This window comes from Arachis ipaensis, chromosome B9 (assembly GCF_059453495.1).
Source record: "Arachis ipaensis isolate K30076 ecotype BB chromosome B9, ASM5945349v1, whole genome shotgun sequence".
NCBI classification, from domain to species: Eukaryota; Viridiplantae; Streptophyta; class Magnoliopsida; order Fabales; family Fabaceae; genus Arachis; species Arachis ipaensis.
In genome coordinates, this window is record NC_142444.1 from 67939526 (window position 1) to 68011614 (window position 72089).

At 37.4% G+C, this 72089-nt stretch overlaps 3 protein-coding genes and 1 non-coding gene across 5 annotated transcripts; 2 read left to right on the forward strand and 2 right to left on the reverse strand.

Moving 5' to 3' along the window:
- Positions 1-6179: 6179 nt before the first annotated feature.
- LOC107618253 (myosin-11-like) lies at positions 6180-18638 on the reverse strand. 2 transcript variants are annotated; one of them, XM_088499519.1, is made up of 37 exons: positions 18483-18638; positions 17844-17987; positions 17611-17756; positions 17370-17526; positions 17196-17254; positions 16455-16614; positions 16230-16379; positions 15987-16123; positions 15761-15907; positions 15549-15650; positions 15339-15396; positions 15153-15254; positions 14825-14862; positions 14473-14599; positions 14222-14392; positions 13970-14101; positions 13744-13853; positions 13559-13619; positions 13171-13348; positions 12859-13064; positions 12653-12772; positions 11807-11905; positions 11389-11610; positions 10317-10456; positions 9961-10063; positions 9770-9829; positions 9420-9686; positions 9169-9324; positions 8885-9091; positions 8657-8800; positions 8249-8319; positions 8043-8142; positions 7883-7939; positions 7722-7778; positions 7543-7623; positions 7389-7471; positions 6180-6720 (listed from the first exon to the last, which is right to left on the reverse strand). In XM_088499519.1, the coding sequence occupies exons 1-37, from the start codon at positions 18636-18638 to the stop codon at positions 6597-6599; spliced, it is 4632 nt and encodes a 1543-aa protein (XP_088355645.1). In that variant the 3' UTR covers positions 6180-6596. The 2 variants fall into 2 exon arrangements, with proteins under 2 accessions (XP_088355645.1, XP_088355646.1); XM_088499520.1 differs by lacking the exons at positions 17196-17254; positions 17370-17526; positions 17611-17756; positions 17844-17987; positions 18483-18638 and adding an exon at positions 16818-16993.
- Positions 18639-37884: 19246 nt separating this feature from the next.
- Positions 37885-37992, forward strand: LOC148544957 (small nucleolar RNA R71). The gene has a single exon (XR_015900810.1). It is a non-coding gene; the product is annotated as a small nucleolar RNA R71 (small nucleolar RNA).
- An 8311-nt stretch (positions 37993-46303) lies between these two features.
- On the reverse strand, positions 46304-46678 carry LOC148544958 (uncharacterized). Its single transcript, XM_088499018.1, has one exon. The coding sequence runs from the start codon at positions 46676-46678 to the stop codon at positions 46304-46306; it is 375 nt and encodes a 124-aa protein (XP_088355144.1).
- A 9854-nt stretch (positions 46679-56532) lies between these two features.
- LOC148544959 (uncharacterized) lies at positions 56533-57684 on the forward strand. The gene is made up of 2 exons (XM_088499019.1): positions 56533-57483; positions 57586-57684. Exons 1-2 carry the CDS (start codon positions 56533-56535, stop codon positions 57682-57684), a joined length of 1050 nt encoding a protein of 349 aa, XP_088355145.1.
- Positions 57685-72089: the final 14405 nt, after the last annotated feature.

Below are 72089 nucleotides of genomic sequence, written 5' to 3' on the forward strand. Positions count from 1 at the left end.
ATATATGGAAGTAGTTAAATGTTCGGAGATGCTTATCTTTCCGGATTAATACTTCTTACTGACTATTTTAACAATGAATGATTCATTCCATGAAAATTTAACCCCAATTCCTTGAAAATTTAATCTTCTCTGATTCTCATCAAAAGCCGGGGTCAGTGGTCGTTCGATTCGAACGAGGGTAAAGCTCAGCATTCTACTTTAGCGCTACAAAAACCTTAATTACCCAAAACTGACAGGATTTCATGTCACATATCCCAATCAACCGTAAGTAACCCTCAGTTTAGGAGGAGTGTTTTCAAGCTGTAGCTCAAGCGACCTTGGTCAGAGTATCACAAAGAGCTCATGTCAAATCAGGGGTCATACTTCTGTTCCACCGCAGACTTATAGGATTAAGAACGAAAACAACACCTTAGAATTGAATCAAACATTAATTAAAAGAAAAGAGCAATAATATTAATCCATAGAAATAAGCAAAGCTCCTAACCTTAACCAAGAGGTTTAGTTACTCATGCTTTACAAAGAAAATAGAGAAGATGTAAAGTAATATGTCTGATGATGATGTAATCCTAAGTGATCTCCCCTTTAAATAGTGAATACTAACCTTAAAAGATGTTAATTTAATTTAAGAATTACAAAAATAAAATAAGAAAAGCCTAAGGAATGCTAAAATCCACTTTGGGCCCACTTGGTGAGTGTTTGGGCTGATGCCTGGTGTTCAACTCAGGTTCTAGGCGTTCAACTTGGAGAGAGGGGTGAATTCGCTGGCTTCTGATCCTTGGCTGGCATTGAACGCCAGTTTTGGTCATTCAACTTGGGAGGTTGGTTCTTCTTGGGCATTAAATTTCCAAGCTTGGCGTTTAACACCAGTTTTGGCAATAATTCTGGACGAAAAGTATAGGCTATTATATATTGCTGGAAAACTCTGGAAGTTAGCTTTCCAACAACGTTGAGACCGCGTCAATTGGACCTCTATAGCACAAGATATGCTCATTCGAATAAACAGAGGTCAGGATTGACAGCATCTGCTATCCTTTCTTCGTCTCTGAACAAGATTCTGCTAAACTCGCCCAAAATTAACCTAAAATCATAAAAATAATACAAAAACTTAAAGTAGCATCCAAAGATGAATTTTGCACTAAAACATGGTAAAAATTAATAAAATCTAACTAAAAACAACTAGAAAATGCTATGAAAAAGGGTATAAGATGCTCACACATCAGTATTCCCATTATTTCCATTGAAGCACGCTGAAGTGGTGGGAGAGTGATGAGCGGATAATTTATACGCTTTTTGGCATTGTTTTTACATAGTTTTTAGTATGATTTAGTTAGTTTTTAGTATATTTTTATTAGTTTTTAAATAAAAATCACATTTCTGGACTTCACTATGAGTTTGTGTGTTTTTCTGTGATTTCAGGTAATTTCTGGCTGAAATTGAGGGACTTGAGCAAAAATCTTATTCAGAGGTTGAAGAAGGACTGCAGATGCTGTTGGATTCTGACCTCCCTGCACTCGAAATGGATTTTATGGAGCTACCAAAACCCAATTGGCGCGCTCTCAATTGTTTTGGAAATTAGACATCCAGGGCTTTCCAGCAATATATAATAGTCCATACTTTGCCCAAGTTTTGATGACGCAAACTGGCGTTCAAACGCCAACTTCCTGCCCTATTCTAGAGTTAAACGCCAAAAACAGGTTGGAAATCAGAGTTAAACGCCAGAAACAGGCTACAACCTGGCGTTTAACTCCAAAAAGAGTCTCTACACATGAAATCTCAATGCTCAGCCCAAGCACACACCAAGTGGGCCCGGAAGTGGATTTCTGCATCATTTACTCATCTTATGTAACCCTAGCTACTAGTTTAGTATAAAAACTACTTTTAGTGATTTATTTCACATCTTTTGGATAATTTTATGTTCAGAGATCACGTTTAGGGGGCTGGCCATTCGGCCATCCCTTGACCACTTTCACTTATGTATTTTTCAACGGTGGAGTTTCTACACCCCATAGATTAAGGTGTGGATCTCTGCTGTTCCTCATGAATTAATGCAAAGTACTATTGTTTTTGTATTCAATTCAAGCTTATTCTTATTCCAAGATATTCACTCGCACGTCAACCTGATGAATGTGATGATCCGTGACACTCATCATCATTCTTGCCTATGAACGCGTGCCTGACAACCACTTCCGTTCTATTTGCAATAGCTTTAGCGTTTATCTCCTGGGCTCCTGGTTCATATCAAAGTCTTCGTGGTATAAGCTAGAATTATTGGTGGCCATTCTTGAGATCCGAAAAGTCTAAACCTTGTCTGTGGTATTCCGAGTAGGATCCGGGATGGGATGACTGTGACGAGCTTCAAACTCACGAGTACTGGGCGTAGTGACAGACGCAAAAGGATAAACGGATCCTATTCCAACATGAGTGAGAACCGACAGATGATTAGCCGTGCGGTGACAGTGCATTTGGACCATTTTCACTGAGAGGACGGGAGGTAGCCATTGACGATGGTGATGCCTAACATACAGCTTGCCATGGAAAGGAATATGAATGATTGGATGAAGGCAGTAGGAAAGCAAAGATTCAGAAGGAACAAAGCATCTCCATACGCTTATCTGAAATTCTTACCAATGAATTGCATAAGTATTTCTATCTTATTTTATATTTTATTTATCAAAATCCCATAACCATTTGAATTCGCCTGACTGAGATTTACAAGGATGACCATAGCTTGCTTCAAGCCGACAATCTCCGTGGGATCGACCCTTACTCACGTAAGGTTTATTACTTGGATGACCCAGTGCAATTACTGGTTAGTTGTGCAAAGTTGTGAAGAAGAATTGAGATTATGATAGTGCGTACTAAGTTTTTGGCGCCATTGAGATCACAATTTCTTGCACCAGAGAGGAAGAAAGCAAAGACGTAACCCTCACCTCCAAAACTTTAATCTTCTGTAACTTTCAATATGGAGCTCCGATTGACAAGCCATCAATGGCCACGCGTTCGTCTTGGAATTCTCTAAAAACCCCATCGAACAATTTGGTAAGAAAATCTCAATTTCACACCCAGTTCTTGCTTCCCCAATTTCGAAAACTTTGAGTAAATGTGTTGAGATTTTGTTAAATTTTGGTGTTTAGGATCAAATTAGCTTTGTAAACTTGCTGGGTCTTGTCCCAAATGTCTGTTGTTATGGTAAGGATTCTCTAAAATCCCTGAACTAAAATTCTTTCACCATGCAATCAGACATGAAGAGTGGAAATAGGCCATGAATGAAGAGCTCAAGGCCTTGGAGGCAAACAACACTTAGCAATTAGTTTCTCTACCACCCAACAAACACTCAATTAGATGTAAATGGGTATAAAAAGCCAAACTCAAAGTTGATGGCATTCTAGATAGACATAAATCTCGCTTAGTTGTGAAAGGATAAACACAACAAGTTGGGATTGACTTTAACGACACATTCAGCCCCGTTGCAAAAGATTTATACAATGAGAGTACTATTAGGCCTAGCTATTGCCAAGAACTAGAATCTTTTGCAATTGGACATTAACAATGCATTCTTAAATTGTGAGTTATTCAAAGAAGTACATATGGAAGTACCGCTTGGACATCCACAGAGAAATTAAGGATTGGTATGCAAATTAACCAAATCCTTATACGGTTTAAGACAAGCCTCATGCTGATGGTTCAATAAATTCTGTGCAACATTAATTCAGCATGGTTTCAAACAATGCAAGAATGACTATTCATTGTTTGTCTTCGGTGAAGGAACCATAGCGACATTCCTCTTAGTCTATGTTGATGATATCATCATAGCTGGACCAGATAATACCATGATCAAGAGGGTTGAAGACAAGCTCAGCATAGTTTTCAAGCTTAAGTTTCTTGGGGATCTAAAATTCTTTCTTGAATTAGAGCTTGCAAAATCTAGCGAAGGTATCTTCCTCTCTCAGTGCAAATGTGCATTATCCTTGGTGGGTTGCAAGCTTGCTCCTTCTCCAATGGATGTTAATTATAAACTACGTGCCTCCGAAGGAGAGATATTAGCTGATCCTTCTACTTATCGCAGACTCATACGAAGGCTGATGTACCTCAAAATATCCAGACCAAACATCACATTTGCAGTCACAAAATTAGCTCAATTCATGGCTGATCCTCATGTGCCCCATCTCAACGCTGTACACCATATCCTTCGCTACCTCAAAGCAGCTCCTAGCCAAGGCATCTTATTCTCAACAACAAATAAATTCAATCTCTCAGTCTATGCTGATGCGGACTGGAAAAATTGTTTAGATACAAGGAGATCAACTATTGGATATTGTGCTTTTCTTGGAGATTTACTGGTTTCATGGAAAAACAAGCAAACAGCGGTTTCAAGAAGCTCTACTAAGGCAGAATACAAAGCCGTTGCAAATGCAACATGTGAAATTGTGTGGTTGATTGGGTTACTCAGGTTTTTGGGCATTCACATTGATTCAGCTATGCTGTTCTGTGACAACATCTCAGCAATCCACATGGAAACCAATCCTGCCTTACATGAGTTATCTAAATACATCGAAATAGACTGTCATTTCATTCGGAAAAAGGTGATAGTGAAACCATTAAACTGGTGCACATCCCTAGCAAGTATCAATTGTGTAGACATCCTCACAAAGGCACTTCCTCCTCAATTTCGATTCCTTATGACCAAACCGGGCATATACGACATATATGCTCCACCTTGAGGGGAGATATTAGCATATAGATAGCATATTTATTATGTATTCCAAAGTACTCTCTCTCTCTCTCTCTCTCTCTCTCTCTCTCTCTCTCTCTCTCTCTCTCTCTCTCTCTCTCTCTCTCTCTCTATATATATATATCATGTAAACATATATATATCATGTAAACATCAGAATCTCTAATCTCATTTTTTCTAAATCTATTTTTTTTTATAAATTTCCCTCTTCTAACATTTGCTTTGCACAGTTTTAGTTTTTGACAAGGGAGGAAAATCAGACGATGGCTGAAAGGAAACACTGGAAATTATCAAAGTTGAATAAAGGTAATTTTAAAAAGACATGTTATTAAAGTTTCAGTCCTTGTCTTTAGAAATTTTCGTTCCTGTGTTCCTATTTTCTGGAGAGGTATTAAAAAGATTAAAATTGTGTCTTCAAATAATTTTAATTTCTGATTGTCAAACACAATACTTAATTTCAATATCAGTATCTCAAAATAAATGCAATCGATTCTTCCAGATTCGATTTGGAAGAAAGAGGAGAGTAAAACAAGTTTAGCATGTAGATAATAAGATGACTCACAAAAATAAAAAATTAAACAAATAGATGGATTATGAGTTTATGACTTCAATGTTTATTTAGTTTGGTTCTTATTAACATGGTTATGAGGCCTTCATTTTGTAAATAAAAAGAATTGGGAGTGCAAATTCTTAATAATTATTTATACCATCTCTTTAAGAATAGCTACCAATTTGCAAAAGAAATTTTTTTTTTTTTGTCAATGAATTGGATAACCCCCAATCCTAGATACACAATACACCCATACAGTCCTCACATTTTTTACCATATTTTGAAGAGGGGGAGATATGCCATTTGAGCTGCTCATTGGTGCAAAAGAAATTTTTAACAAGTGGTCTTTCTGCCGTTTTTTTTTTTTTTTTTTTGAGAATCTCATCAATGAGGCTAGCCAACCCAACCTCACTGAATATTCCGTGCAACAATCGAAAGTTAAAAATTCACAGTTGAATTACCCAACCTCTCTCTCTCTTTGATATATATATATATATCTATCAAAGAGGCTCAAATTCAAAACCTGTTTAAAAAAGGAAGATCTAATTCTACTTGAACTACGATTCAACTAGATTATCTAACTTTTCTATGTATTTTATTTATTTATTTTTTAGATTTCTTTCCTTTTTATTTCTTTCAAGTGTGCTGGCAGCTCAATTAAGTTGAGAAACCTGAAACAGCATCGAAATTGAGGTAATGCAAATTTCAAAACAAAAAGATTACTCCATCCATTCCACAATATCTATCACGTCTCAAAACTTGGAATTAAAATCAACAAATCTGAATGTGTAGTTAAGATATCGTAGGAGGTGGCTGAAAATCTGAGCCAATTCTTCATTATTTGGAACACAGCCAAGAAAAGAGAAGAGAAAAATGAAAAAATATGACAGACAGGTCTCTATAAATAGTTAACTTTGTTACCGCATATCCTGAGCAATGTTCTCCATTCACAACTATAATTAGATGAAATTCCTATAACTTCTACGTACAAAATCTTATTCTAAGCAAAGCAAGGTGCTGAGAAGTGACAAGGTGAAATGAGAAAAGAAAAAAAGAATGAAAATTCTATGGAAAAAAGGCTATTGGCCATTTTTTTTAAGCTTCCACCCCAAAAAAGCAGTAGCATATGCTTTTTATGTCATCCACTGTTGAAACTACTAAGAAGTAAATTTCGTGTGTTAAATACAATGACTAGTCTCTTAGACAACCAAAGTCAACAAATTACTATATATAATTTATATACCCGAATGTGACTTGATATCTTGTTGGTGGGTGGGTATGAACACCAGTCGACCAATTCTACAGTCGAAACTGTCAAGCTGGGCGTGGTAATAAAAAGCTAAACCCGGAGTTTTCCCGTATAAGTGGCGGTGGATCTATATCAGAGATATCTATTTGTTCCATTGACTTTGAAATGTCATCAACAGAAAATGGAATGCTGCAAAATAGATTGAAATGGTTAACATTCCATATAATTTCACGGTTAGATGTGCAAAAGGACGAGTTAACAACTAGAAGCCTGTCAAACTAGTCCTTATTTTAATTTTTACATATCACTTAGTAAGAAATTACTTTGGCATAAAACAATATTGTATACATAAAATGGGTTGGTTTCAAAATGAGTTTTACCTAATGAATGTGTGGTTACGACTTATGAGCTAAGTAGTTTATATAGCAGCATGGCAAATTCATCTAGGTTGTGTCTGTAAAATTTGGGGGAGCCTCATGAACATGAATCATGAAACCTATTCATCCAGTGTGTTTATTTTTATTTTTATTTTTATTTTTATTTTGCGAGAAGTATTTCTTAAATCCATAAAAGAAGGTTACCCACTTTTATGGGTTCACTACCTATCAATACTCTTTTTTCCCGGGAACATGTACAAGACAAAATTTATTAAAGAAAGAAATAATTAATGTGCAGTCAGGGATCACGGTATTGCTGTTGGAAACAGTCCTGTTTCGCAGGTTTATTTCAGTTTTCTATTTGATTGGCATGCAGCATAGCTTAAAGAACCATTTGGTAGCAGTACCAAAATGTGAGTAAAACAACTACTAGTGACAGTTTTAACACACAAGGAAAACCGAAACAATCATATCAGGTACCTTGAATCATCATCCAACAGGAAAGAATTACTAACTGCATTATTTGAATCTTCAGTCATCAACACTCTCATATTGGATATGACCTGGATAAAAACATTAATAAGGAAGAGTCTCATGCATAGACAACTTTAAACATAGTTAGCATCGAACTTACTTCAGGTGACACACTATGCGTGCCATATTTGTCATCCCAATACATGGTGCTAATCCGATATAACTGCTGTATACTGAGGACCTGTAAATAGGGAACTGAGAATGGTAACTGTTCTGGCAAGTGAGAAGCGTAACTATTCTGGAAAGTTAACCTTCTGACAAAGAATATCTTGCACTTACTGGGCATAGGTCATGACTTATTTCATCCAGTGTCTTCTTCGGTTTTTGATGTATAACCTAAATTGAGGTCAGGAAAGATTAGTTTACCTAATTTTCCAATCTGACCATCAAAACAAGCACCATGCTCATGACATGTAACCAAGAATAGATAAGGCATATACCAGAAATCCAATGGCTTGTCTAATATGTTTGAGCTCATCCCAAGCTGAACCTGCATACTGCAAGTTTTTTGTAGTGGGGTTTGGACACAAGGATGTGAGGTTAGTACATGTCTTTACTTTATTAGTAATGGAGAACGATAATATCATAAAATTAATGCACCTCATCCGTTGCCTTATAACACCAATGCTCTAGTTCAGCCAAACCAGCTTTTACATATTCTCCATTACTAAATGAGCAACACTCTCGTCTAAGAAGAAGACTGTAGTGAAAAAAATGAATATGTAAGACAATAAAAAAGAGAACTCCATTCACAAAGTAGAGACGAACTACTAAACCAGGAAAACAGAGGAGAAGAACAAACTGACCTATTGAATAGTTGTACATTGATGAAAGAAAAAATTTGCGTGAACACCTTACGAACCAAAAATGGTGGAACCTGCCGGGTTAGAAGTGGGAGTGTTCAGAGAACATAAGAACACTAAACAAATGCAAATATAGCAACGTACCAAAGAAGAAAAAGGCAGTGATAATAAGAATAACAATAAGAATAAGATAGATACATAAATTCTGTCATTCACTCTTAAATTTCTGTAAACCTCCCAAATTAATTTTTTCTCAAAATCTCGCCTAATTAAAAAATAAAATAAAGAATATATGCAAGCTATTTAATTTTGTAGAATTTCAAGAGAATCATGCAGTTTTGTTATAACAATAATGCATATGTAAGTAGTATAAAGAAAAAGAAACAGAGAATGATGTCAGATTTTACTAACATGATTTGCTTTCAATGTATTTAAAAAGTTCCCTAGGCTCTTAACTATCCCCTGCCAATGAGCAATCAAAGCTCGCTGGGCTTCAGTGTTTGCAACAGAACGTGACGATCCCTTAACCAAGCTTGCTCTGGATGTTCTTGGTGCCTACAGCATCACATACAGTCAGTGTAATTTATAACAAGCATCCACAATAAATCAGTTACTAGAGTACTGAAGGAATTGTCATACCTGAATGCACAATCCAAGCAAGGGAGAAATTTCTTTCTTCAAGTTATCACGAATCATTCCATATATCTTTTCCACATATGCTGTAAGCTGCTGTTTGAAAAGCAAAGCTGGGTACTTGGCTTCAACTTGTCTTAATGTATCTACTCCTCTACTTGAACTACCATTAATTAAGGACAGATTGACTCCTGCTGGACTTCCACGGAAACTCTGACAAAGAGTATACTTATCTTAGAAATGAAAGCTTTACTATGGAAATTTTTAGTTTAAAATGAAGTTGTGTTTACCTGAGTCATCCTCCCAAATAAGGTTGCTGATTGAGAACGACGGCGTTGTGGAGCCATTCCAGCAGCACCACTTGCCTTGAGTGTGCGTTGGAGTAACAAGAGAAGTGTCGAGGCATTGGATAACCAGTAAGCTAAGACATCATTATTATCCTGGGTCTAAAGTACAAATGGAAATATTTTAGTTAATTGAGTTGAAAGTGACAAAGCAACAATAAGAGAACACAAGCATGTGAAAGTTGCACTTTATACACCTCAATTGCATGGCCAATAGTCTGGATGATTCTATCAAAAACGCTAGTGCGCTCAACTTCAAATGATCTCCAATGCAAGAGGCACTTATATATGATACAGGCAGCAATTGGTCTGTTTCCAGCAAATCCTAGATGTTGTGCAATGCATCTAATGAGTAATTCTTGATTCTCTTGTTGTTTCTCATTTAGTGACTTCTGTGGTTTATCATCCACTTCAGAGGATTCCCTCAGGTTCATTGATGGGCTAGTTTGAAGTTCCTGATTAGTCTATCAGGTGACATAGAAACAAATCAAGTCCACACATACATACACAAAACCTAAAGATGAACATTTAAAATGGATTTAGTTACCACTTGTGGCTTCCCCTCCACTGCAATACTATTATGAGCACTTTCAGCAGCCCTCTCTCTCTGTCGATAGAAAAAAAAAAAAACAAAAAAAAAAAAAAAAAACAAAAAACAAAAAAAACAAAAAAAAATTTTTCAAACAACCATCAAGCTTTATATGCTTTTCATGCTTAAAAGTCCATTATGAAGAGAACCTGGGCAAGTGAGCTCTGGCGTCTGTGGAGGAACTTGGTCGATACAGCTTGTTGACGTAGAACCTGATTCTCTGATTCTACATTATTAATCTTCTCTTCTAGCCTGATCATATATTATAAGATTTCAGTCAACCAGTTAAGTGAATGAGGGGCATGACATCTATTGTGAAGATGAAACTTGGAATTAACCAAAGATTCCTGTGAGATGTGAATATAAGAAAAGATAAATTTCTGACCACTTTAGTCCATGATATTATTGAACTTTTCAAAATAAATTCTCCACAGGGATTTTGGTCTTTGGAAATCAAATGTAAAAAAGTTGCAACATGGCTTGTTTCGATGATTTGTTTATTTACCCCTTCAATGATTCTTGGAGTTGACGAACCTTCTTCTCTGTGTCTTCTAACTTTTTACCTCTTTCTTCACTGCTAGCTTGGGCTTCATTATATTTTTGTTCAAAGTCATTAGATTTCTGTTTCTCTGACTCGAGTGACGTCTGTGTGAAGAAAAAGCCAAGGCAATCATTTAAATATGATAAGCTGCTAAGTGCTGACAAAAAGTTAACAACATCAGCATACAGAGACTGTGCCCCTTATTAATTCAGGGATTTGTCTTTGACACACATAAATTGTGTCAGAGACACTATGCACAAGTATTTTATTTTTAATTCTTCGTTCTGGAAAAAGGAAGAATTGTTAAGATAAAAAGAAGGCATATACAAATATATAGGAGGATAAGACAGCCCCTTTACAAGAACAAGATCAAACAAGAAATCCATGGCCAAGTGATTACTAATTAAACCTTGATCCTCACCAACCTCATCAAAGATAGCTAAGAAAATCTTTTTCAGAAAAAGTTGAAGTGTACTTGTACATTTTATGCACTTAAAGTTGAAAGGGCTGTTTGGTGAAGGAGAGACTTCATTGGGTGTCAGCTTATATCAACTATGAATACCTTTGTACTGTATTATTTCAGAAATCAGCAGGAGGAAAACATTTCATTCGACATCCCATTGTATCCAGGATCTATAAAGAGAGAAAGCATCTTATATTTACTATATCATATCATAGAATTCCGAAAATATCTGATGAAGTGCATGACTTAGCTCTGTTTGCAATCTACATGACATCAATTAATATATGATGTCTAGAACAAAATAATTACTATTAAAATAGCATCTTTACATTGAAATTCTTTCTGCCCAATTGTTATACAAAACTCTGTATTGGTTGTCTTCATTTCTGAGCTAACCAATGAAAAAGGAAAGAAGCCTAAGAGTTTATGTAAACCTGTCTAAGAATTATGTATCCCATGTCTAATTGACATATATATTGTCACAATCTTTGATGTTAAAGGAAAGAGTATACACAGAAAGATATGCATCATTGAAAACAAGGGATCATATCCAATAAGACTGAATTTTCTTACCTTTAGGCTCTCAATTTCTGCCGTCAGTGCGTCAATCTTCTGTGTATCTTCAACGATAACCTGTTTCTCTTGAATAACAGGAACTGCTTCTATACTAATTTTCTTTGCATTCTCACGCTCCTTGGAAAGCAGAGCATTGGTCTCCTCAAATTTGCTCTGCATCTCCTGCAATTGATTCTGCAGTTTTGCTATCTCTTGAGATTTGGATTCTTCTAGATTCGTCTGCACATGATTCCACATGTTTAGTTTAGAGCTTGCGAATGAAGTAAATGTTTAGGAACTAGCTAAGGTTGGTCTTTTGCACTTCCTTTTATTTTCCATTAGTGTAAAGTGTTATTTCAACATGCACAATTGTCTAAGTGATCAAAAAACATAACAGTCATCCAAGTCGTATTTATCTGCAAAATATATATCTCACCCTTAATCCTTTTTCTAGCTGGAGACGCCAAGTGAGTTCCTCCACACGTTTCTCAAGCTTATCCTTCGCTTCTTGAAGTGCACCAGTTTCTCTTGCAGCCTAAAGAAAGTGGAACAGGACATCAAGTTAGGCAAGAAAAAGATATCAATAAACAGGAAAATAATAAAAACTGATGTTTATTTGACTTGAATATTACAGAATGAGTCTTGTAGAAGTGGCTTAATTCATTACAAGAAGGTGGAGTCAGATTTGGATCCCATCCTTCGCAAAACCAGCAAAAAGAAATGGAAAATTACAAATATAGAGAAATATAGTTGCAAGGCTTTCATTTCAGAACCAAAATAGTTATCCTTAAGGATTGTGTCTGTTTCACTTTTTTCATAATAAATGTAGGATAATATTTGAAGAAATCCAAAAAAAAAGACAGAAAGAGAACAAATATATTTCTAGTTCTAAAACCTTAAGTCTAAAGTTAAAGGAATTTCAATTTTGAAGATCCTAAGAATTTGTTTTCCCCTTAGATTGTTTTATATTTCATGTACGGTTTAGATTTTAATAGTTTACATGTAAGCACGATTGTTATGCCAAACTATGGCAATGCCTAATCCATGTAACCAACCCACCTAAGACAACGTGTAGCTGTTTGTTTTCATGTTTTACACTTCATTACAATAGAGTGATCATGACAATGATACAGAAGAATAATAATACAGGTTGTATAAACCTGCTTAATATGAAGCATCATTTTGCAGTTAAACATTTAGTCACATGTTCCTAAAGGTTCTACGTATTGATGGAATCTCTAAAACCAGTTATATAAGAATCATGGCAAACCTAGTAATTTACCATTTTTAGTTTCCTAAGTTCTCTTCTCGCTACACGTCCCCTCCATCTGCATTGTGTAACTATTGTCCCTTTCTTGAGCCTCTTATAATATAATGCAGCTTTGTGGCACCGCCACCGAGCCTGCGATTTTTTTAGATAACAGATTTAAAAATTGCATATTGATTGCCCAAGTTGATGATCTAAATCAAATTGAACTTGACTAAAACCTGAATAATAATGGAGGCTTTGGTCTGCTTCCTAAATCTGAACTCCTTGCGAGCAGCTGTTGCCCTTAAAGCTGTTTGAACTGTCAATGCTGACACATGAAGTTTCTTGTAGGCTCTCCGAGCTTGATATCTGCGTGTGTTCTTTTGAATTTTCACAGCAGCAGCCTCCTTTCTCATGTTTTCATATAGTTTGCATGCAAGTCTTCCTACAAAAAATATATTATACACAGTAAATATATATAGATAAAGGAGATTGACCAAGCAATGTAAAAGGATTGCATTTATCCTAACAAATTAGTAAGGTTATTTCACCTCTCCACCGAGACTGCAGATATATGGTCTTCTTTCGAAGCGCAAGATAATGATTACGTGCTTGATGAGTTCTTATGCGCCGCTGGATACTTTTTGCTGCATTACTGAGTACTTGAGCTCTACGTGCATCTAGTTCAGCCATCTGACCTGCTCTTAGAAATACCTTTGTCTTTCCAATCTATTAAATTTGGCGGCCAATCAAATGAACTTTGTGATCATACGGGAGAGGAATGTATTATACAAAGATGCATTTTGTAAAACCATTCTGGATCTATGTTGACATTAGACAATGAGAATTGACATAGGAAGAGGTTGAAGGTGCATGAATTATAGTTGGAGCTAAGTCCTTAAGATCTTTATGATAGTATACAGAAATATTTTAAGATACCTGATATCCACTAAGCCCCATCTTTTCCAGAATCTTTTGGCAAGCAGTCTTTTCATCATAGCTGCTCATAGGTGAAACAAATTGACAATTAGCACAAAACCTAAGTTTGGTACAAAAATACTTTAACACTTCAAGCAACAAATTTCTACCACCTCACATAAAAAGCATACTTAAAAAATACTCACTTTGCTTCTGTGGCCTCCGGAGCAAGAAGGCCAAATCTGTTCACAAATTCAAAAAAAGCGCGGCGAGTAGGATAGCCAGCACAACTGATTCTGATTGCCTCTAAAACACCCTATAGTGGCAAGGGTTAGGGATAGCAGAATGGTTGAAAACATAAAGAACTATAGATATGATTTACATAAATATCATCCAAAGATGAAATGAAAACAAAAGTAACATTATACTCACACCACAGCGAAGTTGTTGCATAATGTTGGCATTCTCAAAAATAGCAGGCTTCAAGAGGTTATTTGGTTTCACACATCTGATGTAATGGGGTTCTGTAGAATTTAATGTCTCCATTAGACTTTGTAGTTGTAGCTGCACCATTTAGAATATTGTTAGCTTCCAGATAATAGGAAAGTGGTTTATTTTTCATAAGCATGGGCTTGTACATATATATATTGTGATTATTGAACCAAAGACTAGAAAACATGATACCTTAAAACGAGAACCAATTGAAGAAAATTTGGAAGATTTTGATGTCTCTTCTGGAAGTGGTGGAAAAAGGCCAGCTACAAAAGGACATTTGGAAGCACTCAACAAATCTTGATGTTCAGGAACCACATAATCCTTGTTTTTGTCTAGAAATTGATCAGACTGGTATAAAACCTGCAGAATTTTGAGGGAAAAAACAACTAAACAAATATGTCATATTTTCAGCAGCTAATGTTATAAGAATTAAGTCATACCTCCCCAGCATAGTGAGCAATCGTGAAATCTGTTCGAGACAATTTTGGCTTAATAAAGCGCCTGTGGTTCTTAAATGTTTGATAAAGCTTGTTTGCAAAAGTTTCATGCGTAGACTTTGGAAACATGCTGAAAGACAAGAAAGGCAGGGAAAAATTAAGAATTAAGTAAGTAGATTGTGTATGTTATGCAACAAGGAGCAGTAGCATCAAAGCAGCGAGAGAAAGACTGGATCTAGCAAGCTATTAAGGAAGTAGTTCATGTCCAGTTTTACTAACCAAAAAAGTTAAAGTTAAATCATCTAATAACCAATGAAAAAGAAGTTCTTCATAGGAAAAATTAACAATGTTTTACCAAGCTTCATCTAGGAGAGCAATGATTCCTCCAGGTTTCTGCAGAAGAAAAACAATGTTAAAAAAATAAAATAAAAAAAAAGGATGGCAGAGAAAGGATAAACCAAAGGAAAGGAAAAGCTGAACTGGTCAAATTAAATTATGGACTCTGGGATAAACTACAATAGTATAATTAAAAAGGAAGCATTGTAAATATCATCATCAAGCATATCAAAAGCATGAGCTTTGTATTCCTATAATTCCAGAACATACATGTTGAATGCTTTCACACCCAGAACAAACAAAGAAACCTCAGTTGCTTAAACAAAGTGGGATAGGAGAAACAAAACCTTTTCAATAAGGTCTAAAACATCTTGGTTATCAACAAATTCAATGTAGCTCCAATTAATTTGCTCCTTTGTATATTCTTCTTGTTCCATTTTAAAAACGTGCTGAAATCCATCATCGAAATCATATTAAATATAGGAATAACATTTACAAGAAAACTTGAAGTGCAGTGTAGCCCGAGACATTGCCTGATTGAAATGCTGTTGCAACTTCTCATTTGTGAAATTAATGCAAAACTGTTCAAAACTGCAGAGGATAACAGGTTGATAGTAAGTTACAAAAGGACTGAATTAAAACCAACCAGAGGTGTTTGTTTTCAACATCACTAATCAGTACAATATTTGGAAATACATAACATGTACATGAAGGCATGTCTATTCTCCAAAACTATATATTACCTGTTAGTTTTAAAACTTTCAAAACCATATATGTCAAGGACTCCAATCAAAGTTTTAGAATTGGGGTCTTGTCCAATTGAACTATTAATCTTGTCCACCAACCTGTTAAACACATAAATACATCATGAATCAAAATCAGAACCCCGTATCATTATCCTCAGTATCTACCTAAACACTATATAGGTCTTATTTGTCCATTTTCAGTATTATACCAGTCGAACAGCCGAGAATAAATTGTTTTTGCCAGTCCATCTCTACTCACTGTTGCACTTTGGGGATCAAGGCTCCGTTTTATAACTTCTTCAGGGGTGATCATGACACGCTTACATAATGCATCTTGCAAAGCATTGGCATCACACCTGATTTGATATTTGAGAATCATCTTAAAGGTAATTAAAAATCATATCGAGGGAGGAAGTAATAATACAACATCCATACATTAGAAGCTCAGCAGTAGTTTGAAGGTGGAATTTGGCTTTGTCATCTTTCGGAACTGATGAGTCAACTTCTTTTCCTTTGGTAAAGTCAATATTACCAAGATGGAGAATTGAAGCAACAACTCTAAAAATGGCTTCCTGAGAAATAGGTAACAGAGGAAAGCACAAACTTAAGAAGCTAATTATCCTATATCACTATATGCTAGAAAGAAAGAAGCCAATTCATACTCATGAAACAAAATACCTGATCCTTTTGGCTGATTCCAACAATATCCATAGCTCTACGGGTGGCAAGAAACTCACGAGCATCACTTACATCAGCCAATTCATAGCATTTTGACTGGTTAAGGTAGTGAAAAGTTTTAGGACTTCCTAATTTGTATCTCTCAATTTCCTGCCAGAAAAATTTCCAATGTGTTTATATGGTTAAAAGAATCAATAAGAAGCAGATTGCTTGACAGAAACATACCTCCTGTGGTGCAGCACAAAGAAGATAAAAGCAATGATAGTTGCGTTCAGGATCATTAACTTGGCAAACCCGAGATCTCTCTAGAAGGTATGTTCTGATGGCTGCTCCTGAGATTCTTCCACTTTTATCAAATTGGATCTCCACAAATTTACCAAACCGACTGCACCATTAATACAAAAGAGAATTGGAAGCCAACCATTAGTAATAGCTTTAGAAGTTATCTATCACCTACCACACTATGTTAACAAAAATGCTTCTTTTTGAAAGAAGAATAAAAACGGCAGCCTGGTGCACGAGCATCCTACATTAATGCAGGCTCTGGGGAAGGGCTGTCTACAAAAGATGTAATATACGCAGCCTAACCTGATAATTACATCAGTGGCAGTTTTCATGGCTTGAACCCGTGACTTTGAGGTCACACGGAGACAACTCAACTGTTGCTCCAAGGCTCGCCTTCCTTTTGAAAGAATAATATGCAAAATAAAATCATTAACTATTCATTAACGTCAATTTACTCTTCACTTTTGGCCTTGTGACTAGAAATTAATTATGAATATGAAATGAAACAAAACCTACAATATAAGTACTTTAAAATATCAGACTAAGAAGGAGAATGAGACATAAGGAATCCTTGTTTGCCTGCATGTCAGAAGACTGACATAAAAGGTAAGTAATCAATCAGATATTAATGGTGACTAAAACCAAAGTGTCCGTTATTATCCAGGTATAAGAAAGACTCACCTAGAATTGTTATTCCTGACAGTTTTTGCATTGCCAAATGCTTCTAGAACTGGATTTGACTGCATTCGGATTAGTTAGTATAGAAATCTCAAATGAGATCAGACGTTAGCAGCAAAAAGATAAGAATGAGAATATTGATCGAGTTTAACCATGAGTGTTATGAATTAATCATACCTCGAGAACTTGTTGTTCAACTGTTCGGCCTTCAGTGCCAGCCCTACCACCTAGGTAAGCAAGGAATTGCATAAGCATTTTTGTGGTTTCAGTTTTGCCAGCTCCACTTTCCCCACTGACCAGAATTGAATTGCTTTTCCCTTCATTAATCATTGCCCTAATAAAAACAAAATATCCATTTTAATATTTCCTTCAATGATAGGAATGACATTTAGATAATAAGAAGCAATTTACTGCTTACCTATATGCAACATCAGCAACTGCAAATACATGAGGGCTTAATTCTCCAAATGGTGCTCCCTTGTATTGTTGCATCATGTGCGCACCATAGATATGTGGTAGTTTTTGGAATGGATTTATTGCAATCAGAATATTTCCAGTATATGTCTGTGATGGCAATCAAGAATATAGTTAACGACTTTTCCTATAACAAACATAGCTAAATCTTATAACATTAAAGGTAGAAAGCCTTACATATATTTCATTCAATTCATATCTAGCTTTCAAATTCTGCAGGACTCCAGGTTCATGTAAATAGGACAACTTAGTCATATCATCCACTCCACCAGGAGGAGCTTCCATATCTTTGGGATATATTTTTGATAAATTTGCAACCACCTTGTAATAGCCAAAATAGAAGTAAGCCAACAATTCAGATGTAATGTTTTACTTAACTAAGTTATGAAATATTTTGTCATTTCCATTTAGCAGTATCGGTATGAGAAAACATGAATGCTGCCCCAAGAAATGCATTAAAATGCCTCCAGACGTACGAAAATAATTATAATAGATCTGCCGAATTTTCTTAGAATTTAGTTAGTGAAGAAATGACAGGAATGCAACAGAAACACTCAATGATATATTTTGAAAATCATAAATAAGAGTTGAAATCAAGAGTTGTTCATTACATGCTTATTGGTGTTCGAAGTTTGTGAAATCTAGTATAGATGATCATCATAGATTTTTGTGACTACAGTTGGATCGATAAAATATATATCCAATGAAGAGTTATAATATATCCAATATAGTATACACCGGTGTATATATATATATATATATATATAACACAAAGGAAAAAGAGAAGGAAGAAAAGAATGTGCAGAGAGTACAAACCTTTTTTCCATTGGTAGTTTCAATTTCAGCATCCTTTCCGGTGATTTTTGATACCTGTCCATCAATCCAACAGATATCTGGATCTTCAATCCAGACATGAGAACCCACAATAATATTCACTGGAGTCCCCTGCACATGGACGTACAAATTCATCATTTCTGTTAGACAAAACAGTTTATATAAGAGTTCAGTAAGGTTAAGTAACTGTTTTCATATTATCCTGCTTGCCAGAAAAGACAACAAAAGTCTTGTCCATATTTGTACCATAATGACATCCAGAAGAACTATAAATTACAAAATGAACTAATATGCGTGTTGTAAGTTCCATTGCTTGATCCTCCAGCACTGCTGCCTAAGTTCCACACCTTGATCACCGAAGATTGATCATTTTGCTTCTAAAACCATCTCCAATCATTTCCCCCGACACTCTTCCACAATTGCAAACAATACGCAATGAATTGATCATGGAGGACCACTGTATCCAAATACAAAGATTCCTTGAACTTTTTAAGCTTAGTTTTGCAATTTGCATTGCAACAAAAAACTGAAAGAAACCAGTTCATGAAAGACTTCTTTCTTGATCAGCCAGTTCATAGTTCCATTCGATCATTGCCATTCCCATTCACATAATCATTTCCACTTCCAAAGCACGAAAGAGAATCGTTCTCATTCTTATCATATCTTATTCCGTGTTTGGATTAGCTTATTATAAGTCACCTTACAATAAAAAAAGACCTTTTGAATATAACTCTGATAAGAACGATTATTCCCCTAAACATAGTACGTGACAAACAACACATACAACAATTTAAAAAAAAACAATAATAATAAACTTTAATTAAAAACTATAATGGCAACTGCTACAGAATAACAGAAGAAAAGAAATGAAGAACGAAACCGAGAAATGCATTACGCGAGGAACAAAAGCACATTACGAAAACTGAAAACTATAGAACGCACCATTTATTTGAGGTCTTGAATCGGAGATGCTGCGAGAAGCGCGTTGTTGTTCATGAAGAGAAACCAAGCAAGCGAACAATGAGCGATTGATCGAATCGCATCAGTTTTTTTTTTTTTTCTTCTTTTTCTTTTTAGGTGTGAAACGGAAACGTGTTATGAGTGTCGGAAGAAGTGAAGAAGAAGAAGAAGAAAGAGAAACGGCATGGTTTTTTGGTGGAGAAAGTGAAATTGAAATGTGAGAGTGAGAGAGTGAAAGGAGAGAGAAAGATGAAAAAAGAGTGGATCGAGTGGCTGTGAGCGACATTGTTGATTCAACAACGGAGAGAGAGAGGAGCTGCAACTTCGGCACCTTCTTCTTTCGCGCCAACTCGTGGCTACCACTAATCATCATTCATCAACTTCTCTCTCTGTCTCTCCAACTATGTCAATGATAATTGATAAACACTCTGGGGGAGTGCCAATATTATTACCCACAAATATTATCCGTCAATATATTAATACTAATAATAATATTTTGTTTCCATTAACAGACATACGATACGAGAGCTCATTTTTAAGTAATGGATTGTTCATGTTATATATTCCCTGATATTGTATCCGGTCATGTATTACCCTGATATGGAGCAATTTTTTTAAAAAATAATAAGAGCAGTGCTAGGATGTAATTTTTGTGATTTGTATTTATCAAATAATCATAAATGATGTTTTTAATGATGTGAAATTTCATCTGTGTAAAATTATTCATTTTTATTTTATTAGTTACATACTGATCAGAATTTAATAAAGTTATTGTTCCTTTAGACTTTTTCAAATTATAATTCAACAAATCACATCCAACAATTTGTTCATTGCCAACATGCAAAGACAAAGAGTAATGGAATGGTCCAATTTGTTTTACGTCCAAAAATTGAAGTTTCAGGGAATAAACATTGGATGATCCAATTTATGGGTTTTTTTTTAATTAAGAGCTTGTAAAGGCTAATTTTTGTTATGTGGATTAAATATATGTATAATATGTTATTATTAGAAGTCTAAGTGTTTTTTTATATGGAATTATTTTTTTTAATTAATCAAATCGGATAGTAAAATGTATTTGAAGAGACAAAACAAACTATAAATTGAAGGATCTAATTTTAAATTTAATTTTTTTTTATTTTAAAAACAAAAATCGGAGAATCTGATTTTAATGTTAAAGTTTTTTTAATTTTCAAAAACAAAAATCGCAATTTGTCATTCTTTTTAAAAAAGTTAAACAACATTGGTGATACATACTCACGTACAGCAAAGAAAAAATAAGGGGTAAGTATGGTTTTGGTCCCAAAAGTTTTTTGCTAGAATCGAAATCGTCCCTCTTGTAATTTTCGATTTAAAATCGTCCTTAATGTTGCATTTCATTTTAAAATCGTCCTTTCTAATAAATTTTTTTCTAAATGACAAAAATACCCTTTTTTTCCACCATTTCATTCTTCTTGTTCTTCTTCTTCCAGGAGAATTGTTCTTCTTTTTCCATTAACAAATTCTTCAATTCTAGATTCAGAACAATTTCAGAATAAAAATTCTTCTTCTATTAACAAAACTCAAAATTTCAAAATTTTAGATACAGTTAACAAAATCCAATTACAAGAATTAAAAATACCCAAATTTATCTTCAATTACAAAAATAAAAAATCTATAAATTTTGAAAAATGAGAAACAGATTAGGAAACAAGAACAGATTAGGAAAATAAGAAACAAGAACAAAATAAGAAACAAGAATAAGAAATAAGAACAGATTAGGAAAATCCAGAACAAGAACAAGAACAGATTAGGAAAATCCGGACCAACATCAAATTCAATAGCAACAACCAGATGCAGAAGAACAACAACCATGGATCTTGTATACAATTAACCATTAACAGAAATTCAATAACCTAAGCTAATTCAACAACAACAACAATTCAGCAGCAACTTTCAGCAATTCAATAACCTAAAATCAACTAATAGAAATTAAAATCCAGCTAAACTAACCCAGAATCAAATCAAGGGGCTGGATGGAGGGTAACAAGTAGTGGTGGCTCTGATTCCTTCTGCGATAGGGACTGATGGAGGGAAAGTAGGGAGGCTCGCTGGTGGTGGTGAAACAAAGGAGACTCCACGTTACTGCACCATGGTGAAGTAGGAGAGGCTCACTGGCGGTGAGCTCTGGTTCGAGGAGATCTGAGACAGGGAAGAAGAGAAGGAGGGGAGAGGGTCGCGGTTGATCTGGACAAGAGAGAGGCAGCGGTTGCAGCGGTGGGACGGCGGCTTCCCTTCCCCCTTCATCGTCATCATCATCAGAGTTCTGGAGGAGGCGGCGGCGACGACGAGGTCACAGCGTTCGAGGAGATCTGAGACAGGGAAGAAGAGAAGGAGGGGAGAGGGTCGCAGTTGATCTGGACAAGAGAGAGGCAGCGGCTGTAGCGGCGGGACAGAGAGACTGCGGCGGCGGGACGGCGGCTTCCCTTCCCCCTTCATCGTCATCATCATCAGAGTTCTGGAGGAGGTGGCGGTGACGACGAGCTCACAGCGGCGACGACGAAGGCTCGCCGATGCCATCCCCCTCCCCCTCCCCTCCCCTCTCCTTTCGTATACCCTTTTCTTCCACCACCCCCCCCAAACGCATTTTCTTCCCCCTCCCCACAACACGCATTTTCTCTTTTTTTTTTTTAAATTTTATAATTTTTATTATTAAAATAGGAATAGGGGTAGTTTAGGAATAAAACAAAAAATTTTATTAAAAAGGACGATTTTAATACGGAAAAAAACGTTAAGGACAATTTTAAGTCGAAAATTAGATGAGGGACGGTTTCGATTCTGGCGTTAAACTTTTGGGACCAAAACCATACTTACCCCGAAAAATAATAAGCGGATTGCAAATTGTTGGGTGATGAAGAAATCAAGTTGTGATGTTGATGGTTTGATGAACCAAAAGGGATTAAGAGATGGAGAAAAATAAGTTCTTCTCATTGGTGAAGAGCATGAAAAATCCCTTAAAAAATATCTATTGAGTTATTACACTTTATCTACTATGTACTCCTTATGTACTCCCACTAAAAAAAATTACATCAGATAAGTCTACATCTGTTATTGATAAAAAAATCTAGGTAACATCCTCCCACAAGCTAAAATTGTATAAATCTAACAATCCTAGCTTGGAAAAATTAGTAAAAGAAGGACCCAGTGGCAGAGCTTTGGTAAGAAAATCAGCAACTTGGTCTTTGAAACGAACTGGCATCAGATGAATGAGACCAGACAAATATTTTTTACGAACAATGTGGCAGTTAACTTCAATGTGTTTGGTTCTTTCATGCAAGATGGGATTATTGGTAATGTGAATGGCTGACTGGTTGTCAGAGAATAGAGTGATAGACTTTTGAAGCGGCGAACCAATGAAATCCATTAAGAAAGATAACCAACTAGCTTCACAAGTGGCAATATCAAAAGACTATATTCAGCTTCTGTAGAGGACTTGACAACCATGGTTTGTGGTGCACGAAATTGACTCCGCAATATTCGCACAGATAGACCGGCAAGTGCACCGGATCGTCCAAGTAATACCTCAGGTGAGTGATGATCGATCCCACGAAAATCGTTGGTTTGAACAAGCAATGGCTATCTTGTAAATCTTAGCCAGGCGGATAGAAAATATAGTTATTGTGGAAAAACGCATAAAAACAGAATAAATAAAGTATTATTGGATAGATGTGAAATCAATTGATAAGAGAACGGTTGAGGCTTCGGAGATGCTTCCTCCTTCTAGATCAACTTTTCTCACTGTCTACTTCAACTTCTTATGATTCATTCCATTGCAGGCTGTAAGTGACTAATGCCAGGTCAGTGGTCATTAATCTCCTCTGCTTCAGATCAAACGCCAGGTCAGTGGTCATCCAATCTGAACGGGGGTGAAGCTCTAGCAGTCCATTTCCTTGGTGATCCTACTCAAAACGCCACAGACAAGGTCGGATCTTCCGGATCAGAGAATGCTGCTTCACGATTCTAGCCTATACCACAAAGGCCCTAATCGCGCCGTACCTCGGCTGAACTGATGTCTCCAAGTCCCCAACGAAGTCGTGAATTAGCCGTCTAAGAGATGTATAATCAAGTTTGTGGTTCAGTACTATCCCGTCAAGGACTCGCAAGAACCCATGTAGAATAGGGATGACGGTCAAGTTATACTCCCAATTCATTAGGATGAAGAACGAAGATATATCTTAGAATGGAATCAAGCATAGATTGAAATAGAACAATGATATTATTAATCCATAAGAATAAGCAGAGCTCTTAACCTTAACCTAGGAGGTTGGGGACTCATACTGTACAATAATGTTCGAAAGTAAAAGCGGGGGAAGAAGATCCTAAACAAGGGTGATCTTCTCCTTTAAATACTAATCTAATAATTAGGGATTACAAAATTAAGATAGACTGGACTCTTAGTGCTAAAATCCATTTCTTGGGTCCACTTGGTGAATGTTTGGGCTGAGCTTGGGGTGTAATCACGAGCTGGGACTCCTCTTAGAGCGTTGAACACCAGCCTTGGTCCTTTGTGGGTGTCCAAATAAATGCCAAGCTACTCCCTTTTGGGTGTTGAACGCCAGAAAGGGGGTGATAGTTGGGCGTTCAACGCCCATTTTGGGCCTTCATTTCCAAAGACAATTATAAACTATTATATATTGTTGGAAAGCCCTGGAAGTTAGCTTTCCAATGTCGTTGCGAGGGTGCCATTTGGACCTTTGTAGCTCCAGAAATGCGCGTTTGAATGCACGGAGGTCAGAATCGGACAACATCTGCAGTCCTTTCTCAGCCTCTGAATTAGACTTTTTCAAAACTTGCCAGAATCACCCAAAAATCACCTAAAAAAATAGGAAAACCACAAAAACTCAAAGTAGCATCCAAAAAGTGATTTTTTTACACTAAAACCTACTAAAACTTGATAAAACTTAATAAAACATAACCAAAAACAATAAAAAATAGTGCTAAAAAGTGTATAAAACATCCGCTCATTAGAACATCAAACTTAAACGGTTGCTTGTCCCCAAGCAACCAAAAAAAAAATAGGATAAAGAAGAGTGGACTACAATAAGTCTCAGAGCTCTCAATGAAGCTTAGCTCCAATTATTGGAATGGGGCCATTAGCTTCTTGATTTCTGAATAGGTTTGGCACCTCTCTTTCCTTTGAAACTCAGAAGTATTGACATCTCTTGGAACTAGAATCCGGATGATATTATTGATTCTCCTAGTTTAGTTCTTTTTTATTCTTGAACACAACTTCTTTTTGAGTCTTGATCGTGACCTTAAACGCTTTGTTTTCCAATATTACCACCAGATACATAAATGCCACAGACACCTAACCGAGCCTTTCGGATTGTGATTCAGCTTTGCTAGAATCCGCAAAAAGTGGTGTCTAAAGTTCTTAGGCACACTCTTTACTTTGGATCACAACTTTAACTGCTCAGTCTGAAGCTTTTCACTTGACACTTTCACACCACAAGCATTTAGTTAGGGGGAGGAGCACATTTGAACTTTTTAGGCCAAGATTTTGTTTCTTTTAGGCCCTCCTAACCATTGATATTCAAAGTCTTGGATCTTTGCTCTTGCCTTTTGGTTTAAAGAGCTATTGCCTTTTTCTTTTTCTTTTTTTTTTCCACTTTCTTTTTGCTGCTTTTTCTTGCTTCAAGAATCAATTTTTGGATTTTTCAGAGAGTTAATAATACTTTTCTAAATTCACTGTTCCTCAATAGCCAATACACTTAACTTCACTATCAAATGTGCACAGTTAATTCATACATTCAGAAAATCAATGCAAGGCCACCACAAAAAAAAAATATTTGGAGATAAGTCATGATATACTCGAAAATTATGCATTCACTACTTCGAAAAAATAAAAATTTTCTTTTAAGCTTGATGAGGATACATTGGATATCTTATAACCATGAAGTACTTGAAAATAAACTACTAAAGAAAAATCCTAAGAGTGATCATGCAAAAGCCAGAATAGAAATAAGAAAATAGACTGAAATAATGAAAAACAGAAAGGAAGGGGGAATGAAACTCAACCACCTTAGTACTGATGGTTGCTTAGGCTGTGCGCTTCTGTGAAGATAATTCAGCTTCCCTTGGTGCCATTGATGATAATATTGACCTAGAGCTCGCTCTGCAATACCAAACTTAAAAAGTTTGCTTGTCCTCAAGCAAAGAGAACTGAAAATAGAAGGTAAGAGTGTTAGAAGGGGATGACGAATTCTGGCGTTCAACGCCAAGAATGGGCGTCGAACGCCCAAAAGGGAAAAAAATTGGTCCAAAGCTCCTCTTGAATGGGCGTTAGACTCCCAAGTTGTTCCTATTCTGGCATTCAACGCCAGCAAGTACTCAGTGGGCGTTGAATGCCCAGCCTTTGCTCCCTGACTGGCGTTCAACGCCAGCTTTCTGCTCTATGTAGGGCGTTGAATCCCCTAGTGACTCCTTCCCTGGCGTTCAATGCCAGCTTGTTTCTCCCCTTTGGGCATTGAATGCCCAAGGTGCTCCTTCCTTGGTGTTCAACGCCAGCTATGCTGCTCATCTTAGGCGTTGAATGCCCACATTGCTCCTTGTGTGGCGTTCAATGTAACGACCCAACTTTCAGTACGTCATGATCGTACCAAAAGTAAGGAGTTACTAACCTATTTCTTTTATTAACTATTTAATATTGAGCCTTTAGTTCGATATCGCGTTTCTATTTTATAGAAAATTCCATAAAATTTTGTTTTTGATTATCAAAATCATATATCAAACATTTCAAAGTAATAATAATCATATAATTATTAATAATAATATCTGTCATACAACAGATTTCAAATAAAACTCAGATACAAATCCTATCCCTCTGTATAAAATAAAAATCTTAAGCAATAAGGGCGAGGGAACTCTATGAAAGAAAATTAACTCATACACTTAACTCATAAATAAATTCAATAATCGCCCGCAACTTCAAATTGTGTCTTCGAACCTGTGTCACTGAAAGGGTGGAAGATTTTGGGGTGAGAACAAACCACACGTTCTCAGTAGGGAATGGGAATGCCGTAAAAGTAATGATTAACATGCAAATAATTAACTTTGCTTAATAAACTATCTTTGTCAAACCCTTTGAAATACTTTTTAATCTTACTTTAGATAAATAATTACTTTCTTTAAATTCCTAAACCCAAAACAGATCTGAATCACAAAATTTGTCATATTAAATATCTTTTAGCCACATAATTGATTCTCAGTCACAACAAACAGTTATTAATCATCTCTATACATTCATAGACTACTGGCACAAGTAAGAAACTCAATTCAACACACAAACAAATCACAATAAAACAAACAACATAAGCACAGAGAAGTAATACAAGCAAACACAACCAAATGCAAATGCACAACCACTATGATGCATGTCTGTCCTAAGCAGGCCATGAGTTCACGTGTCGGTTTACACCCAGCAGCCCGACATTACCTAGGAACAAGTCCCAGATATGGCTTCCCTTTTGTGTCCTTAGTGCATATATGTCGGTGGTAAGAATACCACTCCTTCGTGACTACCGGCAGTCGGCGCAAAGCCCGACCCCATAATATACGCACAAGGGGAAACATTGATCCTCAGTTCATGGGCGTCCCCGAGATCAATTCACAAACAAAACAATGATCCTCAGTTCGTGGGTTTCTCCAAGATCAACATACAACAACAAACATGATCCTTAGTTCGTGGGTTATACCCGAGATTAATACACAACAATACAATGATCCTCAGTTCATGGGTTATACCCGAGAACAACATATAACAGTTAGTGGGTTATTCCCGTAATCAATGATTATCAATTCGTGGGTTTTCCCGCATTTAAAACAAATAACAATTTATAGGTTTCTCCGAGATCAATGATCATTCAGTTCGTGGGTACTTCTCGAATTTAACCAATTATCAATTCATGGATTTTCCCCGTAGTTAAACAACTAACAGTTCGTGGGGTTTTCCCGCCTTTTATCACTTTTCATTTTCCTTTCTAAAACTCAACAATCCATATATCAGTCCCCATTCTCTTTTCCCCTTTTAAATTCTTAATAATTTTCCTTAAACCTTTCTTAATTCCTCAGGCATTTGTCTATAAAAATCTTAATCATCAAATCATTTCATAATTTCTACTTTAGAAATCTTAACTCAAACCAACTTTAAAACTATTTTCCAGTTTAATTCTCTATCAAAAGACTCAAGAAAATCATCTTTCTCTTTACTATTTCAACTCAAATGTTATAATATAAATTCACAAATCTCTAAAAGGTAATCCTTTACTTTAAGCCGAAATCATAATTTTTTTTCTATATTGAATCAAACTCAAAACATAATTTATTTCTTAAATAACTTAAATTCGAAACATAGGCCTTTCCTTGGTAAATCGAACTCAAAATATTATAATTCTTTTCTTAACTAAATAAAACTCAAATAATATAATTTTCCAAGTTCAAATCTTTTAAAATAACTTCTCAAATAAAACCTCAGATTTTATAAAATTTTGGCAACACCTCCCCTAAAACTCGGACTTAACCACCCTTACGGGTTCCCTCTTTCTTAACATCTCATCAAACCTTTCTCAACAATTATCACAGCAGATTCTCAATCAATCAGAAATTTAACAATCTGCAATAATTAACAATTCAGCCATAATCCGTAACTCCCACATAATCCATCAGTCCAACTTCAATTTGATCAATTCATAAATTATTTTAACCAAAGGACTAACAGTTTTTCACTTTCTAAATACCCAAAACACATTATCTCCTAACTTAAACAAAATCTTAGCAAAATTGACACCAAAACACATAGAGTATGTAATATTCACAAAATTCCAGTTCTCTTATAACCAACTATTATGTTCACCCAAAAATTCTGCTCCATATAGTTTCCAATTATCACAAGTTATCCTTATACTTTTAGAGTTATTTTATCTCTAAATTCAGATTTCATGAAAAGGTCAATTTAATAATCAAGCTTCAATCTTTTAACAATTCTCAAACTTAATTCTAATTAATCATGAACCAACATTAACAACTACCAAAACCAATTCTAACTAGTCACAAGTCAATTTCACAGCTAATTCGATACATTAGATAACTAAAAACAACAACAAGCACTTACTCTCAATAACCAGAATACAGCCACACAACTCAACTAATTTAGTATAATCACATAGAATCAGAACCTTTCAATAATTTCATCAAAATCAGAAAAACCAATATCAATTACAGCTTCAAACACTCACAACAAAGCCCAAAGACATTCATAGTCATAACCTGAATTCAATACTCCAATTGAAACACTAAAACATCATCAAACTTAATCCAAATTTCATAACCTCAAACTAAGCTTATTTCTATCAATTAGTCTCTCATAACAACAAAATCAATTACATTCATAGCAACAATCCAAACTCAATTCATCAATTATCCATACGACAGCTTTTCAATAATTAACTCGGCATATTTCAATTTAATAAATTATACTAAATTAATCATTATTCACAACAGCATCTAAATTCAATCACAGCTTAGAATAATCACAACAACTAGCTAATTTCAAATGCATTTCAAGTCATTCATGTCAATTAAGAAATTCTTAACCATTGTTAACCATTTTCACTTATCCAAATAACTTTGTAAGCATTCTAAATTAAAAACATTTGACTTTAAAAATAAATCCCCTATCTCAATGTCGAAATTGCAGAGTCTAAATGCCACAACCAAGTATTTCGAAGCCACCAGCAACAGCGGCAATTTTAGCATCTTCGATCGACGACAGTAGTACTCTGTCAGGTTCTGACATCTGTTCTGTTCCCTTCGCAGAAAACATAGTGTTCTTGGGCAGCTTCAGTAAAAATTTCCAGCACTCATTTTGTTTCCTGGGTAGCGATCATGGTGGTTTTGAGCAGCTCCAGTGATGGTGGAAGGCTTCAGCATCAGCCAAACAGCAGCAGTAACAATTCAGAGTAGAGCCAGAGCAAGGCCAGAGCAACATCAACTCCAACAGCGGCAGTGGCGCTTATGTCAGATTCCAAAACCCAGAAGCAGAGGCAGAACAGCATCTTCTTCCCTTGATTCTCGCGGTGCTTCTCTTCTCTGTACACATGGTAGCAGCAGCTCTCTCTAGTGGCGGCTCGGACAGTGGACTCCACCCACGACGATGACGACACTCTCTTCCACAAACCTTGGCAGCAGCGGTGATGAAGGGCAGCGCTGCTTCCTCTTCTCCCTCGCGAACTCCTCTCTTTCCCTCTCCTCTGTTCGCAGTTCACGGTGGTGGCAGAAGCTTTATCAACGGCGACGCAGCAGCACGGTGACAGATCGGTGGCGCGACACGGAGGCTCCTGGTTCGCGTTCCCCTCTGGGCCTCCACAGAGCGGCGATGAGGGCGACGGTGGCGACGCAAAAATGGCAGCAACGCGTGGCTTGATGGCTAGGCACGGTGGCGACAGCAGCTCCTCCATCTTCCGTTTCTCTCTCGTTTTGTGTGCATGTATATTGAGGAATGAAGCTGAAGGTGAATGAAGGGGAAAACGACGCTGGGGTGTGGGGTTAGTGGGTTAGGGTTTCTCAATTTGGGAAATTAGGGGTTTTGGGTTTGAATTGGGAATTAAGGTTAGAAATTAGGGATTTTATAAAAGAATAAAGGATAGCTATGAATAGATATTTTAATAAAATTGAAAGTAGAGTAATTTTAAAATCAAATATACTCTATTAAAAATATTTAAAAATATTATTTATCAACATATTGCTAAGTTCAATTAATTATTTTTAATTTAAATTATAAAATAAACATATTAATCACATTTTTATAAAATATAGTTTAAACTCAATATTAATTATTCAAATTAAATGATATAACTTCTCATTATTTTTCTATTACCAGACTTTAATTTCAAAATATAAAATAACCAATTATAATAAAATTGTACATAAATATTAATTGACGTAAACTTAAAGTATTTATAAATATCAATCTAATCATTTCTAATAAAATAATTTCTAGGAGCTCAAATTAATAACATAATTCATTTAAAATAGAATTTATTTAAATTAAATTATACAATTCTTTCTTATTTTTCAATTACTGAAATTATGTGAAATACTCAATTATAATAAAGATTGTAATAAAATTCTAATTAATTTAAACTTCAATTTTCATGAAACTCTATTTAATAACCTTTAGTAAAATAATTTTCTTAAAATAAAGTTATCAACAAATATAATAAATCACAAATAACTAATTATTTAATTTTCAAAAACTAGGGTTGTTATATTCAACGCCAGCTAGGGGTCTCCCCAGGGAGTTCTGTTCTTCATCTTTCAACGCCTTTGTTTCTATTCTAAATGCTATACATGATCACAAACATTAAAAGGCAAAGGAAACAACTATAAAAATAAACTGAAATAACTCAAATAGAAATAAACTAAAGAAAAAACAGAAATACCCTACTTCATGGTTGGGTTGTCTCCCAACAAGCGCTTCTTTAATGTTATTAGCTTGACACTTGATTGTTGACTTTCTTCCTCCTCTTCCAGTTGGTTAACAAAAATGACTCTATGGGAAAAGAGGAGGAGATTAGTGACCTCAGATTTGAATTCCTCCTAACAAGCTTTCTTTTACTGTGATCATCTTGATTCTCCTTGCTTTTTAGGGTAGGGGTTGTATTGTTTCTCCATCCCATGTGCATCTTCCTCTTGGGACCTTAACCCTTGGTGGGTGGTGACTGCCCAACACCAAACTTAAGTCTGATGCCTGGGGAAACTGTATGAGTTTTTACCAAGGGAAGATGCTTTAGTATTGTACTCTACATGGAGGTACCTAGTACACGAAATTGTGATCACACTTTTCACAACTCCGCACAACTAACAAGCAAGTGCACTGGGTCGTCCAAACAATACCTTACGTGAGTAAGGGTCGATCCCACGGAGATTGTCGGCTTGAAGCAAGCTGTGGTCATCTTGTAAATCTTAGTCAAGTGGATTCAAATGGTTATGTGTTTTGATAATTAAAAGATAAATAAAACATAAATTAAAATAAAGATACTTATGTAATTCATTGGTGGGAATTTCAGATAAGCGTTTGGAGATGCTTTGTTGTTTCTGAACCTCTGCTTTTCTACTGCCTTCATCCAACCATGCGTGCTCCCTTCCATGGCAAGCTGTATGATCCTCTCGGATGAAAAATACCAGGTACGATTTCTGTATGGCTAATCAACTGTCGGATTTCTCGTCTCGGTTGAAAAATACCAGGTACAGCTACCGCACGACTAATCATCTGTCTGTTCTCACTAGCGTCAGAATAGGATCTCTCTATCCTTTTGCACACTGTCATTGTGCCCAACATTCGCGAGTTTGAAGCTCGTTACAGTCATCCCTTCTCAGATCCTACTCGGAATACCATAGACAAGGTTTAGACTTTTCGGATCTCAGGAATGCTGCCAATTGGTTCTAGCCTATACCACGAAGGTTCTAATCTCACGAACTCGGTCCGTGGATTAGAGACCCAAGAGAATATACTCCGGCTGTCGTCCAATGACTATGTTGAACATCATGTAGACCGCTTTATGGTTGTCAGGCACGCGGATCTTGGCTAAGAGAGTAACGAAGATAGTGGGTGATTGTCACGAGTCACCCCTTCATTCTGACTTAACTGAATTAAGTACAAGAGTATATCTTGGAGAAGAAGTAAGTGTGAATTGAAAGAGAAACAATAGTACTTACATTAATTCATGAAGAACAGCAGAGCTCCGCACCTTAATCTATGAGGTGTAGAAGCTTCATTGTAGAAAATACATAAGAGAAAAAGGTCTAGGCATGGCCGAATGGCCAGCCTCCCAAATGTAACATAAGATGATGATCTTCAGGTTGTCTAAGGACTAAACGTCCAGAGATCTCTGAATACAATAGTAAAAAGTGCTACTTATACTAAACTAGTTACTAGGGATTACAGAAAATAAGTAACTTAGTGTAGATAGTGCAGAAATCCATTTCTAGGGCCCACTTGGTGTGTGCTTGGGCTGAGCATTGAATATTTCACGTGCATAGGCCATTCTTGGAGTTAAACGCCAGCGTGGGTGCCAGTTTGGGCATTTAACTCCAGTCCTGGTGCCAGTTCTGGTGTTTTACGCCAGAAAAGGGTCTCTGGCTGGCGTTTAGATGCCAGTTTGGGCCATCAAATCTCGGACAAAGTATGGACTATTAAATATTTCTAGAAAGCCCAAGATGTCTACTTTCCAAGACAATTGAGAGCGAGCCAATTAGGCTTCTGTAGCTCCAGAAAATCCACTTCGAGTGCAGGAGGGTCAGAATCCAACAACATCTGCAGTCCTTTCTCAGCCTCTGAATCAGATTTTTGCTCAGGTCCCTCAATTTCAGCCAGAAAATACCTGAAATCACAGAAAAACACAAAAAATCATAGTAAAGTCTAGAAATATGATTTTTGCATAAAGACTAATAAAAATATAATAAAAAGTAACTAAAACATACTAAAAATTATGTAAAAATAATGCCAAAAGGGTATAAATTATCCGCTCATCACAACACCAAACTTAAATTGTTGCTTGTCCCCAAGCAACTAAAACCAAACTAGGATAAAACGAAGAGAATATACAATAAATTTCAAAAATATCAATGAAGATTAGTTTCAATTAGATGAGCGGGGCTAGTAGCTTTTTGCTTCTGACCAGTTTTGCCATCTCACTTTATCCTTTGAAGTTCAGAATGATTGGCATCCATACTCCATAGGAACTTAGAATTCAGATATTGTTATTGATTCTCCTAGTTCAGTATGTTGATTCTTGAATACAGCTACTTCATGAGTCTTGGCTGTGACCCTAAGCATCTTGTTTTCCAGTATTACCACCGGATACATAAATGCCACAGACACATAACTGGGTGAACCTTTTCAGATTGTGACTCAGCTTTGCTAGAGTCCCCAGTTAGAGGTGTCCAGAGTTCTTAAGCACACTCTTTTTGCTTTGCACCACGACTTTAACTGCTCAGTCTCAAGCTTTTCACTTGATACCTTCACGCCACAAGCACATGGTTAGGGACAGCTTGATTTAGCCGCTTAGGCCAGGATTTTATTCCTTTGGGCCCTCCTATCCATTAATGCTCAAAGCCTTAGATCCTTTTTACCCTTGCTTTTTAGTTTAAAGGGTTATTGGATTTTTCTGCTTGCTTTTTTCTTTTTCTTTCTTTTTCTTTTTTTTGCCCCCTTTTTTTGCAAGCTTTGTGTTTTTCACTGCTTTTTCTTGCTTCAAGAATCAATTTTATGATTTTTTAGATTATCAATAACATTTTTCCTTTTTCATTATTCTTTCAAGAGCCAACAATTTTAACGTTCATAAACTTCACTATAAAAAATATGCACTGTTTAGGCATTCATTCAGAAAACAAAAAGTATTGCCATCACATCAAAATAATTAAACTAATTTTAAGATAGAATTCAAAATTCATGTACTTCTTTTTCTTTTTCAGAAAATATTTTTCATTTAAGAAAGGTGAAAGATTCATGGGGCATTCATAGCTTTAAGACATAGACACTAAACACTAATGATCATGTAATAAAGACAAAAAATATAGACAGAACATAAGGCATAGAAACCGAAAAACTGAGAAATAAGAACAAGAAAATTAAAGAACGGGTCCACCTTAGTGACAGCGGCTAATTCTTCCTCTTGAAGATCCTATGGAGTGCTTTAGCTCCTCAATATCTCTTCCTTGCCTTTGTTGCTCCTCTCTCATGGCCTTTTGGTCCTCTCTGATTTCATTGAGGATAATGGAGTGCTCTTGGTGCTCCATCCTTAGTTGCTCCATGTTAGAACTCAAATCTCCTAAAGAGGTGTTGAGTTGCTCCCAATAGCCTTGTGGAGGAAAGTGTATCCCTTGAGGCATCTCAAGGATTTCTTGATGAGGAACTTTCTCATGCTCTTGTTGAGGTCCATGAGTGGGCTCTCTTGTTTGCTCCATCCTCTTCTTAGTGATGGGCTTGTCCTCTTCAATGAGGATGTCTTCCTCTATGACAATTCCTGCTGAATTGCATAGGTTACAGATGAGATAAGGAAAGGCTAACCTTGCCCAAGTGGAGGGCTTGTCAGCCACCTTGTATAATTCTAGAGGTATGATCTCATGAACTTCCACTTCCTTTCCAATCATGATACTATGGATCATGATAGCCCGATCCACAGTTACTTCGGACTGGTTGCTAGTAGGAATGATAGAGCGTTGGATGAACTCCAACCATCCCCTAGCCATAGGTTTGAGGTCAGGCCTTCTCAATTGAATCGGCTTGCCTTTTGAGTTTCTCTTTCATTGTGCTCCTTCCACACAAATGTCCGTGAGGACATGGTCCAACCTTTGATCAAAGTTGACTCTTCTAGTGAAAGGATGAGAATCTCCTCTCATTATTGGCAAGTTGAATGCCAACCTCACAGTTTCTAGAATGAAATCCAAGTATTTTTCCCGAACCATTGTGAGCTAATTCTTTGGGTTCAGGTTCACACTTTGATCATGGTTCTTAGTGATCCATGCATTAGCATAGAACTCTTGAACCATTAAGATTCCGACTTGTTGGATGGGGTTGGTGAGAGCTTCCTAACCTCTTCTTTGAACCTCACGTCGGATCTCCAGATATTCACTCTTTTTGAGCATGAAGGGGACCTCGGGGATCACCTTTTTCTTGGCTACAACTTCATAGAAGTGGTCTTGACGGATTTTTGAGATGAATCTCTCCATTTCCCATGACTCAGAGTTGGAATCAATTTCCTTCCCTTTCCTTTTTCTAGAGGTTCTCTGGCCTTAGGTGCCATTAATGGTTATGGAAAAATAAAAAGCAGAGCTTTTTCCCACACCAAACTTAAAAGGTTTGCTCATCCTCGAGCAAAAGAAGAAAGAAAGGAGGAGAAGAAGAAGAAATAGAGGGGATAGAGGGGTGTTTTGGATTCGGCCAAGGGGGTTTAAGTGTTTATGATGTGTGAAATTGAAGGTGGTAAGGAGAGGTATTTATAGGGTAAGAGTGAGAGGGAAGTCGTGTATGAAGGGGTTGGGTTTGGGAGGGAAATGTTTTTGAATTTGAATGGTGAGGTAGGTGGGGTTTTATGATGGGTTTTTGGGGAATAGTGGATGGATGTGAGTGGTGAAAAAATTATGGGGGAGAGGGTAGGACTTGATAGGTGAATGGTGTTTGGGGAATAGGTATTGATGTGATTGGTCAAGGGTATTTGGGGAAGAGTGTTATGGAAAGGTGTGAAGAGGAGAGAGAGTGAGTTGGGGTAGGTGAGAATCCTGTGGGATCCACAGATCCTGAGGTGTCAAGGAATTCTGGTCCCTGCACCTTTCTGGCGTTTAAACGCCCTCTGTGTGCCATTTCTGGCATTTAACGCCAACTCTGCTACCTTTTCTGGCGTTAAACGCCAGGCTGATGCCCTTTTCTGGCGTTTAACGCCAACCAAACACCCTTTTCTGGCGTTAAACGCCAGTCTGTCTGCCAATTCTGGCGTTTAACACCCAGAATACTGCCAGACTGGGCGTTAAATGCCCATTCTGCTATCCTTACTGGCGTTTAAATGCTAGTAAGCCTGTCCTCTAGGGTGTGCTATTTTTTATGCTATTTTTGTGACTTCACATGATCATCTACCTAAAGAAAACATAACATGGCAATGGAAAACAAATGTCTATAAATAATTATAATTAAATAACATTGGGTTGCCTCCCAATAAGCGCTTCTTTAATGTCAATAGCTTGACAGTGAGCTCTTAGAGAGCGTCACAAAGACTCAGAGCTTTAATGGTGGCCTCCCAGCACCAAACTTAGATGTTGAGTGTGGGGGCCTATTTGACTTTGTATTGAGAGAAGCTTTTCATGCTTCATCTCCATGGTTACAGAAGAAGATCATTGAGCCTTAAACACAAGGTAGTCCTCATTCAATTGAAGGACTAACTCTCCTCTGTCCACATCAATCACAGCCTTTGCTGTGGCTAGGAAAAGTCTTCCAAGGATAATGGATTCATCTTCATCCTTCCCAGTGTCTAGGATTATGAAGTCAGCAAGGATGTACAGGCCTTCAACCTTCACTAAGACATCCTCTACAAGTCCATAAGCCTATTTCATTGATTTGTCTGCCATCTCTAATGAGATTCTTGCAGCTTGTACCTCAAAGATCCCTAGTTTCTCCATTACAGAGAGTGGCATGAGGTTTATACCTGACCCCAGGTCACACAGAGCCTTCTCAAAGGTCATGGTGCCTATGGTATAGGGTATTAAGAATTTTTCGGGATCCGACTTCTTCTGAGGTAATTTCAGTTGAACCAAGGCATTCATTTCATTAGTGAGCAATGGAGGTTCATCCTCCCAAGTCTCATTACCAAATAACTTGGCATTCAGCTTCATAATTGCTCCTAGATACTGAGCAACTTGCTTTTCAACAATATCTTCATCCTCTTCAGAGGAGAAATACTCATTAGAGCTCATGAATGGAAACAGTAAGTTCAGTGGAATCTCTATGGTCTCTGTATGAGCCTCAGATTCCTTTGGTTCCTCAATAGGGAACTCCTTATTGGTCAGTGGATGTCCAGCAAGGTCTTCCTCACTGGAAATCACTGCCTTTTTACTCTCTCCAGGTTCGGCCACTTTGGATATAGTTATGGCCTTGCACTCTCTTTTGGGATTCTCTTCTGTATTGCTTGGGAGAGTACTAGGAGGAGTTTCAGTAACTCTTTTACTCAGTTGACCTACTTGTGCCTCCAAATTTCTGATAGAGGACCTTGTTTCAGTCATGAAACTGAGAGTGGTCTTAGATAGATCAGATATTATGGTTGCTAAGTCAGAGAGGCTCTGCTTAGAATTCTCTGTCTGTTGCTCAGAAGATGATAGAAAAGGCTTGCTATTTCCAAACCTATTTCTCCCACCATTATTATTATTGAAGCCTTGATTAGGCTTCTGCTGATCCTTCCATGAGAAATTAGGATGATTCCTCCATAAAGGATTATAGGTGTTTCCATAGGATTCCCACATGTGATTCACCTCTTCCATTGTAGGATTCTCAGGGTCATAAGCTTCTCCTTCAGAGGAGGCTTCTTTAGTACTGCCGGATGCAGCTTGCAATCCAGTCAGATTCTGAGAAATCATATTGACTTACTGAGTCAATATTTTATTCTGAGCCAATATGGCATTCAGAGTATCAATCTCAAGAACTCCTTTCTTTTGATTCATCCCATTATTCACAGGATTTCTTTCAGAAGTATACATGAACTGGTTATTTGCAACCATTTCAATGAGTTTCTGGGCTTCTGCAGGGGTTTTCTTTAGATGAAGAGATCCACCAGCAGAATGGTCCAATTATCTTGGACAATTCAGACAGACCATCATAGAATATACATAAGATGCTCCATTCTGAAAGCATACCAGAAGGACACCTTCTGATCAATTGCTTGTATCTTTCCCAAGCTTCATAGAGGGATTCACCTTCCTTCTGTCTAAAGGTTTGGACTTCCACTCTAAGCTTGCTCATCTTTTGAGGTGGAAAGAATTTGGCCAAGAAAGCATTGACCAACTTTTTCCAAGAGTTCATGCTTTCTTTAGGTTGTGAATCCATCTATATCCTAGCTCTGTCTCTCACAGCAAAAGGTAAAAGCACAAGTCTGTAGACCTCGGGATTAACCCCATTGGTCTTAGAAGTGTCACAGATTTGCAAGAATTCAGCTAAGAACTGATGAGGATCTTCCAATGGAAGTCCATGAAACTTGCAATTCTGCTGCATTAGAGAAACTAATTGAGGCTTAAGCTCAAAGTTGTTTGCTCCAATTGCAGGAATTGAGATGCTTCTTCCATAGAAGTCGGAAGTTGGTGTAGTAAAGTCACCAAGCATCTTCCTTGCATTTCCACTATTGTTGTTGGGTTCGGCTGCCATGTCTATTTCTTTTTTGGAAATTTCTGTAAGGTCCTCTCTGAAGTGTTGTGCTTTAGCTTCTCTTAGCTTCCTCTTCAGAGTCCTTTCAGGTTCAGGATCAGCTTCAACAAGAATGTCCTTATCCTTGTTCCTGCTTATATGAAAAAGAAGAGAACAGAAAAGAAGAGGAATATTCTATGTCACAGTATAGAGATTCCTTTATGTGAGTATAAGAATAGAAGAATAGAAGAATGAGGTAGAGAGAGAATAAGAGGAATTCGAACACAGAGAGAGGGAGAGGGTTCGAATTATGAGTAGAAGAGAAGTATCAGTAAATAATTAAATAAATAGAAAGAGATGAGAGAGAGAGTATTTGAATTTTAAAAAGAGGGAGAAGAAAAATATTTTTATTTTTATTTAATTAATTAAGTTAGAATTTGAAATTTAAGAAAAGAAATAAAATAAAATTAGAATTTAAAACAATTAGTTAATTAAAAAGAATTTTGAAAAAGTGTTTAGTTGTTTTCGAAAATTAGAAGTGGAAAAGTAATTAGGTGGTTTTGAAAAAGATAAAAAATAGTAAACTTTTTAAAATTAAAACAAACAAGTCAAGTGGTTAATCGAAAAAGATTTGAAAATAAATTTTGAAAAGATAAGATGTTAGAAAAAGATTTTGAAATTAAGTTTTGAAAAAGATATGATTGAAATTTATTTTGAAAAAGATTTGAAAAAGAAATTTAAAAAGATTTGATTTTGAAAATTAAAGTTGATTACTTGACTAACAAGAAACTAAAAGATATGATTCTAGAATTTAAAGATTGAACCTTTCTTAACAGGAAGGTATCAAACTTGAAATTTTTGAATCAAAACATTAAATATTAGCAATAATTTCAAAAATTATGAAATAAAATTAAGAGAAAGATTTTGAAAATTAATTAAAAAATTTTTAGAAAACATGAAAGAAAAATAAAAAAGATTTGATTTTTGAAAAAGATTTGAAAAGATAAAGTTTTTAAATTGAAATTTTGACTTGACTAACAAGAAACAACTAAATTTTGAAAATTTTTGACTAAGTCAACCCAAAATTTCAAAATTTATGAGTAAAATAAGGGAAATATATTATTTTTTATTTTTGAATTAATGAAGAAAGAGAAAAACAACAAAATGACACAAAGAAAGATATGCAAGACATCTTGAAGATACTAATAATTCGAAAATGCATATGAAAAATAAGAAAAGACACAAAACAAGAAAAATTAAAGATCAAATAAGGAAAATCATCAAGAACAACTTGAAGATCAAAGAAGAACACAATGCATGAATTTTCAAAAATTTAAGAAAATTAAAAAATGCAATTGACACCAAACTTAAAATTTGACACTAGACTCAAACAAGAAACACAAAATTTTTTTGGTTTTAATGGTTTTATTAATTTTTTTTCGAAAATAAAAATAAAAAGCTTAAACATAAAATAAAATTACCCAATCTAAGCAACAAGATGAACCATCAGTTGTCCAAACTCGAACAATCCCTAGTAACGGCGCCAAAAACTTGGTGCACGAAATTGTGATCACACTTTTCACAACCCCGCACAACTAACCAGCAAGTGCACTGGGTCGTCCAACTAATACCATACGTGAGTAAGGGTTGATCCCACGGAGATTGTCGGCTTGAAGCAAGCTATGGTCATCTTGTAAATCTTAGTCAGGTGGATTCAAATGGTTATGAGTTTTGATAATTATAAGATAAATAAAACGAAATAAAGATACTTATGTAATTCATTGGTCGGAATTTTAGATAAGCGTTTGGAGATGCTTCGTTGCTTTTGAACCTCTACTTTCCTACTGTCTTCATCCAACCATGCATGCTCCCTTCCATGGAAAGCTGTATGATCCTCTCGGATGAAAAATACCAGGTACGGTTTCTGCACGGCTAATCAACTGTCAGCTCTCGTCTCGGATGAAAAATACCAGGTACAGCTATCGCACGGCTAATCATCTGTCAGTTCTCACTAGCGTCGGAATAGGATCTCTCTATCCTTTTGCACACTGTCACTGCGCCCAACATTCACGAGTTTGAAGCTCGTCACAGTCATCCCTTCCCAGATCCTACTCGGAATACCACAGAGAAGGTTTAGACTTTCCGGATCTCAGGAATGCTGCCAATTGGTTCTAGCCTATACCACGAAGGTTCTAATCTCACGGACTCGGTCCGTGGATTAGAGACCCAAGAGAATATACTCCGTCTGTCGTCCAATTACTACGTTGAACATCATGTAGACCACTTTGTGGTTGTCAGGCACGCGAATCTTGGCTAAGCGAGTAACGAAGATAATGGGTAATTGTCACGGGTCACTCCTTCATTCTGACTTAACTGAATTAAGTACGAGAGTATATCTTGGAGAAGAAGTAAGCATGAATTGAAAGAGAAACAATAGTACTTGCATTAATTCATGAAGAATAGCAGAGCTCCGCACCTTAATCTATGAGGTGTAGAAACTCCACCGTAGAAAATACATAAGAGAAAAAGGTCTAGGCATGGCCGAATGGCCAACCTCCCAAATGTAACATAAGATGATGATCTTCAGGTTGTCTAAGGACTAAATGTCTAGAGATCTCTGAATACAATAGTAAAAAGTACTATTTATACTAAACTAGTTACTAGGGATTACAGAAAATAAGTAACTAAGTGCAGATAGTGCAGAAATCCACTTTTGGGGCCCACTTGGTGTGTGCTTGGGCTGAGCATTGAAGCTTTCACGTGCATAGGCCATTCTTGGAGTTAAACGCCAGCTTGGGTGCCAGTTTGGGCGTTTAACTCCAGTTCTGGTGCCAGTTCTGGCGTTTTACGCCAGAAAAGGGTCTCTAGCTGACCTTTAGATGCCAGTTTGGGCCATCAAATCTTGGGCAAAGTATGGACTATTATACATTGCTGGAAAGCCCAAGATGTCTACTTTCCAACGCAACTGAGTACGCGCCAATTAGGTATCTGTAGCTCCAGAAAATCGACTTCGAGTGTAGGAGGGTCAGAATCCAATAGCATCTGCAGTCCTTTCTCAGCTTCTGAATCAGATTTTTGCTCAGGTCCCTCAATTTCAGCCAGAAAATACCTGAAATCACAGAAAAACACAAAAACTCATAGTAAAGTCTAGAAATGTGATTTTTGCATAAAAACTAATAAAAATATAATAAAAAGTAACTAAAACATACTAAAAATTATGTAAAAATAATGCCGAAAAGGGTATAAATTATCCGCTCATCAGTACCTCCTTTGTCAGGTGGTAGTGGAAGTTTAAGGACCTTGATAATCATGTAATACTTCTCTAACCTCATTACTAATTCACCTCTCTCAGCATCAGAGAGGTTTCTTCCAGTAGAGAGAGACCATTGCTCCAAAACCTCAGCAAAAAGGAATATTGATTTGCATCTTTTTAGAGCCTTCCAAGGATTATGAGCAGTGCTCATCTTTGGTCCCCTTTTGGGGAATCTGAGGGTGTGGTACTTCAGGCTTCCTTCCCATAAGAGGGGTGTGCAACAATGTGCTTCCAACCTCTTCTTGAGTTAGTTCCTCAATAGTGTGTACCACCTTAGGCTCAGCCTCCTTGGTCCTAATCAGGGCCTTGCACTCTTCTCTTGGATTCACCTCTGTGTCTCTTAGAAGAGTGTTAGGGTGTCTCTACAGTTTCTGAGGAAGGTTCCTTTGAATGGTTGCACTGCACTCCTTAGTAAGCACCACTGTCTCTACTTCCCTCCAATCCCTCTTGTTATTCAGTATTTTCTTCATGAACTTAGCATATGAAAGCATTTGTTCTGGTGCCTTTGCAAAGGGGATTTTAATCTCCAGCTTCTTGAAAGCTTTTAAGAATTTGGCAAATTGCCTATCCTTTTCTACTTTCTGGAGTCTTTGAGGGCATGGTAACTTGGCCTTGTGCTCAAGAGCCATGAGTGGTTGATGAGCGGATATTTTATACGCTTTTTAACATCATTTTCATATAGTTTTTAACATGTTTTGTCTAAGTTTTATTAAGTTTTCATAGGTTTTAGTGCAAAATTTACATTTTTGGATTCTACTTTTAGTTTGTGTATTTTTATGCAATTTCAGGTATTTTCTGGCTGAAATTGAGGAGCTGGAGCAAAAGTTAGCAAAAGTCTGATTCAGAGACAGAGAAAGCACTCTAGATGCTGTCCGGATCTGACCTCCTTGCACTCGAAAGAGCTTTCCTAGAGCTACAAAATTCCAAATGGAGCGTTCTCATTGGCTTGGAAAGATAACTTCCAGAAATGTATAATAGTCATGGTTCTGAAAACCGAACCGGACTGGCCAATTCAACCGGAAAAATTGGGAACCGGTCCCCTAGCCGGTCCAGGTATCGTCGAAAACCATTTGGCAAAAAACCGGTGGAAGAACCAGTCGAACCGGCGGTTAACCGGTGAACCGGGAGAATCGTCCGGTTTTTTGGCAGTTTTTTGGTTTGAAATCAGAGATGCTAAACGACGTCGTTTGGGCTATTTAAAAAAAAAAAAAAAGGAGAAAACGGCAAAAGCAAAACGCGTAACCCTAAATCCCTAATAATCACAATCAGTTTTCAGTTTCCCCTTTCCAATTTCCAGAAACCATTCTTCACCACCAAGCTCCAGATTCCAGAAATCACCCAAAGAAGCAGTTCACCACTGAGCCACCCACAGCAGCGACGACGTTGAGGGCCGCAACCACCACCGCGTCCTGCTTCTCGCCGAGCCTGCCTCCTCATTCGCCGTTGCCGAACGTCCCCGACACCGCGTCCTCACTCGCCGCCGGTAAGACCCTGTTCTTGATTTATTTGCTGCCTTTTGAGTTCTGAACTTCTGATTATGATTTATGAGCTGCCTTCTGAGTTCTTGATTTATTTGCTGCCTTCTGAATTCTGAACTTCTGATTATGATTTATTTGCTGCCTTCTGAGTTCTTGTTTTATTTGTTTGCGATTTTGCTGCCTTCTGATTTTTTTTTTTTTACTGATTTCGATTTATTTGCTGCCTTCTTGATTTTGATTTTCTGATCTCGCCTCCTTCTGAATCTGAGGTTTTGTGCTTAATTTTTTACTGATTTCGATTTATTTGCTGCTTGCTTGATTTACTGATTTCGATTTATTTTGCTGTCTTCTTGAATTTGTTTGCTGCTTCATGATTTTTTGTTTACTACTTCATGATTTATTTTGCTGCCTTCTTGAATTTGTTTACTGCTTCATGATTTTTTGTTTACTGCTTCATGATTTATTTTGCTGCCTTCTTGAATTTGTTTGCTGCTGCTTGAATTTGTTTGCTGCTTCTTGAATTAGTTATTTATTCATGGTTTTCTGAAGTTATTTTCTGGTCTTTGAATTTTTTATTGTTACAGATGGAACAATCACAAAGTAACCCACAGTCACAAGATAATGCTGTTCAAGATTCTCAAACTGGTTCATCCAGAGGTAAATCTGATCCAGCTTGGCAATATTTTACAGTGAAGTATGACAAGAATAACAAGGCTCAATATACTTGTATTTTCTGCTTGAATACTTACAATGGAGGGGGGATATATAGAATGAAATATCATCTTGCAAAAATTCTTAGAGAAATTAATTATTTCTTTTCAATGTAGAACATTATGGGTTCATCATTATGTGCGCTTTTTTTTTTGTTTAGTTATAAACTTTGATGTTTGAAGTTGTTTGTGAACCTCTAATATTAAGTAATGGATAATTTATTATGTAAAATTTTAAATTTTATTAAGTTAGAAATTATTGAGTTTATATATTTAAAATTATTTTTAGGTTTTTTAATAATTTTATTTAATATTTAATTAAACCGGTTGAACCCCGGTTGAACCCCGGTCGAACCAGTGAACCATTGAACCAGTGACCTCACCGGTTTTTTGACCGGTCCGATTCTCGTAACCTTGATAATAGTTCATACTTTGCTTCAGATTAGAATGCCCAAAACTGGCGTCCAACGCCAGCCTCCTGCCCCATTCCAGGCGTCCAGCGCCCAAAGGAGGAGACCAGCATCCAAACGTGCAAAGAGGACCCCCTAGCCAGCGTTCAATGCCCTAGAGACCTCATAGCATATGGATCTCATCAAATCTCAGCCCAAACACTCATCAAGTGGGCGCCATAAGTGGATTTTAGCACTAAAAAGACTATTTACCCTCCTTATGTAATCCTTAGTCATTAGTTTAGTATTTAAGGGATATTTTACATAATCATACAGAGCTTTATGCCATATTTTTTATCACTGTGTTTCCTATCAGTATGAGTTTCTAAACTTCCTAGGTTGAGGGGAGGAGCCCTGCTGAGTTTTATGGATTAATAAAAGTATTACTGTTTCTCTTCAATCCGTTTTTGATTTGATTCTAAGATGTATTTTCGTTCTTCAACATGATGAACGGGATGACCCGTGACAATCATCTTTGTTCTTCATACTAAGACCGCGTGCCTGACAACCACCCGTGTTCTTCTTAGGTTCGTGTGACTACTTAAGTGAAAAGCATTGAACCGCCAGCTTGACTATACATCTCTTAGACGGCTAATCCATGACTTCGTTGGGAACTTCTCGAGACATCAGTTCAGCCGAGGTATGGGGAGATTAGGGTCTCTATGGTAGAGGCTAGAACCAAGGCGCAGCATCCTCTGATTCGGAAGATTCGACCTTGTCTGTGGCATTTTGAGTAGGATCACCAAAGAGAATGGACTGCAGAAGCTTCACCCTCAATCAGAATGGATCTACACTAACCCTGGGGTTCAGATCTGGAGGAGTATTGGCAGCTGCTCAAACCAGCGTCAATCACATACAGCCTGCCATTGAAGAAATCATTCACAATTGTAGAAGACAGTAAGACGAGAGTTAATGCTGAAGGACAAAGCAACTCCAAGCATTAACCACCTTCTTATCATAGTTTACACGACTTCTGAGTTCTGATCACCCTTTTTCATTCCTTTTATGATTTTAACCAAATTCAATCCAATAACTCTTCTATCCGCCTAACTAAGATCTGCAAGATAACCATAGCTTGCTTCAAACCATAATCCTTGTGGGATCAACCCTGACTCGCTCAGGTATTACTTGGACAACCCAGTGCACTTGCTGGTTCAGCTGTACGAAGCGTGGGGATTCGTGCACCAGTGGTGCAAGTTGAGTGTCCATAGTTCCTAAAGAAGGGTTACCAACTTGCTTAGGAGAGCTGTTCAGAACACTTACACGTGTCTGGTCTCCCTGTATCTGGCGTTCAACACCTGGGATAACCCCTTCTGGGCGTTGGATTCCCATGCCATCCCTTTCTGGGCGTTCAATGCCCCTGATGGTACCCTGGGCTGTAGCTTGTTCATCTTCTGCCATTTCTTCCTTTCCTTGCCTCTTACTGTTCTGAGGCTGGGTGTTCAGGGTACTCCCTAATCGGATAGGTTGGCACTCTTCTCTTATCTGTTCAGACAAGAGCTGTTTAGCCTGGTTCAACCGCGCTTCCATATTCTTGCTAGAGGCTTGGGTCTTTTGCACTGCTTCTTGCAAGTTTAGCACTTGTTGTGTGAGAAAGTGCAGCTGCTGGGTTAACGACTCACTTTGCTTAGGAGGGTCTGATTTAGTGGACACTGTCTTGACCTCTCCCTTTATTGAAGTCTCACTAGATGAGTACAGATGCTGATTGCTGGCAACTATCTCAATGAGTTCTTGAGCTTCCTCAATTGTCATTCTCATGTTGATTGAACCACCAGCAGAATGGTCTAAGGACATCTTAGCCATATCTGTGAGTCCGTAATAGAAGATGTCTAACTTTACCCATTCTAAAAATATTTTAGTAGGGCATTTCCGTAGCATCATCCTGTATCTCCCCCAAGCATCGTAAAGAGACTCGTTAACTTCTTGTTTGAAGTCTTGAATGTTTAGTCTTAACTGGGTTAGCTTCTTTGGTGGAAATTATTGATTCAAGAACTTATCCACCAGTTGACTCCATGTTTTCAAGCTTGATTTGGGTTGATTATCTAACCACCTCTTTACTTGGCCTTTTACAGCAAATGGAAAGAGCAACAACCTGTAGATATCCTGGTCTACTTCGCTAGTTCTTATGGTTTTAGCTATCTGCAAGAATTCAGCAAGGAATTTTGCGAGCTCTTCTTGTGGAAGTCCCTGAAACGGGCAGTTTTGCTGCACTAGAAAGATCAACTCAGGGTTCAGCTCAAAATGAGCTACTCCAATAAGAGGTATACCAATACTCCTTCCATAAAAGTCAAAAGTGGGAGCTGTATAAGACTCCAAAGTTCTTCTGGGTTGTGCATCTCCCTCTAGATCCATAGTGCATTTTTCCTGTTCTAGATACATAGACAAGAGACAAAAAAAAGTGGGAGTCTCTATGTCAGAGTATAGAGAGCTCCCAGTGAGAAACTCAAGAAGAAACAAAAAATAATTTGAAAAATAAAAAAATTATTTTTGAAATTTTGAAAAATTTTAAAAACCGTTTAGAAAAAGAAATTTTTGAAATTCAAAAAGAAAGAGAAAACACCAAAGAAACACCAAACTTTAAAAATTTAAAATAAGATAAAACAAGTAACTAACTAACTAAGAAGATTTGGAAATGAATAAAAGATTTAACTTTTGAAAATTTCAAATTAAAGAGAGAAAGTCAAAGGAAGATCTTGAAATTTAAAAATTGAAAGAAAAAGTCAAATAAGGAAAGATAAGATTAGAAAGATTTTGAAAAGATTTTGAATTTAAATTTTGAAATTAGAAATTTAAATTTTGAAATTTGAATTTTAAAACTTGAAATTTGAAAATTTGAATTTTGAAATCTTGAAGTTTGAAAATTGAACTTGAATTAAGATAAAATAAGAATTTGAAATTTGAATTTTAAAATTTGAATTTCAAAGAAAGATAAAAAGATAAGATAAATATCTAAAAAGATAACAAGATAAACACTACAAGATAACTATCAAGACACCAAACTTAAATTTTGAAATTAAATAAAAATAAGATAACAAGAAATTTTAAATTTTAAATTTTTGAAATTTGAATTTAAAGCAAAATAAGATAAGATTTTTTTTTGAAATTCAAAGAAAGATAAAAAAAAGATAAGATAAAGATTTGAAAAAAAGATTAATAAGATAAATAAGAAAATTTTAAATTTTGAAAAGATAAGCAAAAAGATAACTAATTAGGACCAAACTTAAAAATTTTTAAATTCAAATAAAGATAAGATAAAGATTTTAAATTCAAATAAAGACACGATAAAGATTTTAAGAAAGTAATTAAAAGTTTTCGAAAATTAAAGATAAGATTTTTTTAAGAATTTTCGAAATTTTAAAAAGATAAAGAAACACAAAAGACACACCAAACTAAAATACTTTCAAAACTTTAAAGGACAAATACTAAAAGACACCAAACTTAAAAATTTTGAAATCAACCAAGAAAATTCACTAAGAACAATTCGAACATGAAGAAGGGAAAATAAGAACACCTTGAAAAATTTAAAGAAAAAGATAAAAATAGAGGGGACACCAAACTTAAAAACTGACACAAGACTCAGACAAAAGACAAAGATTACTAAAGAAAAGAAAAAGTATTGAGAAATTTTTGAAAAGCAAAATAAAACATACAAACAAAAAAGCAAATAAACCATAAAGAATACCTAATCTAAGTAACAAGATAGTCCGGTAGTTTGTCAAACTCGAACAATCCCCGACAACGGTGCCAAAAACTTAGTGCACAAAATTGACTCCGCAATATTCGCACAGATAGACTGGCAAGTGCACTGGGTCATCCAAGTAATACCTCAGGTGAGTGAGGGTCGATCCCACGGAGATTATTGGTTTGAACAAGCAATGGCTATCTTGTAGATCTTAGTCAGACAGATATAAGATATAGTTATTGTGGAAAAACGCATAAAAATAGAATAAATAAAGTATTACTAGATAGATGTGAAATCAATTGATAAGAGAACAGTTGAGGCTTTGGAGATGCTTCCTCCTTCTAGATAAACTTTTCTCACTGTCTACTTCAATTTCTGATGATTCATTCCATGGTAGGCTGTAAATGACTGACGCCAAGTCAGTGGTCATTAATATCCTCTGCTTCAGATCAAACGCTAGGTCAGTGGTCATCCAATCTGAACGGGGGTGAAGCTCTAGCAGTCCATTCCCTTGGTGATCCTACTCAAAACGTCACAGACAAGGTCAGATCTTCCGGATCAGAGAATGACGCCTCACGATTCTAACCTATACCACAAAGACCCTAATCGCACCATACCTCGGCTGAACTGATGTCTCCAAATCTCCAACGAAGTCGTGGATTAGCCATCTAAGAGATGTATAATCAAGCTTGTGGTTTAGTACTATCCCGTTAAGGACTCGCAAGATCCCATGTAGAATAGGGATGACGGTCAAGTTATACTCCCAATTCATTAGGATGAAGAACGAAGATACATCTTAGAATGGAATCAAACATAGATTGAAATAGAACAATGATATTATTAATCCATAAGAATAAGCAAAGCTTCTAACCTTAACCTAGGAGGTTAGTGACTCAGACTGTACAATAATGTTCGAAAGTAAAAGAGTGGGAAGAAGATCCTAAACAAGGGTGATCTTCTCCTTTAAATACTAATCTAATACTTAAGGATTACAAAATTAAGATAGACTGGACTCTTAGTGCTAAAATCCACTTCTTGGGCCCACTTGGTGAGTATTTGGGCTGAGCTTGGGGTGTAATCACGAGCTGGGACTCCCCTTGGGGCGTTGAACACCAGCCTTGGTCCTTTGTGGGCGTCCAAACACCAAGCTACTCCCTTTTGGGCGTTGAACGCCATAAAGGGGGTGATAGTTGGGTGTTCAACGCCCGTTTTGGGCCTTTATTTCCAAAGACAAGTAAGGACTATTATATATTGCTAAAAATCCCTGGAAGTTAGCTTTCTAATGCCATTGAGAGCGCGCCATTTGTACCTCTGTAGCTCCAGAAATGCTGGTTTGAATCTGACAGCATTTGTAGTCCTTTCTCAGCATATGAATCAGACTTTTCCAAAACTTGCTAGAATCACCCAAAAATCACCTAAAAGCATAGAAAAACTACAAAAATTCAAAGTAGCATCCGAAAAGTGATTTTTACACTAGAACCTACCAAAACTTGATAAAACTTAACAAAACATAACTAAAAACAATAAGAAAATAGTGCTAAAAAGTGTATATAATATCCGCTCATCAGTTTGCTTCTTACTCTTCCACCTAACGAGAGAGTTCCCAAGCATGAAGCAATAACTGGAAACGGAACAATGAGTATCGGCACAGGTAGTCCAGTAAGCGTCACAAATATGGTGAGATGCAGATTAGAAGTAGAAGAGAAGAATAGACTAGTTGCAGGTCTGTCCTTTAAATATTGGAGTATACGAAAAGTAGCCTGTAAGTGAGAAGTGGTTGCAAAGCCCAAAAATTGGCTCAAACGTGCCACAGCATAAGAGATATCGGGTCTAGTGTTTGTGAGGTATAGGAGTCGTCCGATGAGCTATCTGTAAGTAGTGTTGTCCGTTAAAATGGTACCGGATTCCTTCGAGAGTTTCTGACTATAATCAAAAGGAGTGGAGATAGGCTTGCAATCTAGATAACCAAAATCCTTGAGAAGGTCCATGACATACTTCCGCTGATAAATGTGAATTCCAGAGTTAGAGCGTGCTACTTCCATTCCCAAGAAGTACTTGAGATCACCAAGATCCTTTATTTTGAACTTGTCATCCAAAATTTGCTTGATGGAATTGATTTTGCCAATGTTATACCCAGTTAAAACCAGGTCATCAATATATACTAGAATGACATTAATGCTTTTGGATTGTTTCTTCATGAAGAAGGAATGATCATAAAAAACTTCTTATAACCAGTATCAACAAGAGTCTGAGTGTGCTTAATGTTCCATTGTTTTCTTGTTTGCTAAAGCCCATATAGAGACTTTTGTAATTTACAAACCAAACCTAGTTGTGACACAGTCAAACCGGGTGGTATCTTCATATAAACTTCCTTGTCCAAATCTCCATGAAGGAAGGCAGTATTGACGTCCAGCTGTTTCAAATGTCATTTCTTTGCCGCTGCTAATGCTAACATTACTCATAAGGTAGTCATTTTGACAACTGGACTAAAAGTATCACCATAATCCACTCCTTGCACTTGAGTGAATCCTTTTGCAACTAACCTCGCTTTGTGCCTTTCTATGGTACCATCGGGATTGAATTTTACCCAAAAAACCCATTTGCAACCCATAGGATTTTTTCTTTTGGGGAGTTCAGTAAGATACCAAGGTCTGTTCTGATCTAGAGCTGTCAATTCAGCTTGTATTGCATTTCTCCAACATTCATGTGCAGCCGCTTCCTCATAAGTGCCGGGTTCCGGATTTGAGGTGATGGATAGTGAAAGAGACTTATATTTTGGGGTTAGTTTATCATACGATAAGTGTTGTGAGATAGTATATAAAGAGTTAGAGTTGACAAAGTTGCTAGAGTGAGCTGCGTGAGTTATCATACAATGGGAGTCCTTTAAATAAGCAGGTAATTTCTTGACTCTTTCAGATTTTCTGGTGATGCAGTCATGTGTGATGTCATAGTTTTGTGAAGTAGGTGCATTGTTAGTGGGTGGTGTGGTAATTGGTGCAATAGTGTGTGAGGAAATTGGTGAATGCATTGAACTTGAGAAATGTTCATTTGAATCTGTGAGTGTGATAGGTGTGGGTAATTGCAAATGCTGTATGGATGGTGTATCATATTGAAAAAGATCAATGCATTGTGGAGTACGGGTGGGTACCACATGAATGTCAGTGCTAGTGGAATATGAAAATGGAAAATGAGTTTCATAGAAAGTTACATTTCTAGCTATGAAAATTTTCTTTGATTTTAAATCAATAAGTCGGAAACCCTTTGTTCCTAATTTAAAACTAAGAAAAGCTATTTTCCTGGCTCTTAGGTCTAATTTTGTTCTTGAATTTGTTAATGTGGAGACATATGCAAGAGAACCAAATACTCTTAAATATGAAAGGTCAGGTAAATTACCATACAAAAGCTTATTAATTAGGTGAATAGCGTGAGCAATTGCGTGTTGCCAAAAATAATGTCGAATTCCTGATTGAAATAACAGTGCTCTAGCAACACCTAAAATGTGCTGGTGTTTTTGCTCTACAATCCCGTTTTGCTCTGGTGTTTCTATACAAGAAGTTTGGTGTAAATGCCAGTTGATGCAAAAAAGGATTTTAGAGTGCATTCTGGCCCATTGTCATTCTTTATACACTTAACTTATTTTTCAAATTGTACTATGATAAAATTCAAAAAATTAATAACCAATTGTGATGCCTCAGATTTGGTTTTCATAAAAAAAATCCAAGTGAATCTGCTCTTGTCATCCACCACTGTAAAAAATACCTATGTCCTTCATTGAAAGGTGTAAAACCCGAGAGATTAGTAAATAATTAGCGAATAAAATAATTATCAATCCAAGAAATTAGAAAATGAAATTTTAGAGTTTAACGTGGTAGAATTAATTAAAATATGAATTTTGACACCAATTTTAAAGAAATTGGCCCAAGATTGGACCAAATGAGTCGAATCGGTCAAACCGGACCCGCGGGCCCAACCTACTCATTAAATAAATGAGCATCAGCCCCTTCCCTTTCCATTTTTGCATGCAGAATACAGAACTCACTAAGGAGGTGGAAGAACTCTCTTCCATAGCCAAACCCTCACTCAAACTTTGATTGCACACAACTTCTCGCTTCAAGCTCTAATCGTCGCACCGCTTGCGGCTACACGACCACAGCGTCGAGCTCTACAAAGCCCAGAACTTAATTAGGTAAAGTAGCCACGTTTTTCTTTTCAAATTTCTCTTCTCCAAATTCAAAACTCAATGTGAAATTATGTTGAATTTTGCATGATTTTGCTGTTTAGGTTCGAGTTAACCTACGGGTATTATTGGAGTTAATTTGAGAAATTGGAAGCTAGAGGATTAGCTTTGGAGGTTGGGTATCGTTGGTGAAGGGGGGCTGGAGTTGTGGAGCTTGTGGTTCAGAAACGCTTGAGGTGTTCTGGGTTATCGGGAAATCGGCCAAGGTATGGTTTAGGTTTCTCGTATTTAATATATAAATTTCTGTGAAAACTTAGACAACGTGACCGTAGGATAGGTGTGAATACATGAGTACGATATAAGAACCACAACTAATCAACCAGTTAATTAAGTGATTAATTGCCCAAATTAGATTCTGAAAAGTTAGAGAGATTTTTGGACTAGTGGGTTTTTCTGAGTCAGAAAATGTGCCTTCTACGAAAAACCGTGAAAGACTGCGAACCGGCAGTTAAACCAGTTGAACCGGTTCAAGTCTGCAAGGTACCACATGAGAAAAGTGTAAACCGACAAAAACATTAGAAAAATGTTAGAAATGGAAAATCGGGCGTTAAGAAATTGGTAAGAAAAGCTCGAATCCCTCTCAGCTTCTTTCCTCAAAATTTTGGGTATATAGGGTTTTTGATTAAATGAGTTTTTGTGATTCTTGGTATTTAGGTTTGCTCTAATCCTTGCTTAGCCTTGGATTCTTGCTAGTAAATCTGTTGGAGAAGGTAAGAGCCACTAAACCCTTGTGAAATTATGTTTAATTGGAACCCTAGGTTGATTTGAGGTGATTTATATGTATATAGTTTGATTATTGTGGCTTTGGGAGCTCTTGGAACTTAATTGTGCTTATTGGAGTGGAAGTGAAAGCTTGGAAATTGGTTAAAAGCTATTTGGTGATCAATTTGAGTTTTGGTGCATAAAGGGGAATCAGCCAAGGTATGGTTTCGGTTTCTTCTATGTAGTATATAATATTCATGGACACATAGGCTAGTGACAAATAAGATAGGTTGAACTAAAATGATGGTTGGTGTGTTAAATGTTGATGAATTGATGAATTGTTGGGTTGAATTGTGATAAATTTTAATGATATGATGTTGTTGAATGATTGTATGGATTGGAAGTTGGTTCCTTATGATAATTGTAGTGTTGTGATTTATGAAATGGTGGGTTTGATGGTGATTTTGATCATAAGTATTATATAATTGATGTTGGAATTGAGAGTAATGAAATGAGAAGGAGAATGTGGTAAGGTTGGTATATTATGATACAACAGGTACATTTTGATGAAAAGTGGTGTCTTGAATGGCTTGATGTGGTTTGGTATGGGTATGGTAATAAATTTTGGAAATTGTGAAGTTTGGTAAAATTGGGTTTTTGATGAACTTTGTACGACCATAACTTTTGCCTCGATTTTTGAAATTGATTGAAATTTGTTTATAATCAAAGATCTTTGAAAACTCTTTAGATCGATATAAAATTTGTGAAAGTAAGAATTTTACAGGGGAAGTTATGATCCTTCAAAGTTCGTGTTAAAAATCTGAAATTCTGCAAAGTTGCAGAATTTCATGATTTCTGATGTGTGCGGGCGCACACCCTCGTGCGGACGCACAGCCTACAAATATTTTGACCTATGCGGATGTACACATCTTTGCGCACGCACAAGCAGGGAAGTACGTTCTGTTCGCAGCGCCAGCATAGCTTGTGCGCGCACACATCTAAGGAAAAACTTCAACCTGTGCGGACGCACATGTCGAGAAGGTCAGACTGTTGAGGGCGCTGGTACAGGTTGTGCGAGTGCACAGATCCTTGTAAAAATTGAAACCTGTGCGTACGCACACCTCTGTGGATACGCACGCATTTAAAAGCTCTCAGGAGTGTGCGCACGCACAGACCCTTGTGCGGCCGCACACGTTCTGTTCCTCAAAATTTTATTTGTTTTCAACTATTCTACCTTCCCAACAAGGTTGTAAGCTTCTAAAACACCATTTTAAGAGTTTTGGGCTTAATTTTGAGTATTAGAACAAGGGATGTAACTTAAGGTTGCTAGAACACAGTTTTATGATAAATTAGAAAACAGAGGCTAGGTTTCTGGCGTGCTGAGAATGATTTGACGTTGGGTGGAGGATGAGTGATATATGATATAAGGAATGATGAACTTTTGACATTGGAAACTGAGTTATGAAAAGGATAGTGGTTGAGGTAAGTCGAGGACTTGGATTGAGATGATGGATCTCCGTGTACTGAAAATGTTTTCTGAAAACCACTGAAATATTATTTTTACTGAGAAAATGAGACGCTATGTGCCCGGCAGCGAAGGCAGTTGGATCCCGCCTGTCGGGGTAGCGGCGACGGCGTAAGGGCGATGGTTCATCTCGCTTGCATTGAGATGTGAGGTCTGTGGTAATAGTATTCTGCTCACATCCCTTCGGACCTATAGAGCGTGCAGGCACCGGTACCTGGACAGTGATCCGGGCACTATATCTCAGGCTTCCCATATGAGTAATCCGAAGGGTGACGTCTCCATGGAGATGTGTCGGGTTGGCAGTTGAACCGACAACGTGATATCACAGCCAGTAGGGTAGGCATTCATCATATGCATTTTCTATCTGTTTGCTTGCTTTGCCGACTTAAATTTGTATGCCTAATTGATTAACATGTCTAATTGCTTACTTGATCTACTTGCCTTGTATGCTTTTACTTGTGAATTACTTGCATTGTTATTAATTGTGCTTTCTACTAGGATTGAGGAGGTTCGGAAGGCGGTGGCTATGGGATCGCATGGAGGATAGTTTGGTGAAGGCTATGGGACAACGGTGTATGGTTAGAGTAGAAATCCCTTAAGATAGATTACCCGGTTTATTTTATGATGAGGTTACTATTATGCTTATTTATTTTTAGAATGCTTTAAGCTTGAATCTTGTGATGGATATGGAGCTTAGGATTGCCTTTGGTGTCTCGGGGTCTTATATCCTACATCACTGGGCACTGTTACCATACTGAGAATCTCCGGTTCTCATACTATATCTTTGTTGTGTTTTCAGATGCAGGTCGCAACCCACCTCGGTGAGTTGCTTTGGGATGGTGACAGAAGCGGAGGATCCTGGACTATTTGGAGGCTTTTGGGTTATCTGTTTATACATCTCTCTTTTGTATTTTGTTTAGCCTAGAGGCTTGTATTGTGAGAGAAAACTTGTATAAGCTGTTTTAAAACTGTCAAGTTTCTATATGATCTGTATATGGCTAGCTGGCTTAAACTCCGTGAGTCGGGGCTAGTTTCTTATGACATTATACTATTATACTATTACATTGTTTATATCACTTATATTTCTTATGCCTTAAGATAGTACGGTTTGCGCTTTTCAAATCCAATATTTGAGCTATATCTTTCGTCGGGCTTCTAGATATTATATTATTCTTCTATATATTCTACGTATGAGCTTAGAATTGTCGTGACCTCTGAATAACCTTTGCTTTACGATGCGAGGTAAGGCTTAGGCTAATTAGGGTGTTACATTTAGTGGTATCAGAGCAGTTTGTCCTTGTGAGCCTGAGGGATGAACCGATTGTGCTTCATTGCATACTCTGTGTGTCTTTTCTTTGATGCTATTAGGTTATCTACTTAATATATGCATAGCATGCTTGTTTGTGAGTGCCTGTTTGGGATAATTGAAGTACTAGGCTTTTGATATTGAGACTGATCACCTTGATATCGATTGTTTGGTGTAGACAGGAACCCTACATGGCCACTCGCGGGCGAGGTCGGACACGTACGCGAGAGAGTAGGAATGAGCAACCAACTGATAACCATGCCGAGTTCATAGCGGCCATGGCTAACTTAGCAAACACCATGGAAGCGAATGCTGCTGCGACTCTGCAAGCTGTACAGAGGTTAGGCCAACCGGAGGGAATGGCAATGGGAATGGAGAAGGAAATGCCAACGATAATGCTGAGGGAAATGGCGATAACACGGGAGTAGTTCCGATGACCTTGGCAACATTCCTCAAGGTTCATCCGCCAACTTTCCGAGGGTCCACAAATCCTGTTGAAGCGGACCACTGGTTCTAGGCTATGGAGCGTGCTTTACAGGCACAACATGTTCCACTAAATCAATATGTAGAGTTTGCCGCTTATCAGCTAGCGAGAGAGGCCCAACCTTGGTGGCAAGCTGAGTGTCGTTTGCTACAGCTTCAAAAGGCCGACATTCCATAGGAGGTATTCCAAATGTCTTTCTACAAGAAGTATTTCCCTGAGTCTACAAGGGAAGCAAAGGAGATAGAGTTAATATAGCTGAAGCAAGGTTCCATGTCTGTGGCTGAGTACACCAACAAGTTCGAAGAGCTTTGTAGGTTTTCTCGTGTGTGTCAGGGTGACCCGGAGACTTTCGAGAGCTGGAGGTGCATTAAGTACCAAAGGGGTTTGAAGGACAACATTATGACTGCTGTGGCTCCTATGGAGATCCGTGTCTTCTCCGACTTGGTGAATAAGGCTAGAGTAGTGGAGGAGTATGCCAAGACCGTGGCGGCATCTAAGGATACTCATGGAGGGAGTTCTAGTCGTGGGCGTGGCAAGTACCTTCATCCGAGAGGACAAAGCTTCAAGAAAGGAGGATATGCGCCTCAAGGTCAAGGAGGCTTCAGAAAGAACATACATGACCAGATTCAGCGTGGCAAAGGGAGAGAAAATCAGAGTAAGGATTCTTCGGATTTAGCTTGTGATCGTTGTGGACGTTTTCATCCATATGACTCTTGGAAGATTGGTATAGGTGGGTGCTTCAACTGTGGCTTGCCTGGTCATTTTGTGAGGGATTGCACTTGTGGGAGAAATCAGAATGCAGGTCAGAGTCAGCATCAAGGTCGGGTCTTTGCTGTGAATGCCAAGGATGCTTCTAAGGTGGATCCATTGATGAGAGGTATATGCCTAATTGGTGATAAATCCTTAGTTGCTTTATATGATACTGGAGCTTCGCATTCGTTTATTTCATTTGCTAAAGTTGAGGAATTAGGCTTGAAAGTGTCAGAGTTACCTTTTGATCTGCATGTACATACTCCGCATCAAACAGTTATGACTAGGTCAGGTTGTAGACAAGTAGGTTTCAAGCTTGAGAGTAGAGATTTTATGCATGATTTGATCTATTTACCAATGGTGGGACTTGAAATGATTTTGGGGTTTGATTGGTTGTCGAAGAATTGGGTTTTGTTGGACTGTTTTGAGCAGACCATTCGGTTTATGCCAGAAGGAGAGAATGGGGAAGTGGTAGCTACGGGGTATTACCTGAGCTCTGTAATGGTGCATTGTAGTGGGGAGGAGTGTTAGGGTTATATTCTGTTTGCTGCTAATACGTTGGGTGATGCCCAGAACTTAGATCAGATACCAGTGGTTAGAGATTTTCCAAAAGTATTCCCGGAAGATATCCCTGAGTTTCCAACTCAGAGGGAAATTGAATTTGTGATCTAATTGGTGCTGGAAGCCAGACCAGTGTCGATTTCGCCGTATAGAATGGCTCCGATAGAGCTGGCAAAGTTAAAGACTCAGTTGGAAGAGCTTCTGAATAAGAGGTTCATTCGACCGAGTGTATCACCGTGGGGAGCGCCAGTTTTTTTGGTAAAGAAGAAGGATGGAGGAATGAGATTGTGTGTGGATTACCGATAGTTGAACAAAGTGACTGTGAAGAACAAGTACCCGCTGCCAAGGATAGATGACTTGATGGATCAATTACAAGGAGCTGGAGTGTTTTCTAAGATAGATTTGAGATCCGGTTACCATCAGATAAGGGTGAAGGAGGATGATATTCCTAAGACTGCGTTTAGGACATGCTATGGACACTTCGAGTTTGCGGTAATGTCCTTTGGGTTAACGAATGCACCTGCTGTTTTCATGGATTACATGAACAGAGTCTTTTGTCCCTTTTTGGACAAATTTATGGTGGTTTTCATAGATGATATCTTGGTTTACTCTAATACGGCAAAAGAACATGAGGAGCACTTGAGGATTGTGCTACAAATTCTAAAGGAGCGAAAGTTGTCGAAGTGCGAGTTCTAGAAGGATGAAGTAAAGTTCTTAGGTCATGTGGTGAGCAAAGGAGGAATAGCGGTGGATCCTTCTAAGGTAGAAGCGGTGATGGAATGGGAAAGACCGACGACTGTGATGGAAGTCAGGAGCTTTTTGGGTTTAGCCGGATATTACCGGAGATTTATCGAAGGATTTTCCGGGATTGCGCTACCAATGACAAAGTTGACAAGGGAAGAAGTGTCATTCGTGTGGCGTCGGAGTGCGAAGAGAGTTTTCAGACTTTAAAGCAGAGGTTAACTTCAGCACCTGTTCTAATCTTACCGGAACCGCATGAACCGTTTGAAGTATATTGTGATGCGTCACTGAAAGGTTTGGGTTACGTGTTGATACAACATCGGAATGTGGTGGCCTACACATCGCGTCAGCTGAGACCGCATGAGATGAATTACCCCATGCATGACTTGAAATTAGCGGCAATTGTGTTTGCATTGAAGATTTGGAGACACCACTTGTACGGAGTAAAGTTTAGTGTCTTTTCTGATCATAAGAGTCTCAAGTATATCTTTGATCAGAAAGAGCTAAATATGCGCCAGAGGAGGTGGATGGAATTGCTTAAAGATTATGATTTCGAGTTGAGTTATCACCCTGGAAAGGTAAACGTAGTAGCAGACGCTCTGAGTCGGAAATCTTTAACAATTGCTTGGATGAGAATCAAGGAAGAAGAGCTAGTAGATAAGTTCATGGATCTTAAGCTGGATATTGGTGAAGTTGCCGGGAGAGCTTGTTTGAACCAGCTACAAATCTCAAGCACGTTTAAATCAGAAATACAAAGAGCTCAACAAGATGAGCAGAAGCTTCAACAATTGTTCCAACTAGTTGGTGATAAGAGGCGCAAAGAATTCACTAAGGATGATGAAGGGTTATGGAGATACAAGGGAAGAATTTGCATATCGAATGTTGGGAGTTTGAGGCGAGACTTGCTGTCGGAGGCTCACAACAGTGGGTTTTCTATTTATCTCAGAAGCACGAAGATGTATTATGACTTGAAGAGGATGTTCTGGTGGCCTGGGATGAAAGGTGATGTAGCAACCGTAGTATCCAAGTGTTTAACTTGCCAGAAGATAAAGATAGAGCACCAGAAACAGTTAGGAATGCTACAACCCCTTGAGATTCCTCAGTGGAGGTGGGAAGGAATTGCTATAGATTTTGTGACCGGTTTACCGAGGACTAGGTCGGGAGTTGATGCAATTTGGGTGATCGTGGATCGCCTAACCAAGTTCGCTCATTTTCTGCCTATCAGAGTAAACTGTTCTATGGAAGAGTTAGCAAGATTGTACATCAGGGAGATAGTAAGGTTGCATGGTGTGCTATCAAGCATAGTATCGGACCGTGATCCCCGATTTACATCAAGGTTTTGGGGAGCTTTCCAAAGAGCTTTCGGTACAAAGCTATGCCACATATCATTCGCAAACAGATGGACAATCAGAAAGGACTATTCAGACGTTGGAAGATATGCTAAGAGCATGTGTGTTGGATCAACCTGAGAATTGGGATCATTACATGCCATTGGATGAGTTTGCATACAACAACAGTTTTCATGCGAGTATTAGGATGGCTCCGTATGAGGCCTTGTATGGACGGAAGTGCCAATCTCCACTTTGTTGGTATGAATTTGGTGAAGTAAGTGTATTGGGTCCAGATGTGGTAGCAGAGACTACTGAGAATATTAAGAGAATACGAGAAAGGATTTTGACTACTCAGAGCCGACAAAAAAATTATGTGGATTAGAGAAGGAAACCGTTAGAGTTTGAAGTAGTAGAACACATATTCCTTAGGGTTACACCAACAACTGGGATTGGAAGAGCAATCAAGACCAATAAGTTGAACCCAAGATACATAGAACCGTTTGAGATTCTAAAAAGATTTGGGCCGGTGGCGTATCAAGTCGCTTTGCCACCTCATCTGTCTAACTTGCATGACGTATTCCACGTGTCACAGCTCTGTAATTACATGCCGGATACGGCTCATGTGTTGGAGCCTGAATCGGTCGAGTTGGAAGAGAACTTGACTTTCCAAGTAACACCAGTGAGGATCGATGACACTAGTGTGAAGAAGCTGCGAGGAAAGGGTGTTCCATTGGTTAAAGTTGCTTGGGAGCGAGCAGGAGTAGAAGAGCACATTTGGAAATTGGAGTCTGATATGCGAAAGGATTATCCTGAGCTTTTTCCCAGGTAATTCAAATTTTGAGGGCAAAATTTCTTATTTGGTAGGGAGAATGTAAGAACCGCAACTAATCAACCGGTTAATTAAGTGATTAATTGCCCAAATTAGATTCCAAAAAGTTAGAGAGAGAATTTGAGGATTTAAAGGTGATTTTTGGACTCAGTGGGTTTTTCTGAGTCAGAAAATGTGCCTTCTGCAAAAAACCATGAAAGACCGTGAACCGGCAGTTGAACCGGTTCAAGTCTTCCCGGTACCGTATGAGAAAAAGTGAAAACCGGCAAAAACATTAGAAATGGAAAACCGAGCATTAATTTTAAAGGTTTGGCCCGAAGTTGGGCCAAACGGGCTAAAAATGCTAACGGGTTGGACCAGGCCTAAGTTGGGCCCAAGCCCAACATATAAATACACTTAAGTGAACCCATTTCAGCCACATTCACCCTCATAACTTAAACACAACAGCAGCTGAAGTGAGGAGAGAGGTGAGAGCTTTCCACCATTGTTACTATTCACTTCAAACTTGCAAAGCTCATACCTTGAGCTAGAGAGCTCCGATCGCCGCACCGTTTGCGGCTACGTGTTCCTTGTGAAAAGCTCTATAAAACCCATATAAGAAACCGGTAAGGAAAGCTCGAATCCCTCTCAACTTCTCTCCTCAAAATTTTGGGTATATAGGGTTTTTGATTAAATGAGTTTTTGTGATTCTTGGTGTTTAGGTTTGCTCTAATCCTTGCTTAGCCTTGGATTCTTGCTAGTAAATCTGTTGGAGAAGGTAAGAGCTACTAAAACCTTGTGAAATTATGTTTAATTGGAATCCTAGGTTGATTTGAGGTGATTTATATGTACATAGATTGATTATTGTGGCTTTGGAAGCTCTTGGAACTTAATTGTGCTTATTGGAGTGGAAGTGAAAGCTTGGAAATTGGTTAAAAGCTATTTGGTGATCAATTTGAGTTTTGGTGCATAAAGGGGAATCGGCCAAGGTATGGTTTCGGTTTCCTCTATGTAGTATATAATATTCATGGACACATAGGCTAGTGACGAATAAGATAGGTTGAACTAAAATGATGGTTGGTGTGTTAAATGTTGATGAATTGATGAATTGTTGGGTTGAATTGTGATGAATTTTAATGATATGATGTTGTTGAATGATTGTATGGATTGGAAGTTGGTTCCTTATGATAATTATAGTGTTGTGATTTATGAAATGGTGGGTTTGATGGTGATTTTGATCATAAGTGTTATATAATTGATGTTGGAATTGAGAGTAATGAAATGAGAAGGAGAATGTGGTAAGGTTGGTATATTATGATACAACAGGTACATTTTGATGAAAAGTGGTGTCTTGAATGGCTTGATGTGGTTTGGTATAGGTATGGTAATAAATTTTGGAAATTGTGAAGTTTGGTAAAACTGGGTTTTTGATGAACTTTGTACGATCATAACTTTTGCCTCAGGTTTCAAAATTGATTGAAATTTATTTATAATCAAAGATCTTTGAAAACTCTTTAGATCGATATAAAATTTGTGAAAGTTGGAATTTTGTAGGGGAAGTTATGATCTATCAAAGTTGGTGTCAAAAATCTGAAATTCTGCAAAGTTGCAGAATTTCATGATTTCTGATGTGTGCAGGTGCACACCCTCATGCGGACGCACAGCCTGCAAATATTTTGACCTGTGCGGACACACACATCTGTGCGCACGCACAGGCAGGGAAGTGCGTTCTGTTCGCAGCGCCAGCACAGCTTGTGCGCGCACACATCTAAGGAAAAACTTCAACCTGTGCGGATGCACACGTCGGGAATGTCTATTGGTTGGGGGCATTGGCACAGGTTGTGCGAGTGCACAGATCCTTGTAAAAATTGACACCTGTGCGTACGCACACCCCTGTGCGTACGCACGCATTTAAAAACTCTCAGGAGTGTGCGCATGCACAGACCTTTGTGCCGCCGCACATGTCCTGCTCCTCAAAAATTAATTTGTTTTCAACTATTCTACCTTCCCAACAAGGTTGTAAGCTTCTAAAACACCATTTTAAGAGTTTTGGGCTTAATTTTGAGTATTAGAACAAGGGATGTAACTTAAGGTTGCTAGAACACGGTTTTATGATAACTTAGAAAACGGAGGCTAGGTTTCTGGCGTGCTGAGAATGTTTTGACGTTGGGTGGAGGATGAGTGATATATGAGATAAGGAATGATGAACTTTTGACATTGGAAACTGAGTTATGAAAGGGACAGTGGTTGAGGTGAGTCAAGGACTCGGATTGAGATGATGGATCTCTGTGTACTGAAAATGTTTTTTGAAAACCACTGAAATATTATTTTTACTGAGAAAATGAGACGCTATGCACCCGGCAGCGACGACGGTTGGATCCCACCTGTCGAGGTAGCGGTGGCAGCATAAGGGCGGTGGTTCATCCCGCTTGCGTTGAGATGTGAGGTCTGTGGCAAGAGTATCCCGTTCGCATCCCTTCGGACCTATATAGCGTGCAGGCGCCATTACCTGGACAGTGATCCCGGCACTATATCTCGGGTGTTCCCATATGAGTAATCCGAAGGGCGACATCTCCATGGAGATGTGTCAGGTTGGTAGTTGAACCGACAATGTGATATCATAGCCAGTAGGGTAGGCATTCATCATATGCATTTTCTATCTGTTTGCTTGCTTTGCCGACTTGAATTTGTATGCCTAATTGATTAACATGTCTAATTGCTTACTTGATCTACTTGCCTTGTATGCTTTTACTTGTGAATTACTTGCATTGTTATTAATTATGCTTTCTACTAGGATTGAGGAGGTTCGGAAGGCGGTGGCGATGGGATCGCATGGAGGATAGGTTGGTGAAGGCTGTGGGACAGTGGTGTATGGTTAGAGTAGAAATTCCTTAAGATAGATTACCCGGTTTATTTTATGATGAGGTTACTATTATGCTTATTTGTTTTTAGAATGCTTTAATCTTGAATCTTGTGATGGATATGGAGCTTAGGATTGCCTTTGGCGTCCCGGGGTCTTATATCCTACATCACTGGGTACTGTTACTATACTGAGAACCTCCGGTTCTCATACCATATCTTTGTTGTATTTTTCAGATGCAAGTCGCAGCCTACCTCGGTGAGTTGCTTTGGGATGGTGACAGAAGCGGAGGATCCTGGACTATTTGGAGTCTTTTGGGTTATCTGTTTATACATCTCTCTTTTGTATTTTGTTTAGCCTAGAGGCTTGTATTGTGAGAGAAAACTTGTATAAGCTGTTTTAAAACTGTCAAGTTTCTATATGATCTGTATATGGCTAGCCGGCTTAAACTCCGCGAGTCGAGGCTAGTTTCTTATGACATTATACTATTATACTATTACATTATTTATATCATTTCTATTTCTTATGCCTTAAGATAGTACGGTTTGCACTTTTCAAATCCAATATTTGAGCTATATCTTTCATCGGGCTTCTAGATATTATATTATTCTTCTATATATTCTACGTATGAGCTTAGAACTGTCATGACCTCTGATTAACCTTTGCTTTACGACGCGAGGTAAGGCTTAGGCTAATTAGGGTGTTACATACGATATTTACCTAGCTCCTTTAATGATGATTGTTGATATGGATTAAATATTTGTTGGTGGTTATTGTACATAATAAGAGTAGGATGATAAATGATGGGTTAATGATGTTTGATATGTTGGAAATGATAGATATGTATAGGTAAAGGATTGAGGATGAATTGTTGTTATAATTATGAAGTTCATGCTTGAGAATTATGTAGAAATGAGGTATAGTTGATTATGGTAAGTTGTGGAGGCAGTATGGTTATGATATGGTGTGTTGGTGAGTGGTTTGTAACCTTAAAACGTTGATTGAATTTGATTTTGGTAAAAATAGAGGATTAAGAGGTTTGGTGAAGTAAACTTGGAAAATGACGAATTAAGAATGAAAAGTGCGAATATGTGACTGAATTAGAATTTAGGGGTGAATGTTGATACTGGAAATGACTGGTATGGCTGGAATGGTCGAGATGGTAAGGTTTGGGGTGCAAATCCACTTGCGTGTTAACTTGAAAATGTGTTCCGATAGCAAGTTGAGGGCAAAAGTTCCCTCTCTTGTCATGATGGGGGTGTGGGGAAGGTGGAAAGGCACTCTCCTTCGTATTGTTTCCACCACATTCTACTCTGGTTGCAAGGTGGAAAGGCACACTCCTTCGATGTGGAAAGGCACTTTCCTTCGTTTGTGATCCTCCTGGAGATGCGTAACCTAGAGACAAATGTCTGGGTTAGCTACCTGATGTGTTAGGTTTTGGCGATTTAACTGACATGTGAGCTCACGACCAGTAGGACAGGCATGTATCATGTTACATTTGTTTGCTGTTTAGGTGTGCATAATTGTTTTGTTTTGCCTATCTGATAATTTTTGTTTAACTGGTAACTGTGATACTTGCTGTAATTGCTCCTTAAATGTGTTTGTCTTGTAATTGCTTGTGTTTGTGATTGTCTTTCTGTTTTGAGTACTTTGGTGGTGAACAAATAGTAATGATGATTTGTTTTGAAATGGGTCAGAGATTGGGTTGAGTTTATTTGGGCCAGAGGCCGAGCTGGTTTGATTTGGGCCATAGGCTGAGACTGGTTGGATAAGTGGTAAGGGTTGGTTAGCAATGACTTGTTAGTGAATGGTAAAATGTATAGAATATTATGTTAGGTGTAAGTGAAAGTAAACTACAGGGTTAGAGTTATACTGTGACTTGGGCACCTTAGAGAGTTTTACCAAATTTATGGTTCACTTTATCCCTTTAGGTGTTATAATCTGAATGTCGGCATTCTAGGATTGCCTCTGGCTTTCCCGGTACCTTATTTATTATATATATGGGCAACTTAACCATACTGAGAACTTCCGGTTCTTATCCCATACAATATTGTTTTTTTCAGATGCAGGTTGAGAAGCACCACTTTGTATTCTGGAGACTTTGATGAAGCGAAGAACCCTTGGGACTCATGGTTGTATTTTTACTTATATTTATATATGTATTTAGATTCTCCACCTTGTATTTTATGTTTGTCCCTCTTAGAGGTTGACTCGGAGAAATAGGTTGTCATTTTCTGCTTTGGGTTATTTTGGGATCCTCTTATATATTTTAGGGGTGTTCAAAACCGAACAAAATCGACTAACCGAACCGAAAAAATCGATAACCGAACAAACCAAAAATTGAAAAAACTGAAAAATGATGTTTTGCAGTTATTTTTGCGGTTCAGTTCGGTTTTCGGTTTTGATACTGAAAACTCTAACCAAACCGAACCGAACCAGTTTTCTTAAAAAACCTATATAAAAGTCCCCCCTTCTAAATGACCTAACCGGCTATCCTTTTCACAGCCACCAGTAACCCTAACTCCGCTTAGCCTCTCTCCAGTCTCCAATCCTCAAAGCTCTCACCACCTCTTAGCGCCAAAAACTCCTCCCCCTTCCCCACTATCAATGCCGTTGGACAGCACCATCGCGGCGGTGTGGCTCTTTTCTCTCCCTCTCCCTTCGTCATAGTGGTTCTCTCTCCTCGTCGTCCTCCACACACCACCTCTTCTAGTAGCACGTCGTCTACTCCACGCACCAGAGCCATTGTTCATTGTCCTTCGTGAGTTCGTAGCCACTGTCGTCCTCGCGTTGTAGTCATCGCAGTAGCCATTCCTCTGCATCTAGAATGGGGATGCCTCTTAGCTTTCAGGTAAATTATTTGTTCTAATTTTTTTTGGATCTAATTAGTTGTTCTTAGTTCTGTTTTAATAATTGGTTCTATTTTATTTTGCTATATGATTTTTGGTTTAGGAATTTTGGTTCTGTTCTTTCTAATTTGTTCTTACAGCTTTGGTAATTTGTGGTTCTGTTTGATAATTTCTGTTTGAAAATTTGTTCTGTGTTCTTATTTTTATTATCTAAGTTTATAGTGTTCTCTATTTTAATTATTTAATTTGAGTTTGTGGTTTGGTGTTCTAATTTATGTTATTTTAATTTTAGTGTTGTTCTAATTTATGGCTTATTTTTTGTTAGGCAAAGATGACTATAATTTTACATTGTCCTGTTTTATGATAAAAGCTGAATCTATTTCTTGATTTTTTTATCATCATAGGTATAGGATACATCCAGAGATATGAAAATCCTCTTCACTACATTTTGATGACAATAAAGCACAAAATAGTAGCCAATAACGTATATTTGATGGATTGCTGCTGGTTGTTGACTTGCTTATTTCATTGTTGCTGCCTTGCTGGTTGTTCTATTGAATTACTGAAACTGTTCTGTTTTGTTTTATTTTTCTATTCTGTTGAATTACTGAATTACTTTTGAGTTTTGAAGTGATTTAGTATGATTTATCAAGTGTTGGAGGTTTTGGATCAAGTGTTGGAGGTTTTGAATTACTGAATTATTATTGAATTACTTTTGTTGAATTACTTTATTGTTTGTATTGTTGCTGGTTGGTTAATAATTTTGTAAATTGCTTGTAAATTGATTTTGTTGTTTAATGTATTTGTTTAGTAAGTTTGATGTCAGTTCAAGTGAGAATATGGGTGACACCGAATTTTTGATTTCAATTGTGTATTTGTGTTTGTCGATTTCAATGGATAAGACTTTGTGAAATAGTATTGTAGTATTTTTTTTGAATTGATTGAAAAAACTAAACAAACCGAACCAAACCAAACCGATTTTAATTGGTTTGGTTTGGTTCGGATGGCCTCGACAAAAAAACCAAACCAAACCGAACCGTAGTTTAATTAGACAATCGGATCGGATGACATTTCTCTCAAAAACCAAACCAAACCACACCGCGAACACCCCTAATATATATATATACACTTATATGTTCTGGCCAGTTTATCTTCGCAAACCGAGTTGGAAGCTTTGTTAATTATATCTTTGAAACTCCCTTTTTATATTTCATACAAATATATCTTACGTTTCTTCGAATGCAAGTTTTCATTTACGTGAGTGTTACAACTTTTGCTTTGAGCTTTCCTTAAAAGGCTCCTAGATATAAAACTTTTCAACTATTATTATATATATTTTTACTTTTAGAGGTCGTAATACCTCACCACCTCTGTCTTATGACTTAAGCATAAGATTCTGTGTGGTAGGGTGTTACATTATGGTATCAGAGCAGTTCGTTCCCGTAGAGCCTGGGAAATGGACTGATTATGCTTTTGAGCATACTCTGGCTGTGTGTACATGCTATTTAGGATGTCTGCTTGACATATATAGCATAAAAGTCCATGAGCATTACCTTTGGAGATTCAAAGCACTAGACTTTAGATGTTAAGATTAATCACCTTAATATCAATTGTTTGGTGTGGACAAGACCCAGATGGCGTCTCATGGATGTGAGCAAGGTAGTACGATTGATTCTCAAGCTGCTCTGGAGAATATGGCTACTGCTGTGTGAGCTACTGCTGAAGGAATGGAGTGGATAACCTAGGAATTATGATGAAGGCGATAATGGATTAGGTGGTGGAGATGCCTAGGGATTAGGACTCTTGCAGTAAGGGCAAAGATTGATAACATTTAGTTAGAAAGATGGAGAAATTCAGGGAATGTTCTGGCAGAGTAAGTGAATGATTTAGAATCTTGGTGGCTTATAATTAGAGTAACACTATGGAAGCATAGTGAATTTGGTGACTCTAGAATTGTAGAGACGAGAGAAACGAGACTGAGGACATGGAATGATTTCGAGGGCTGTCGTAAGGTCAGAGATGGATAGTGTGAGTGTTTGGTTTGGGTTATTGTGGGATTGACTCCAATTAAGGGATTGAAGAATTGATTAGTATTTGAGATAGTTGAGAAGGATTAGAGATTAACTTGAATTAGATCGAACTCTTGAAGGATAAGGAAGTTTGTAGTCATCGAGAAAGAGTTAGACGAAACTAAGAATGAAACAAATAGGTATAGTTTAGGCTTGAATTTGGTTGAGTTTATAATCTTGTACATGAGAGTGAAGAATATGGATTAGTGTTTGAATTAATGTTGGGAGAATGGCAAAATGAATCGTAAGAGGTAGGTTAAATCCAAGAGGGCGTATATGGAGATTTGATAGTGAATTTTTAAGAACAAAAATTTCTGTTAGGGGGTAGGATGTAAAACCCGAGAGATTAGTAAATAATTAGCGAATAAAATAATTATTAATCCAAAAAATTAGAAAATGAAATTTTAGAGTTTAATGTGGTAGAATTAATTAAAATATGCATTTTAACACCAATTTTAAAGAAATTGGCCTAAAATAGGACCAAACGGGCTGAAACCGGTCAAACTGGGCCCGTGGACCCAACCAACTCATTAAATAAATGAGCATCAGACCCTTCCCTTCCCATTTCTACATGAAGAATGGTGAACTCACCAAGGAGGGGGAAGAACTCTCTTCCATAGCCAAACCCTCACTCAAACTTTGATTCCACATAACTTCTCGCTCCGATCGCCGAATTGTTTGCGACTACACGAATGCAATGTCGAGCTTTACAAAGCCCAAGACTTAGTTAGGTAAGGAATCCATGTTTTCCTTTTAAATTTTCTCTTATCCAAATTCGAAACTCAATGTAAAATTATGTTAATATTGCATGATTTCGGTGTTTAGGTTCGAGTTAACCTGCGGGTATTGTCGGGTTTTGCTTGTTTGAGCTGTGGGTCAGGTAAGAACCCTCCAACCCTTTGTGAGATGTGGATTTAGTGAACTCTATATTGATTATAGTGATAATTGTGATGTTAGATTGAAATTGGTTATCGATTGGAGTTAATTTGAGAAATTGGAAGCTAGAGGATTAGCTTTGGAGGCTGGGTATCATTGGTGAGGGGGATGGAGTTGTGGAGCTTGTGGTTCAGAAACGCTTGAGGTGTTCTGGGTTATTGGGAAATCAGCCAAGGTATGGTTTAGGTTTCTCGTATTTAATATATAATGTTCTGTGAAAACTTAGGCTAGGTGACCGTAGGATAGGTGTGAATACATGAGTATGATATTTAGCTTGCTCCTTTAATGATGATTGTTGATATGGATTAAATATTTGTTGGTGGTTATTGTATATAATAAGAGTAGGATGATAAATGATGGTTAATGATGTTTGATATGTTAGAAATGATGGATATGTATAGGTAAATGATTGAGGATGAATTATTGTTATAATTGTGAAGTTCATGCTTGAGAATTATGTAGAAATGAGGTATAGTTGATTATGGTAATTTATGGAGGCAGTATGATTGTGATATGGTGTGTTGGTGAGAGGTTTGTAACCTTAAAACGTTGACTGAATTTGATTTTGCTAAAAATAGAGGTTTAAGAGGTTTGGTGAAGTAAACTTGGAAAATGACGAATTAAGAATAAAAAGTGCGAAGATGTTACTGAATTAGAATTTAGGGGTGAATGTTGAGACTGTCAATGATTGGTATGGACAGAATGGTCGAGATGGTAAGGTTTGGGGTGCGAACCCACTTGCATGTTAACTTGAAAATGTGTTCGGATGGCAAGTTGAGGATGAAAGTTCCCTCTCTTGTCGTGATGGGGATGTGGAGAATGTGGAAAGGCACTCTCCTTCGTATTGTTTCCCCCACATTCTTCTCTGGCTGCAAGGTGGAAAGACACACTACTTCGATGTGGAAAGGCACTCTCCTTTGTATATCCACCAGGAGAAGGTGGAAAGGCATACTCCTTCGATGTGGAAAGGCACTCTCCTTTGTTTATGATCCTCCTGGAGATGCGCAACCTAAAGACAAATGTCTAGGTTAGCTACCAGATGTATCAGGTTCTGGCGATTTAACCTACACGTGAGCTTACGGTCAGTAGGACAGGCATGCATCATGTTGCATTTGTTTGCTGTTTGGGTGTGCATAATTTTTTTGTTTTGCCTATCTGATAATTTTTGTTTAACTGGTAACTGTGATGCTTGCTGTAACTACACCTTAAATGGGTTTGTCTTGTAATTGCTTGTTTTTGTGATTGTCTTTCTGGTTTGAGTACTTTGGTGGTGGATAAATAGTAATGATGATTTGTTTTGAAATGGGCCAAAGATTGGGTTAAGTTTATTTGGACTGGAGGCCGAGCTGGTTTGATTTGGGCCATAGGCCGAGACTGGTTGGATAAGTGGTAAGGGTTGGTTAGCAATAGGGGCAGAGCCAAGTGGTAGGAAAGGGGGGCAATGGCCCCCTAATTTTAATTTTTTTACATGTAAATTATATGTAAATTTCAGTTTAGCCCCCTTAAAATTTTATTTTAGTCTTATTTTATTGTATAAATATTTTTGGCCCCCCTCTAATATTTTATCTAGCTCCGCCCCTGGTTAGCAATGACTTGTTAGTGAATGGTAAAATGTATAGAATATTATGTTAGGTGTAAGTGAAAGTAAACTACAGGGTTAGAGTTATACTGTGACTTGGGCACCTTAGAGAGTTTTACCAAATTTATGGTTCAATTTATCCCTTTAGGTGTTATAATCTGAGTGCGGTGTTCTAGAATTGCCTCTGGCTTTCCTGAGACCTTATTTATTATATATGTGGGCACCTTAACCATACTGAGAACTCCGGTTCTCATTCCATACAATATTGTTGTTTTTCAGATGCAAGTTGAGAAGCACCACTCTGTATTATGGAGACTCTGATGAAGCGAAGAACTCTTGGGACTCAGGGTTTTATTTTTACTTATATTTATATATGTATTTAGATTCTCCACCTTGTATTTTATGTTTGTCCCTCTTAGAGGTTGACTCAGAGAAACAGGTTGTCGTTTTTTGCTTTGGGTCATTTTGGGATCCTCTTATATATTTATTTATTTATTTATTTATTTATTTATATGTTCTGGCCGGTTTATCTTTGCGAACCGAGTTGAAAGCTTTGTTAATTATATCTTTGACACTCCCTTTCTATATTTCATACAAATATATCTTACGTTTCTTCGTATGCAAGTTTCCGTTTACGTGAGTGTTACGGCTTTTGCTTTGAGCTTTCCTTCAAAGGCTCCTAGATATAAAACTTTTCAACTATTATTATATATATTTTTACTTTTAGAGGTCGTAATACCTCATCACCTCTGTCTTATGACTTAAGCATAAGATTTTGTGTGGTAAGGTGTTACAGAAGGGACAGAAATAGGACACCAAATTTCCATATGAACTAAGTCAAAACAATCTTTTATTTCAGTTGTACTAAGATCAAAAGATAATTTCTTTTGTTTTGGAAAATGACATGAGTCACAAGGAAGTTTTGAAGCAATACAATCTATAAAAGGATAATATTCTTCAGTAAAATCAATTTATGTATGGGTATGTGTGCTAATTTAAGATACCAAATGTTGTTGTACTCAGTGTGTGAAAGTGTTGTGGGATGGGTAATAGTCGTGGTTGCCGCTAATGAAGCTTGCTTTGTTGGAGGAGGGGGAAAGTGAGAGAATTCTGGTTCTCTACTCATTGTACATTACTCTTCTATACACTCAGTAATGCCAATCATCTTTGATGTGGGGATTTTGTATCTCACAACACTTATCATTGATTAACAGTTGACAATGTAAGTTTGAGGTTAATTTTGTCACAGAGATCAGTTTAAAATTAAAAGAAGGAATGTATAAAACATTTTTGAGAAAAAAGTTTTTAGAGAATGTGATTGTGCCAATGATGGTGCTAATAGT

Excerpts from the sequence above, each read along its gene's own strand:
- LOC148544959 (XM_088499019.1), top strand. The coding sequence starts at position 56,533 with ATGTCTGTGGCTGAGTACACCAACAAGTTCGAAGAGCTTTGTAGGTTT. Across the intron at positions 57,484-57,585 it reads AAGGAGAGAATGGGGAAGTG|AACTTAGATCAGATACCAGT; the intron begins GTAGCTACGGGG and ends GGTGATGCCCAG.
- LOC107618253 (XM_088499519.1), bottom strand. The coding sequence starts at position 18,638 with ATGATGAATTTGTACGTCCATGTGCAGGGGACTCCAGTGAATATTATT. Across the intron at positions 16,380-16,454 it reads TTTGTGCTGCACCACAGGAG|GAAATTGAGAGATACAAATT; the intron begins GTATGTTTCTGT and ends TTTTTCTGGCAG. Across the intron at positions 15,651-15,760 it reads TATTCTCGGCTGTTCGACTG|GTTGGTGGACAAGATTAATA; the intron begins GTATAATACTGA and ends TGTGTTTAACAG.
- LOC148544958 (XM_088499018.1), bottom strand. The coding sequence starts at position 46,678 with ATGGATCTAGAGGGAGATGCACAACCCAGAAGAACTTTGGAGTCTTAT.